This window comes from Brachyhypopomus gauderio, chromosome 2, assembly GCF_052324685.1.
Source record: "Brachyhypopomus gauderio isolate BG-103 chromosome 2, BGAUD_0.2, whole genome shotgun sequence".
NCBI lineage: Eukaryota > Metazoa > Chordata > Actinopteri > Gymnotiformes > Hypopomidae > Brachyhypopomus > Brachyhypopomus gauderio.
This window is the reverse complement of record NC_135212.1, coordinates 11,086,519-11,158,607: the sequence shown is the minus strand read 5'-3', so window position 1 is coordinate 11,158,607 and position 72,089 is coordinate 11,086,519. Positions and strand designations below refer to the sequence as shown.

At 47.7% G+C, this 72,089-nt stretch overlaps 1 protein-coding gene across 1 annotated transcript; it reads right to left on the bottom strand.

The window, feature by feature from the left end:
- Positions 1-43,079: 43,079 nt before the first annotated feature.
- On the bottom strand, positions 43,080-59,354 carry axin2 (axin 2 (conductin, axil)). The gene is made up of 11 exons (XM_076986920.1): positions 58,559-59,354; positions 56,371-57,299; positions 54,295-54,435; positions 50,919-51,021; positions 49,385-49,525; positions 48,747-49,213; positions 48,470-48,637; positions 48,166-48,378; positions 47,983-48,072; positions 46,561-46,731; positions 43,080-44,604 (listed from the first exon to the last, which is right to left on the bottom strand). The coding sequence occupies exons 2-11, from the start codon at positions 57,189-57,191 to the stop codon at positions 44,478-44,480; spliced, it is 2,442 nt and encodes an 813-aa protein (XP_076843035.1). The 5' UTR covers positions 57,192-57,299; positions 58,559-59,354; the 3' UTR covers positions 43,080-44,477.
- Between the last annotated feature and the right edge of the window lie 12,735 nt (positions 59,355-72,089).

The window sequence follows — 72,089 nt, the reverse complement described above, 5'->3', positions numbered from 1 at the left end:
ATTCAGATCAGAAGTAAATCACATGCTGTGATTAGCTTTGTGTGTATGTGTGTTTGTGTGTTTTTTGATTTAAGCAGTACATCTTGGCTTGAGCCAAGGAATGCAACAGAAGTAGAATTTTGTTTCTAGGCCCTACAGTGTGAAAGATATTGGAAAATAAAAGTGAAAAGAAGCTGTTTGGGTTTGGCCAGTGTGTGCTCTACAGATAGTGTGTGATGACATCTGCATGTGTCAGAAAGGGAGACACAGAAACACCACATCTGGCTAGGGCTGCATCTATGTGAACAATATAGGAAGGCCTGCATGTGTCTATACATGATTGGGCCTGTATATTACCGACAGAGAGAGATTGAGGGAGCCAGAGACTATGCTTTGTTAATTCACTCCTTGCACACCTTGCACGCCTAACATGACTGTCTGTGTATTCAAAGTATGAATGTGGACTGACATAACTGATATTACTGACATAACTGGCATGACTGTAATGATTTGATGATTTGACTGACATGACTGATATGACTGGACTGAAATGATTGGCATGACACGACTTACATGACTGGCAGAACACGACTGACATGACTGATATAACTGACATGACTGGACTGACATGACTGGCATGGCATGCCTGATATGACTGATACGACTGACATTGCTGGCATGACTGACATATACTATACATATACTATAAATATGCATACAAACTATACATACATTTAGGTAGAAGTGTGTGTGTGTGTGTGTGTGTGTGTGTGTGTGTGTGTGTGTGTGTGTGTGTGTGTGTGTGTATGTTTGTGGTAGTGTATGTTCTGACATTAATCAGATTAAGCAAATAAAGTCACCCAATGTCAATTGTCTTGAATCTCAAGAAGATATGCAGGGGCCCATGGGCCATATAGGATATGAGCATTGTTTAGAGTAAATAATTAACCTTGGATTTGAATACATGTAGCGTGCTCTGAAGTATCAGTGTCCATTTAACTGGCTTATGAGTCACCAAGGCCCAAAAGGTCACAAAACATTGTAATGGCAAAACAATTCAGATAATAGATCTAAATCATTTGCTGAGATTATCTTAGTGTGTCTTTGGATGGCAAAAATAAGCTAAACATCAGTTAGTGTGTAGGAAATGGCTAGAGAACTGTGTATATGAAGCATAATTGTAGTCGTGTGTGTGAATGTGTATGGAGAAAAAAGTTAAATATCTGTGTGTGTGTGTGTGTTTTAGTCAAAGAGTAATGGGTATACATGGCTAGGGCAGTGTGTATGTTAAACCTATAAGTATGTGTGTGTGTGTGTGTGTGTGTGTGTGTGTGTGTGTGTGTGTGTGTGTGTGTGTGTGTGTGTGTGTGTGTGTGTGTGTGTGAGTGTGTGTGTGAGAGAGAGAGAGAGAGAGAGACAGAGAGAGAGAGAGAGAGAGAGAGAGAGAGAGAGAAAGTGTGTGTTTTCAAAAACAGAAGCTAAGCGTCAGTTTGTGTGTTTGTATCTGGGTTACTCATAGAGAAATGGGTAGGTATGGCAAGGGCAGTGTGAAAGCTACAGAGGCCTGTGTTTTTGTAAGTGCATGTGAAAGAGAGGGGGAGGAGGTAGAGCCCATGGGTTGTAAAGTGTTGGAAGCATGGGGGAGTGTGAGGGGAGTGGAGGAGGGGGGGGGGGGCAGTGTCTGCGAGAATGGCCCGTGCGTGTGTCTCTACTTCTCCCTGCACGGCTGAGTATGGAAAATGAAAATATTCACTGTAGAGCTGTTTGTGGACGGATTTGGCTCAAACTTGGCACACAGCACCACAATGGTCATGTAAATGTGGATGTCAATTTTCATAACAATCAGACATACTATGGCGTAGTTATTGAACTATGAATTTGATGTGTTATGATGGTAGCATTGTGATGCATATGAAAAATATTAATTTGTCAAAACCTTAGGATTTTTTCGCTAATCTTAGCATTTCAGAGTCTGCTGAGTATTACAAGGTGTGATTTAAGGTGATGGAGTTAAAATGCTAGGACTAGTATGAAAATGACAAGTTATATATATTTGATAATTGTGAAAAAGTGGTACATTTTTGCAAAGCACATGTAATTACAAAGTTGCTAGGAATTCTGCATACAATCATATGAGTGCAAGCATTTCTTGATAAGTGAAAATATGTAGGAGAAATTCAGGATTTTCTAGTATAGCGCCACCTAGTGGTGCAATTCCCTTCTAACATGAGTATGTCTTAGAGGGTGTGTACATGAACATACCATGTCAGTTTCATGTGTATATACCTATGATAAGTCTGTCAAATGGCCAATTAATTAAAATTAAAATTATTTGGCTTATGGCGGCCATGTTTTTTGAGTGATGAGGTCATCATTGTGTGTCTTGATACCACTTGACCCCATGATGATGCCTGTAAAGTTTTGGCTTGATGTGACTAATCGTTTCTGAGAAACAGTTTTTCCCATGTTATAGCGCCCCCTATTGGACAATCTTGGCCAGCTTTGACCTGTGACCTCTGTGTCATGTGTCCTAACAACTGATAAATTTTCATGAAGATTGGTCAAAGCATTGTTGAGATATAGCTGCTGAAGTAAATTTGGCCACGCCTCAGAGCTATTGATTGACATGTGACAGCCAGGCTGTATGGCAATGTCACAATGTTGGCGATGGGTTTTGATAATGAGATTCTTCTGAGTAGTTTGATACCAAGACTGTGGTGATCAGACGAAAAACCAAGGAGTAGTAGGCAAAAGTAGATTTTGCATATTATGCAAATTAGCAAAAAATCTAAGTAGGCGGAGCTTCATAGTTGTATATGAAATGTCCTATTGAATTGAGCCAAGGAATGCATAGGAAGTGGAATTTTGTTTCTATGACTTATGGTATGGGAGATATGGGCCAAAAAGTCACATAGTGTGCTATAGCGCCACCATCAGGCCGATGTGGGTCCCTATAAGTGTGTGTGGTCCTTTTGACCTAGAGAACAAGTTTGGCAAGTTTGGTGTGTCTAGGCCTTACGGTTTAGGCTGCAGAATGATTTATAGACAGCAAAATGGGAAAAAGAATAATAATAATAATAAGAAAAACGCTAACAATTACAATAGGGTTCCCACACTATGTGTGTGTGAACCCTAAATATAGCCGCAAGCGGCAATTACGGGGTCCAAGCTGAGGTTTGGCAAGATTTTGCACCCACTGGCACAACATTATGTAAAGCTTTATGAAATGTACATGAAAGTATATGAAGCACGTTCGTGAATGAAGTACCTGCTCAAAAAACAGAATCTAAATGGCAGCTTTTTAAACTTATGGTGGAATACTGCCCAACGTGGGATTCGAACCCCCGTTGTCCACGTGCATTGAGGCTGGGAGCACATTGCTCTACCCATTGAGCTAATGGGTCTGACTGGATTACAGGCTCAACTCTAACTCTTTTGAGGAAAAGAATGACCTTTGATCTGCATGCATGTTCAGCATAGAAAATGAAAATATTCACAGTACAACCATTTGTGGATGGATTTGGCACAAACTTGGCAGATATCACCTCAGTGGTCTTCTGAATGTGTCTGTCCATTTTCATAACAATCAGACATTATATAGGGGAGTTTTTGAAATATGCAGTTCATATGTCATGACGGTACCATTGTGATGCATATGAAAAATATTAAATTGCAAGAATCTTAGAATTTGTTCCACCAGTTTTGTATTTCACATGCTGCTGGATATTATAATATGTGATTTGAGGTGATGGAGTGAAAATCCTAGGACTAGTATGAAAAGTGTAAATTATATGTATTGGATTATACACAAAAATCTGTACTTTTTTGCAAAGCAATTGCAATTACAAAGTTGTTAGTGATTTTGCATAGAATCATATGAGATCATGATTGTCCTTCTACATGAAAGCATGTAGGAGTAATTCAGGAATTTCTAGTATAGCGCCACCTAGTGGTGCAATTCCCGTCATACTTTGATATGTATTAGAGGGTGTGTAGATGAACATAATATGTGAGTTTCATGTTAATTGGCATATGATAAGCTTGTGAAAGGTGTACTGAAAGCTGATTGGTCGATAGCGGCGGCCATATTGGACATATGATGGTGCAGGTCAAGGACCTGTGTCATAGGTGCATATAGATGATGCGTACCAAGTTTGGAGTTATTTGGCCAATCGGTGTGGGCAGGAGAGTTTTTTGGCCGTTATAGCGCCACCTAGGTGTGCATGTCTGCCAAAATGTATGTGCCGGTCTAGACACCCAATAGGTACATGTGTGTGAAATTTGGAGTGAATACATGAAAGTATGCCTGAGATACAGCAGAATATGTGGATTTTTGGCGAAGGAATTTTCTACGCTTGACTTGTGATGCATGTGGCCACGCCCATGTGCAGAAATGTGCACTTTGGCTCCATAACAATTAAAGTTCAGACTCTTGTGAGCGCCTGGATACCACATATGTGCATGTATGTGAAAAATCCAGGGACTAGTACGCGCTCAAAAATGTGTGGGTATTTGCATATTATGCAAATTAGCTCGACATGTAAGGGGCGGAGCATATAGCTTCAATGGAACTTTTTTTAGATGAGCTCATGCCTGATCAGATGCAGTTTGAATTTTATCTCTAGGACATACGGTGTAGGAGAAACACCTGTGTAAACTTTTTCATGCGATTTTGTGCGCTATAGCGCCACCTATGGTCGGATCGGGCTGGCGTGTTGCGCCTGAGTAGCGGAGAGGAGTACTACAAGTTGGCCAAAGGAGAAGTCTGTAGGTCTTACGGTTTAGGCTGCACAACGCGTTTTAGCGGAGAAAAAGAATAATAATAATAATAAATATAGCCGCAAGCGGCGATTGGCGGGTTCACACAAAAAAAGGCAAAAAAGCCCAAAGGGTCTTTTAGACCAACAAATTGGCCTCTTGGCCTCAATAGGCAAAAAGAAGCCCAATAGGTCCTTTAGACCCAAAAGTGAATAGAAGCTGTTTGAGTGGAAAAAATGCATAAGTAAATCAATGTGACAAAACATTCAATTCAACTGAGGCACTAAAGGCCCAAAAGGATCAAAATAATGTGTATTGGCAAAATGATTCAGATCACAGAACTAAATCACATGCTGAGATCAGCTTTGTGTGCGTTTGTGTGGTGTTTCATGTGAGCAATTGTTTTCAGTCAGTTTCGGTGTTTGGCCACTAGATGGAGCCCAAGTACTATCATACTGATATCTCATTAATCTCAGTAATGCAATGACATTTTGGTGAATTAAAAGGTTCATTTCTGGTCAGGCAGTGCACTTTTTGTTATGAGATGTAATTGCAATGTTATAGACCTCATTGATCTGAATCATACAAGCCCCATTACTTGTCTGTATTCTGCATAACAAGATTGCTGCGTGAGTTTTTATGATTTCTCAGGTTTTTGGGTACTGTAGCGCCTCCGACAGGCCAATTTGAACCAAACTTGGCCTACCTCACAAGGACCTCAGTGTATAAAAGCCTTTCAAATTGGGAGTTGATCACTTACATGGTTTATGAGTTATAGCAATAAAGGTCATTTATGGCATGGCCAGAAGGATATAATGGAAAAATTGACCAATCAGACAAATAAAAATGCAACATTTTTTCCATATTTAGTTAACTACAGTGTCTACAGATTATGCCTATGCCATTTTTGCCATCATTGGATCAAATTCCTAGGACTAGTTCTTAAAGAGCTATTTTCAAACAATTGATGAATGTGACAAAAGTATGCATTTTTTAATAGGACTTGTAATTGCAAAGTTGTCAGGTCTACTGCAAGGTATAAAAAGAAACAAGTTGCATGTTCCTAAGTGAAAATTTGGAGGAGTTATGCATGATTTTCACAAATAGCGCCACCTAGTGGCCAAATGTTTCAACACTGCACAGTATGACACATAGTCCTGGGATATGCACAGTGATGAGGTTTCATGTTGATTGGCCAATGGTAAGTCTGTCAAATGGCCAATTAATTCAAATAAAAATTAATTGGCTCATGGCAGCCATGTTTTTTGAGTGATGAGGTCATCATTGTGTGCCTTGATACCACTTGGGCCCCTGATGATGCCTGTAAAGTTTGGGCTTGATGTGACTAATGGTTTCTGAGAAACAAATTTCCCCATGTTATAGCGCCCCCTATTGGACAATCGTGGCCAGCTTTGACCTGTGACCTCTGAGTCATGTGCCCTAACAACTGATAAATTTTCATAAAGATAGGTCAAAGCATTGCTGAGATATAGCTGCTGAAGTCAATTTGGCCACGCCTCAGAGCTATTGATTGACATGTGACAACCAGACTGTATACCAATGTCACAGTTTTGTTGATGTTCCTTGATAATGAGATTCTTGTGAATATTTTGACACCAAGATTGTGGTGATCAGATGAAAAACCAGGGACTAGTATAAAAAAGTAGGTTTTGCATATTATGCAAATTAGCAAAAAATCTAAGTAGGCGGAGCTTAATGGTTCTTGAGGCTTTTTTGTTTGGCTTGAGCCAAGGAATCCATCAGAAGTGGAATTTTGCTTCTAGGCCCTACGGTTTGGGAGATATGGACCAAAACGCAAAATGGTGCGCTATAGCGCCACCATCAGGCCAATGTGGGTCTCTGTGCTTAAGCACGGTCCCGCAAACAGACTACACCAGTCTGCCAAGTTTGGTCTCCCTGGGCCTTACGGTTTAGGCTGCAGTATGCGTTTTATGCGGAGAAAAATAATAATAAATATAGCCGCAAGCGGCGATTGGCGGGTTCACACAAAAAAAAGCAAAAAAGCCCAAAGGGTCTTTTAGACCAACAAATTGGCCTCTTGGCCTCAATAGGCAAAAGGAAGCCCAATAGGTCCTTTAGACCCAAAAGTGAATAGAAGCTGTTTGAGTGGAAAAAATGCATAAGTAAATCAATGTGACAAAACATTCAATTCAACTGAGGCACTAAAGGCCCAAAAGGATCAAAATAATGTGTATTGGCAAAATGATTCAGATCACAGAACTAAATCACATGCTGAGATCAGCTTTGTGTGCGTTTGTGTGGTGTTTCATGTGAGCAATTGTTTTCAGTCAGTTTCGGTGTTTGGCCACTAGATGGAGCCCAAGTACTATCATACTGATATCTCATTAATCTCAGTAATGCAATGACATTTTGGTGAATTAAAAGGTTCATTTCTGGTCAGGCAGTGCACTTTTTGTTATGAGATGTAATTGCAATGTTATAGACCTCATTTATCTGAATCATACAAGCCCCATTACTTGTCTGTATTCTGCATAACAAGATTGCTGCGTGAGTTTTTATGATTTCTCAGGTTTTTGGGTACTGTAGCGCCTCCGACAGGCCAATTTGAACCAAACTTGGCCTACCTCACAAGGACCTCAGTGTATAAAAGCCTTTCAATTTGGGAGTTGATCACTTACATGGTTTATGAGTTATAGCAATAAAGGTCATTTATGGCATGGCCAGAAGGATATAATGGAAAAATTGACCAATCAGACAAATAAAAATGCAACATTTTTTCCATATTTAGTTAACTACAGTGTCTACAGATTATGCCTATGCCATTTTTGCCATCATTGGATCAAATTCCTAGGACTAGTTCTTAAAGAGCTATTTTCAAACAATTGATGAATGTGACAAAAGTATGCATTTTTTAATAGGACTTGTAATTGCAAAGTTGTCAGGTCTACTGCAAGGTATAAAAAGAAACAAGTTGCATGTTCCTAAGTGAAAATTTGGAGGAGTTATGCATGATTTTCACAAATAGCGCCACCTAGTGGCCAAATGTTTCAACACTGCACAGTATGACACATAGTCCTGGGATATGCACAGTGATGAGGTTTTATGTTGATTGGCCAATGGTAAGTCTGTCAAATGGCCAATTAATTCAAATAAAAATTAATTGGCTCATGGCGGCCATGTTTTTTGAGTGATGAGGTCATCATTGTGTGCCTTGATACCACTTGGGCCCCTGATGATGCCTGTAAAGTTTGGGCTTGATGTGACTAATGGTTTCTGAGAAACAAATTTCCCCATGTTATAGCGCCCCCTATTGGACAATCGTGGCCAGCTTTGACCTGTGACCTCTGAGTCATGTGCCCTAACAACTGATAAATTTTCATAAAGATAGGTCAAAGCATTGCTGAGATATAGCTGCTGAAGTCAATTTGGCCACGCCTCAGAGCTATTGATTGACATGTGACAACCAGACTGTATACCAATGTCACAGTTTTGTTGATGTTCCTTGATAATGAGATTCTTGTGAATATTTTGACACCAAGATTGTGGTGATCAGATGAAAAACCAGGGACTAGTATAAAAAAGTAGGTTTTGCATATTATGCAAATTAGCAAAAAATCTAAGTAGGCGGAGCTTAATGGTTCTTGAGGCTTTTTTGTTTGTCTGGAGCCAAGGAATGCACCTGAAGTGGAATTTTGTTTCTAGGACCTACGGGGTGGGAGATATGAACCCAAACGCAAAATGCTGCGCTATAGCGCCACCATGAGGCCAATTTGGTTGTCTGTACTTAAGCACGGTCCCGCAAACAGACTACACCAGTCTGCCAAGTTTGGTCTCCCTGGGCCTTACGGTTTAGGCTGCAGTATGCGTTTTATCCGGAGAAAAATAATAATAATAATAAGAAGAAAAAAAAAGAAGAAAAATTCGAGCAATTACAATAGGTTTCCCACACTACGTGTGTGAACCCTAATAATAATCGGAACAATTACAATAGGGTTCCAGCACCGCTGGTGCTTGGACCCCTAAATATAGCCGCAAGCGGCGATTGGCGGGTTCACACACCAATAGGCATTTTGGCCTCAATAGGCAGAAGGAAGCCCAAAAGGTCCTTTAGACCTAAAAGTGAAAAAAAGCTGTTTGGGTTTGGCCAGTGTGTGCTCTACAGATGTAGAGTGTGATGACATCTGCGTGTGTCAGAAAGGGAGACACAAAAATAGCACATCTGGCTAGAGCTGCATCTATGTGAACAGTATAGGAAGGCCTGCACTTGTCTATACATGATTGGGCCTCTATATTACTGACAGAGAGAGATTGAGGGAGCCAGAGACTATGCTTTGTTATTTCACTCCTTGTACACGTAGCACGCCTAACATGACTGCCTGTGTATTCAAAGTATGAATGTAGTCTGCAAAGCCTGGCATGACTGACATGACTGGCATTACTGACATAACTGATATGACTGGCATGACTGGAATGACATCACTGGCATGACGAACAAAATTAACATGACTGATATGACTGACATAACTGGCATGACTGTAATGATTCGAAGATTTGACTGACATGACTGATAGGACTGATATGACTGGACTGAAATGATTGGCATGACATGACTTACATGACTGGCAGAACATGACTGGCATCACTGACATGACTGATATAACTGACATGACTGGACTGGCATGTCTGATATGACTGACATCACTGGTATGACTGACATATACTATACATATACTATAGATATGCATACAAACTATACATACATTTAGGTAGAAGTGTGTGTGTGTGTGTGTGTGTGTGTGTGTGTGTGTGTGTGTGTGTGTGTGGTAGTATATGTATTCAAACTATGACAACATATACTAATACATACATACATAAGTATACATAGAAACTATACATACATATAGGTATAAAGGTGTGTGTGTCTGTGTGTTTGTGTGAGAGAGAGACAAAAAAGAAGCCAAATGTCAGTTTGTATGAGCATGTGTTAGTCACTGGGATATGGGTGGGTATGGCTAGGGAAGTGTCATTGTGAATGCTATAGGAAGGCCTGCTTGCGCCTGTATGTGTGTGTGCCTGGTTAATAGACACAGAGAGATCTAGGTAGCCAGAGCAATGTTTACTTAGGGCACAGAGATGGGAGGGGGAATGTGGGTGAGAGTGTGAGAGAGACTGAGAGTGTGAGTTTCAGCCTGCGTGCGTGTGAGAAGGAGAAGGTGACAGAGGGACTTTACATGCATTTTTATGCATTGTATATAATACTGCACTGTAGAGCCATACGATAACCGATATAGATGAAACTTGACAAATTTGTTCAGGATGGGATTCTGAATGGGCTTGTGCATTTTGGTCAGAATTGGATAAAATATAAACGAGCTTCAAGAATATGAATATTATTTGTATCGATGCTGTCCGTTAAAAAAATATTTAGCAGGTATAAGTGTCCTAAAATCCAAAATCTTTGGATTGTTTTTTGATTTCACACTCTGTAGAGTATTATAAGACTTTGCTTGACATGATAGTATGAAAATCCTAGGAGGAGTATGAAAAGTGATGATTTCAAACTATTAATAACTGTAAATAAACTGTGCATTTTTTAATAGGACATGTAATGGGAAAGTTGTTCGCACTACTGCAAGGAATCAAAAGAGTCTAATTGCATGTTCCCAAGTGGAATTATGTAGGGGATATACTTGCTTTTTTTGCAATAGCGCCCCCCAGTGGCCAATCGACACCCGGCTGGATTATGTCATAGGGGGCGTGCACTTGTCCACACCCAAGAGGTTTCGTGCAGATCGACCAATTGTAAGCCTGTCAAACGCGTGCCGATCACTGATTGGCCGATTATGTCAGCCATTTTGGAAGTATGGCATGTCTGCTTTAGGACCTGGTTTCCAGAGGCCCATAGATGATGTCTGCCAAGTTTCATGTGGATCGGCCAATCTGAGTGCATGGGGCAAATTTTTGCATGTTATAGCGCCCCCTAGCAGGTGAGGTATGGCAACCTCTGCGAGCTGCCCCAGACCCTCACAGGGAAGCTGTCTGTGAAGTGCCATCTCATTACATGCAAGTTTTCTTAAGTTAGAGCTCCATATGCGCAAAATTTACTATTGAATTTACGCCCCCTCATTTGATTGGCTTATACTGACTAGGTAGTGAAGAAATTAGCATTTTTGTTGGATACGTTTTAAAGTTCAGACTCTTCTGAACGTTTTGATACCACATATGTGCATGTATGTGAAAAATCCAGGGACTAGTTCGCGCTCAAAGATGTGTGTGATTTTGCACATTATGCAAATTAACTCTAAATCTAAGTGGGCGGAGCTTAATGGTTGTATATTAATTGTCCTATTGAATTTAGTCAAGGAATGTATAGGAACTGGAATTTTGGTTCTAGGACCTACGGTGTAGGAGATATGGACAAAAAGTCAATATGGTCCGCTATAGCGCCACCATCAGGCCAATTTGGGTCCCTGTATGGGAATCTGGTCCTTGGAGTTAACTGAACCTTTTTGCCAAGTTTGGGGTTTCTAGGCATTACGGTCTAGGCTGCACAATATGTTTTAGGTCAAAAAATGGGACAAAGAATAATAAAGAAAAATCCTAACAATTACAATAGGGTTCCCACACTATGTGTGTGTGAACCCTAAAAACTCGAGCAATTACAATAGGGTTCCCACACTATGTGTGTGAACCCTAATTAACATGACTGATATGACTGACATAACTGGCATGACTAATGATTTGAAGATTTGACTGACATGACTGATAGGACTGATATGACTGGACTGAAATGATTGGCATGACATGACTTACATGACTGGCAGAACATGACTGATATGACTGACATCACTGGTATGACTGACATATACTATACATATACTATAGATATGCATACAAACTATACATACATTTAGGTAGAAGTGTGTGTGTGTGTGTGTGTGTGTGTGTGTGTGTGTGGTAGTATATGTATTCAAACTATGACAACATATACTAATACATACATACATAAATATACATAGAAACTATACATACATATAGGTATAAAGGTGTGTGTGTCTGTGTGTTTGTGTGAGAGAGAGAGACAAAAAAGAAGCCAAATATCAGTTTGTATGAGCATGTGTTAGTCACTGAGATATGGGTGGGTATGGCTAGGGAAGTGTCATTGTGAATGCTATAGGAAGGCCTGCTTGCGCCTGTATGTGTGTGTGCCTGGTTCATAGACACAGAGAGATCTAGGTAGCCAGAGCAATGTTTACTTAGGGCACAGAGATGGGAGGGGGAATGTGGGTGAGAGTGTGAGAGAGACTGAGAGTGTGAGTTTCAGGCTGCGTGCGTGTGAGAAGGAGAAGGTGACAGAGGGACTTTACATGCATTCTTATGCATTGTATATAATACTGCACTGTAGAGCCATACGATAACCGATTTAGATTAAACTTGACAAATTTGTTCAGGATGGGATTCTGAATGGGCTTGTGCATTTTGGTCAGAATTGGGTAAAATATGAAAGAGCTTTAAGAATATGAATATTATATGTATCGATGCTGTCCATAAAAAAAATATTTAGCAGGTATAAGTGTCCTCAAATCCAAAATCTTTGGATTGTTTTTTGATTTCACACTCTGTAGAGTATTATAAGACTTTGCTTGACATGATAGTATGAAAATCCTAGGAGGAGTATGAAAAGTGATGATTTCAAACTATTATTAACTGTAAATAAACTGTGCATTTTTTAATAGGACATGTAATGGGAAAGTTGTTCGCACTACTGCAAGGAATCAAAAGAGTCCAATTGCATGTTCCCAAGTGGAATTATGTAGGGGATACACTTGCTTTTTTTGCAATAGCGCCCCCCAGTGGCCAATCGACACCCGGCTGGATTATGTCATAGGGGGCGTGCACTTGTCCACACCCAAGAGGTTTCGTGCAGATCGACAAATTGTAAGCCTGTCAAACGCGTGCCGATCACTGATTGGCCGATTACGTCAGCCATTTTGGAAGTATGGCATGTCTGCTTTAGGACCTGGTTTCCAGAAGCCCATAGATGATGTCTGTCAAGTTTCATGTGGATCGGCCAATCTGAGTGCATGGGGCAAATTTTTGCATGTTATAGCGCCCCCTAGCAGGTGAGGTATGGCAACCTCTGCGAGCTGCCCCAGACCCTCACAGGGAAGCTGTCTGTGAAGTGCCATCTCATTACATGCAAGTTTTCTTAAGTTAGAGCTCCATATGCGCAAAATTTACTATTGAATTTACGCCCCCTCATTTGATTGGCTTATACTGACTAGGTAGTGAAGAAATTAGCATTTTTGTTGGATACATTTTAAAGTTCAGACTCTTCTGAACGTTTTGATACCACATATGTGCATGTATGTGAAAAATCCAGGGACTAGTTCGCGCTCAAATATGTGTGTGATTTTGCACATTATGCAAATTAACTCGAAATCTAAGTGGGCGGAGCTTAATGGTTGTATATTAATTGTCCTATTGAATTTAGTCAAGGAATGTATAGGAACTGGAATTTTGGTTCTAGGACTTACGGTGTAGGAGATATGGACAAAACGTCAATATGGTCTGCTATAGCGCCACCATCAGGCCAATTTGGGTCCCTGTATGGGAATCTGGTCCTTGGAGTTAACTGAACCTTTTTGCCAAGTTTGGGGTTTCTAGGCATTACGGTCTAGGCTGCACAATACGTTTTAGGTCAAAAAATGGGACAAAGAATAATAAGAAAGAAAAATTCTAACAATTACAATAGGGTTCCCACACTATGTGTGTGTGAACCCTAAAAATACCAGCAATTACAATAGGGTTCCCACACTGTGTGTGTGAACCCTAATAAGAGGATTTTGTTATTATGTACATATGTGAACTAATATGTGTGAGGTGAGTGATTAATCAATACAGTGGGGTATCTAGGGACTGCTCTAGTTTTTTGTGTAGAGGAGTGTCTTCAGTCCGTGTTCGACAGCAGCAGGAGGACTCAGACAGGTAGTGGGAGTTTGCTCCACCGCCTGGGTGCTAACACAGTCGAGTTGTATCTCTCTCTTCTCTGACTCTCGAGCGGCGAGGGTTTGAGATGAGCTGTACTGTGTCAGTATTGATCAGAATGTACAAAATTACAGCGCCGCTAAACGAAAAATGCATCATTTATTGAGAATCTCAAACAAAACACCAAGTAAAATGTTATCTGGAGTAAAAAAGACAAGTGAGTGGTGGTAGACTACCTGGTCACCGTGAGCAAAGGAAACTGAGAACAACCTTGGTGAAGTCCAGATTCTGTGAGTGCGGTCTGCCTATAGAGACTGGCAGACTTTAAAAGTCTTGGCTGCCAAGACTGAGACAACAATGCAGCCAGCGCAGTAGTGGGAGTGAGCTGACAACCTGCCCCAAACCCAAAACCATTCGGAAGAATTCCTCGCAAAAAGTACCATTAAATGCCCCTGCATTTACAGCTGCTCAAATGTGCACCACACCTGACTGTGTGTGTGTGTGTGTGTGTGTGTGTGTGTGTGTGTGTGTGTGTGTGTGTGTGTGTGTGTGTGTGTGTGTGTGTGTGTGTGTGTCGCCGTAAGAGGGACAGTGGGTGACAACATAGTGATGCAAGGCACGTACACACATACACACGCACGTCCAAGCATTCACTCACACACAAACCATCACACCATCTCACACACAAACCAGTGCACCATCTCACACACAAACCACACACCATCTCACACACAAACCACCACACCATCTCACACACAAACCAACACACCATCTCGCACACAAACCAGCACACCATCTCACACACAAACCACACACCATCTCACACACAAACCACACACCATCTCACACACAAACCACACACCATCTCATACACAAACCACCACACCATCTCGCACACAAACCAGCACACCATCTCACACACAAACCACACACCATCTCACACACAAACCACCACACCATCTCACACACAAACCACCACACCATCTCGCACACAAACCAGCACACCATCTCACACACAAACCACACACCATCTCACACACAAACCACACACCATCTCACACACAAACCACACACCATCTCACACACAAACCACCACACCATCTCACACACAAACCAGCACACCATCTCGCACACAAACCAGCACACCATCTCACACACAAACCACACACCATCTCACACACAAACCAACACACCATCTCACACACAAACCACCACACCATCTCGCACACAAACCACCACACCATCTCGCACACAAACCAGCACACCATCTCACACACAAACCACACACCATCTCACACACAAACCACACACCATCTCACACACAAACCACCACACCATCTCACACACAAACCACACACCATCTCACACACAAACCACCACACCATCTCACACACAAACCACACACCATCTCACACACAAACCACACACCATCTCACACACAAACCACCACACCATCTCACACACAAACCACACACCATCTCACACACAAACCACACACCATCTCACACACAAACCACACACCATCTCACACACAAACCACCACACCATCTCACACACAAACCACACACCATCTCACACACAAACCAGCACACCATCTCACACACAAACCACACACCATCTCACACACAAACCACACACCATCTCACACACAAACCACACACCATCTCACACACAAACCACACACCATCTCACACACAAACCACACACCATCTCACACACAAACCACCACACCATCTCACACACAAACCACACACCATCTCACACACAAACCACCACACCATCTCACACACAAACCACACACCATCTCACACACAAACCACACACCATCTCACACACAAACCACCACACCATCTCACACACAAACCACACACCATCTCACACACAAACCACCACACCATCTCACACACAAACCACCACACCATCTCGCACACAAACCAGCACACCATCTCACACACAAACCACACACCATCTCACACACAAACCACCACACCATCTCACACACAAACCACCACACCATCTCACACACAAACCACACACCATCTCACACACAAACCACCACACCATCTCACACACAAACCACCACACCATCTCACACACAAACCACACACCATCTCACACACAAACCACCACACCATCTCACACACAAACCACACACCATCTCGCACACAAACCACCACACCATCTCACACACAAACCACACACCATCTCATACACAAACCAGCACACCATCTCACACACAAACCACACACCATCTCACACACAAACCACCACACCATCTCACACACAAACCACACACCATCTCACACACAAACCACCACACCATCTCACACACAAACCACACACCATCTCACACACAAACCACCACACCATCTCACACACAAACCACACACCATCTCACACACAAACCACACACCATCTCACACACAAACCACCACACCATCTCACACACAAACCACACACCATCTCACACACAAACCACACACCATCTCACACACAAACCACACACCATCTCACACACAAACCACACACCATCTCACTTCCCCACAAAAATGTTTTTCTTCTTCCAGGTGGCACACATTGGGTGCAACAATATTGCATTTCCTATTTTGTTTATTCTTGCATTTTCTCAAATGATAATCAAGACTTTGAAAATATAAACTATCATCCTTTGCCATGCCAGTAAGTCACTTTAAGTTCAATCGACTTCAGTAATGGGACTTTTCATTGGTACCAGACAAAGAGAGTGATAACCACCAGTCGACACACACTTCACCCTGCCGTGCACTGATCTGAGACCACGCTGCACTACAGCTACACACACTACACTACCACAACAGTATAACACAGAGTCTCGAGAGGGTAACCCGGATACGGTGTGCAGCCCTGTGAATTCGAATCCCAAGTTCACGCTTCATCTCACACTCCTTAAACAGGGAATTTGGGAAGGATAACATTCGAATGCACCCATGCCGCTGGGAGAGGGAGAGAGCGTGAGAGAGAGAGAGAGAGAGAGAGAGAGAGGGGAGGGGGAGAAGGAGAGAGTGTGAGAGAGGGAGAGAGAGGGAGAGAGGAATAGACAGGAAGGAAATGGCAGAGTGGCTCAGGAAAACTGAGACCTTTAATTCTGGAGACGGAGTGAAGGCCTGGTCTCACTCTGTGATCAAAGAGTCGTTCAGTCAAGCACCCTTGGTCCTGCTCTTAAAGCAACAGTGTGTGTGTGTGCGTGTGTGTGTGTGTGTGTGTGTGTGTGTGTGTGTGTGTGTGTGTGTGTTCAGGTGATACAGGAGCCATGTACCCAAGAACACATGTGAATGCTTATTACTGTAAAGGCTAAAACTAGGTGACTCTTGTCCGAGTGCTTAAAAGACTTGGGTTTTGTTTAAAACGTGCTTTGTTTCTGTTCTATTAAGAGGGCCTCAAAGCAATAATTATACCATCTGACTGCATTCTCCAAAAGGCTCGAGTAAACTTGCCATGTGCACCATCAATAAACTAAGAGCTGTGGGTGGCATAGATTAACTCACAGCTATGGGTGGCATTGATAAAGCCAGAGCTATGGGTGACATCGATAAACCCAGAACTGGGGTGGCATAGATAAACCCAGAGCTAGTTTGGCATTAATAAACCCAGAGCTAGGGTGGCATCAATAAACCCAGAGCTAGGGTGGCATTAATAAGCCCAGAGCTAGTTTGGCATTAATAAACCCAGAGCTAGGGTGGCCTCAATAAACCCAGAGCTAGTTTGGCATTAATAAACCCAGAGCTATGGGTGACATCGATAAACCCAGAACTGGGGTGGCATAGATAAACCCAGAACTAGTTTGGCATTAATAAACCCAGAGCTAGGGTGGCATCAATAAACCCAGAGCTAGTTTGGCATTAATAAACCCAGAACTAGGGTGGCATTGATAAACCCAGAGCTAGGGTGGCATCAATAAACCCAGAGCTAGGGTGGCAAAAATAATCCCATAGCTAGGGTGGCATCAAAGTGCAGAGCTGTGAGGGGCATTGATAAACCCAGAGCTCTAGGTGCTGCTTGGGAATATTTTGAGAGTGTTTTCCTGAGACCTCAGGATGAGAGTGGCATCACAGTGAAAAGCTTTAAAGAGACACAGAAGGGAAACAGAAGGGACACATCTAGGACACTATAATAAATGACACTTTAATGAATGACACTGTAATGAAGGTGAAGTCACACATAGCTCAAAATGAAAAAAATCAAACAAACATATAGACAAGTCATCTTAAGGCTTGTGAAAGATGATGTGTAATCCTCTTATTTTGACATTATGGCGATATAGTTATGTGATATTTACCTTATTTTGAAGTGCCAATTCTTATTGAGAGTATGTTGGCACACCAGAAATGTTCTCTCCCCCTGCTGGTCTTAAGATAAACTACAGGTCTTGAATTTAAATGAGTTGAAATAATTTTCTGTTTTAAAAAGTGAAGGAGGTTGGTGTGAGAACGCTAATGAGTGTGCAGTCATGATTGGTCAAAGTCGTGTCAAAATAGCTCATTATTGCTGTCATGTCAACACAACTTTGACAAACCTGACATGAGGGTTTTAAATATATTTCGTTGACAGCATTGAAGATAGTATTGGAGAAAACCCTCCGTGCTGTCTGGTCGAGAGCAGCCTGTTCCTCTCCGTGCCAGTGCCGTCTGGGGCGGACCAGAATAACTCCTTTACACTGGCAAAAGCCAACATCAAAGGTGCTGCAAGCATGCGGTGAAGACCCGGTGTTACGCCACCACCCCCCCCCCCCCCGTTCCCCCAAAACTGCGCATGCGCGAAATCATTACGCATTAATCTGCTACTGTGTTATCGCCAGGGCTCTCAAGTCTCACGCATTGAGCGTGTGACACACGCATTTGACCGTCTTCACACGCTCACACGCCACACTTCCGATTTCACACGGCGAGAAAAATAAATCTAGTTTATTTACCTCCGATCCATATCTATGTCGCCCTCCACTGGCGATCGATCGCGATATACAACCCCCCCCCCCCCTCAACAATTAACGTTCGGTTTTGGGGGAACAGGGGGGACTGAATTGACCGTAACACCGGCTACCTGGCCAGTAATTCTGCGCCTGATTCAATAAAAGATGGATTGTGATTTCAAAAACACTCGAGTCCTACACGACTAGGTAGTAACGTCTTAAATAGTTAAGCAGAGGTAGTGCTAATTCATGTATTAATCTCAGTTTCGGAACTTTACTTCGCTCCCACTTCGCCCACAACAGGAATTGCATTAATAATTAATGCTAAATGGACATGTACTAATAAAATTATGATGAAAGCATTTTCAGCTAACCTGAATTATGCTTTTGTTCTGCCTATAATCACTGGATGTGAGTCGATGATTGAGAGCAGTGATGTGTTGTAATGTTGTATAACACACGACATGAACATTTATGCAACAAGTTAGCCTATGTGTGTGAGTTGTGTTGCAACAGCGATGCATTTTCATATTTACACTTTTCAAATAAACCTTTTTATATTTAAAGTTGGACTCTGTCACGCTGTATTTCCAGTGTAAACATATTGTGAAACAGGCAATAAAAGCGTCTTGATGGCCTCGCCTGGGAGGGAGCTGGCACTGGGGACAGCACACCTGGGCTTGGAGACCTACGTCTCTGGACTTTTCCGTGGTCAAGAGATCAGGTCAGTGTGAGAGTCTGTAGTCTGGAGTGTTATCTAACCCACAGATACACACACACCATCAGATGTTCATCAGACACCCTCCCGCGCTTCTCCCATTCTGTGCTGAGACGAGATGCGTGAATACTGCACGTTTGGCTTTCTGCTGTGTAGGGAGGTTCAGCTGCAGGAGGAGATAAAACGAGAGACGAAGGAACACACACAGAAAAGACCAGGAAACAGAAAGCGTTTTATCCTCGCGCCTTACACTCTGCGTGAATATTAAGAATTCAGAAGGCCTGTGAGAAAAGAAAGCAAGACAGAAAAAACACAACAAAAACAAGCGAACGTCAAACGCGCGCGGCCGCTTTCAACAGCTCCTCAAATCTCCATCAGGCTTCTAATGGGGGCCAAGTTCAAAGAATCACAGGTCTCCTGCTGCCTCACAGCAAAATCAAAACACACACACACACACACACACACACACACACTTCCGTCTGCTTGCTCTATCTCTCAGCCCACCCCCCTGAGAGTCACACACACACACACACACACACACACACACACACACACACACACACACACACACACACACACACACACACACACACACACACACACAAACACACCCTGCATCTTTTCTTCTTTGCTCGGCTCAGTAAAGCCCAGAAAGAGAACAGAGCTGAGATGCCATCATATACTGTGTCTATGAAAAATGTCCCAGGGAGGCAGGGAACAGGCAGCAATAACAAAGGCAGTGAAAAAAGGAACCCTGGATGAGAGAGACAGAGAAAGAGAGAGAGAGGGAGGGAGGGGGAGAGAGAGAGGGAGGGAGGGAGAGTGCACAGAAGAGAAATCTCTACAGTGGCACTTTCACAAGTGCTAATGTTTAACTCTGGCTGTCTGTTCATTAAAGGCCCCGGCATTGATGGAAAGGCCTCTGTATGAGTCAGTAATCCCACCTGCTGTGTGCTGGGCACAGTGGTAGGATGGCAAGGGCTTCTGAAGAGCCCTGAGAGCCACGGAGGCAGCACACACAGTGCCTCCTGGTTCCAGCAGGTAAGGTGCTGATGACACCACGGCATGGGTTTGGTTTCCAGGTCATGGGTTTGATTTCCAGGTCATGGGTTTGATTCTCAGGTCATGGGTTTGATTTACAGGTCATGGGTTTGATTCTCAGGTCATGGGTTTGATTCTCAGGTCATGGGTTTGATTCTCAGGTCATGGGATTGATTCTCAGGTCATGGGATTGATTCTCAGGTCATGGGTTTGATTCCCAGGTCATGGGTTTGATTCTCAGGTCATGGGTTTGATTCTCAGGTCAAGGGTTTGATTTCCAGGTCATGGGTTTGATTCTCAGGTCATGGGTTTGATTCTCAGGTCATGGGTTTGATTCCCAGACTTATCAATAAATATGCAAGTCATTCTGCATAAGAGCGTGAACATAGTTGGTGAAATTGACTGTAGGAGAGCAAATTGAAATGATGTGCTAAAAGATAACCTATATAACATAGGAATATCAACCCAGAGACTCTTATGCAAAAGAGCTATTCTCAAATGCAAACCATAAAAACTTCCAAACCAGGATTAAGTGTGAAAAGCACTCTGTCAGTTTACTGGGAAAGTTGATGTGTTTTTTTCAAACCCCATATCCCAAACAGTTCACAGATATAATGATCTTCTGACCAGTGAGGGAACATGTGGGTGTGTCCTGCATAATCGTCATCCTCCATTGGTTAAAACTGTGCCAAACGAAGTCTTGTCAGTCTGCAAGAGGTTTAGAAGAAGAAGATGAAGAAAAAAAGCTTCTCCTCAGAGATGCATCTCCCCCCTCTAGCAGGAGAGCACCTTTAAATCTGAAATTCCTTGCTGAAAAGAAGCCTTTGAAAGCTTCTGCACCCCCCACCCACACACACACACACATACACATAGACCTCAGGAGTTGGCTTCACCATGACTTTGGACTTTGGAGAACTTTCCCTCTAGGGAGACCCCAACACCCCCCCCCCCCCCACCCATCACTTAAACGAGAGGCAGCTGGAACTGAAAGAGATCTTACATTTCATCAAAATAGGAGCCAGACAGGAACCACTTCTGTCAGCTCAGTAGGTGTTAGATGGCACAGTCAAGCATGCCAGCATCACACAGTGTCCATGTCCAACACAGTGTCCATGTCCAAAACAGTGTCCATATCCAAAACAGTCCCAGACAACCCTTATTATCACCGTAATAATAAGCAGACATAACCATTCAACATATGCATACACACATATATACTCATATTTGTACACACACAAACACATACACGTTGATTATGCAGGGAACTGTAACCTAAAGGGCCTTTTCGGGTCTGAATGGTCTGTAGGATCTGTAGAACCTTTAGGGCCTGTTGGGTCTGTAGGTTCGTCTGCGTGTCTGTATTCAAGTGTCTTTGAAGTTTTTCCCATCAGTGTTGTATGTTATGTTGTTTGTGTTTCTGATATTTGTACTAAAACCTTTCATGTTTAGATCTGCTCTATCTGTTACATTCAGAAAGGCAGGAGTTCAGGAAAAGACCCACTGAGGCCAGATGTTGTGATGGTGGGCTCACCGTCCCCGTGGTCCTCTCTCCCTGTCTCTGTTCACAGGCTTCCACTGTGGAGGTTGGAGTCCAGTTTGTACACAGCAGACATTTGCCTTCCTGGAACAGCTGTGTCTAATGTTCCCCCAGACCTTTCCCTCAGGGAGAAGACCCGGTTGCCTAGAGACACCAGTGGAGCCGAGCTCGGGAGCGCAGGGAAAGCTGGGAGTTTTTTTGCCGTAGGACAGGACCGAAGTGAACAATGTTTGAGTAAACGGCTGATTGAATAAACAATCAGACGGGTATCAGTGAAATGTTAGGTTGCAAGCTAGTGTTTTTACATACCTTACCAAAAGAAAAGGGCCCATATGTAGTTTCAGAACCACTGTCCATGTTTACAATTGCATGCATATTTATGTAACTTACACAGGCCAGAAATACTGACAACTCACAATCTTGAAAGGTGTTTGTCTTCTGCTATGATGTCATTCACAGTGCGTGACACTTCAACCTGTTCATAGTACTGAGACTGCAGTAATTAAGATGATTAATGTTCCGTGTGTTACATGTCACAGGTCATACGTGTGTTCTCTCACCAGAATAAATCCCATGTGTATGTAACATACCTGGTGAATGAAGTGATTCTCATTCGGATTCATTTACTGTAAATGTCTCTGGAACAATACAGACTACGGTTCAATCCCAGTGCAGTTTCTGATACCATAGACCATAACATTCTTATAAACAGACTGGAGAGGTGAGTTGGACTCTCAGGAACAGTCCTAAAATGATTTGGTTTGTGACCTACGAGGCAGGAATTAGTTTGCTGAAACAGAAAATAAGATTTCTGAAAGAGTGCCAGTGACTTGTGGTGTCCTCCAGGGTTTGATTCTTAGGCCACTCTTATTTAACTTATACATGTTTCCTCTTGGCTAAATCATACGGGATTGTGGGATATCTTACCACAGCTCTATAGACAACACTCAGAGTTACTTAGCCCTCTACCCAGACAACTACAGTCCTATTGACTCTATCTGCAAGTGCCTTGAGCACATCGCTATCAGGACGGGCCAAAATGTTATGCAGTAAAAGATAAAACAAGATGATATTTGGCAACAGCAATAAACGGATCAGACTAGCTGCCTTTTTGGACACAAAACCCCCTAAAATCTAAAGCGCTTGCTGATAACCTTCACATACTAATAGACTCTGATCTCAGTTTTAGCAGTCACATCAAATCAGTTACTAAATCATCATTATATAACTTTAAGAACATCAATAAGTTCAGAGATTTCCCGACACTGATCCAATGTTTTTATCTCTAGCAGGGTTGGTTATTGTAACAGCCTCCAAATGGGATTCCCAAAAAAGACAAACATCTTCACCATTCTACCTCAGAGCAAAAGAAGAGAACACATAACCCCATTCGTATGTCCTTATACCCATAATGTATACAGAGTTGACTTGAATATATTATTTCTAGTCTATAAATGAACCATATAGAACCACCATCTGATATGCCACAGCATTGTGAGCAGGACAGAATTCCTAGATTAGGAGTTAGCCAGCTGGTCCTGCCTAAGCTGAACGCTAAGCATGGAGAGGCAATGTTTAGCTATTATACTGTTTTTAAATGGAGCCAGTGGTTAGAGGAATCAACACTAAAATCAACCTTATTTGGCCAGGCTCCTGGCTCAAGGTTCAACACCATTCTCCCAGATCCTGTGGTACTCCACTTCTAACGTTTAAGCACTACAGTGCAATTTATTTCTGTTGACGGTTACATTTTTCTATCATTATCTTTTGTCTCAACACTTTATATGTTCAATTAAATTTTATGCACTTTAAATTCTTATTAATTCATTTTTAATGAATGTATTTTTTTATTTTGTTTTAATTATATTTTAATGATATTGATTTTATATTTTATTTCTTTAACTTTCGTTAATAACTTATTTAATTACAAGAATTACTATAGAAATACACTTCTCTTGCCCTGCCTTCTGACATCACAGATGACCCTCTTGTCACCACAGTGACATCACAGATGAGCCTCTTGTCATCACATTAATACCACAGATGAGCTTCTTGTCATCACAGTGACATCAGAGATGAGCCTTCTGATTAGATTGCCATATGCGGACAATTCTGAATCCAGCCAGAGTTGTTGAGCATTTAGAAGGCCTCTCTTGGGTATAGCACGCCTACCAAAATAAAATAGAATAAAAATAGACTAAATCACAGTCAGCAAAACTGCCTTCCTTGATGTAACACTCGGCTCTTAGGAAGTTTGTGGTCCCTTTTTCAGATGTTCAGTCACCATGTTGTGGACAAGAGGAAGACTAGCTTTATCTGTTCATGGGCCAACTCCAGTACTGACTCCACCACTCCAAGTATAGTCATATTCCTTGCTTCTCCTGATGCAATGATCTGCCCAACTCTCAACAGTAGGCAGTAGGTTTTTCTCTCCATCCTGGATATGTAGTCAGGTCCTCTCCATAAGTGGGCGGGCCTTACCCATCAGTTGGCCTGTTTTAGAAAAGTTATATTTTCCATGCTCAAGGCCATATGGAGCCAATCTTGGCTGGTCCTTTCTGATGTCAGCATCACGTGACCGTCTCCGGCTGTGTAGCCGGGACTCCTGAGGTTTCTTTGAAGCCCTGGCCACTCTGAAGACACATCTGGGCCTCGGCTCCTCCTCCTCTTTCATTGGGTTCTTTCATGCCTCTCCATTCTCTGACATCAAGGGAGGTTCCATGCAAACGTGTCATTTGGTGATGATGTCATGCCCACGGGGAGCTCTGTTTTGACGGCAGGCTGTGCCGGAAGAGAGGCGCGGCGCGGCCTCGGATAAAGAAACCAAAATAATCACAGAACACCGCGACCCAGCGGTTAGCCGGCCTCCCTCACGCCTTCCTGTTTACACGCTGAGAACCAAACATCTTCACTGATGAACATCTAGCCGGCTGTAGAAACCATGGTGTCTCGTTTGGACTGCAAATCCCAGACATCCCCACCTTCCCCCTATTGTGGTAATCAGCTCGAAAATTAAAGCGACTCCCCATGAAAGGGGAGGGGCATCGGTACAGTTACATGCTGTTGCAAGCGTGCAATATGGAGACAATCAGACTGCTTCGCATTACAGTCCAAAGAAACAAATGTGGGGAAAACATGACTGGCCTTGATATATTTGCTATATTAATAAAATCTTTGGTCTTAATAACACAGCATGGTCTTGGTAATGGAAGCAGTCGTGTGGTGCAGGACTGGAAAGAAGGAGGAGTTGCTCCGCCCTCTCCAGTCATTGGCCACTGCTCCTGGGCTCAGGGAGTGTCTCCCTGCAGCCCCTCCCCTAACCAGCAGCCCTGTCCTGTAGTAGAATAAGTGTCCCATTGTGGCGCCACAGGTGTGTGTCTGTGCCAGTGGCCTGCAGTAAGGATAAGGGAGCTGAGCTATGTGCTGTGTTAAAGGACCCTGACACAGCATATGGAGTTGGCAGAGACAGCACGGATGAGATTACACAGGTTAGGACCTTAATGAAGGGGTGGGGGGGGGGTGTTTGAGAGAGTGATAGAGTTGTGTGTATGTGTGAGAGGAAGTAAGCGTGTGTTTGAGAGACAGAGAGTGAGGATGTGTGAGAGTGTGTGTGGTGAACATCAATACTGACCCCTGGTGTGTTAAAGAGTGTGCATGTGTGCGCCCTGGTGTGCGTATGTGTGTGTATGGGGGGGGTCGGGGGCAATGGAAGAGAGATTGTGCCCAGCTGGGTGACCCTGTGCTGGTGGTAGGGTCATCATGATTGGGTAAAGTGTTACGCTCCCCTAAGGCCCACACGCGATCAAAGAGACACCACATTTTACTCACCATCAAAAAACATTACAAAATGGCACTCTGAAGTCTTACATAATGGTAACTGCCTTATTAAAACCAGATTCTTTGGGTGTTGCAAGTGTGTGTTGGGCCATCCCAGAGGAAGAGGAGCGTAGCAGCCGCTGACATCCACCCTGCCGGGATAAACAAGCTCACAGACAGCACTTGGCAATTAAAGTGTGGAGAAGAGCATCTTCCTGGCACCTGTGTGTGGTGCGCAGGGCAGAGGCAGCCAGAACCACCCCACACTTCTGCAACCTGTGTGTTCGCCCGCCACAACAACAGCTCGTTTCCTCATGGAGAAACATGAAGATCCAGAGGTTCCTGCAGCCCCTGATGAACGCTGTCGAGCAGTCTCTCGGGGGCAGGACAAACCCGCACGCTGTGGGTAGGAGCGCTAACGGAATGTTCCAGAAGTGAAACCGAGCCCACAGTTTGTTTTCCTTCACAACTTACACCGACTCGTCAAATTGCACTAAACTCACACAATAGACCAATGAATATCTCCTTTGGCTGTATGTCATACTTAGCGTGGTGCTAGTTTAAAATACTCTTCTGGCTCTTTTAACAACGGTTTTTGGTATTTCAGCAGGAAGGTTCAAGCTCTGATCCATTTAGTCATGATGGATTGTTTGGGTGACATGTGAGGTACATAAACACAACCAGCCTGTTGCTGTCATTTTTTATTTTTTTTTAACTCGTGCATTTTTTCCCCCAGTTTTCTTTGAATCGAGTCACAACCACTATCATGAATTGATCCACAACCTGTGACAGTACAAGGAGAGTATGTCTCCCTTCTGACTCCCTCAAAATCTGCCAAAGCTGCTAGACGATCCACTTTACCACGGAACAGTGAGGAAAGCCAACCAGCTGCGCAGTGACGAAGGACGCCGCTCTTTCTCCACCCAGGGAGAGCATATGCACATGGCACAGCTGGGGTTTGAACCTCGGCCACAGCTGCAGGGCATCTGAGCTCTGCCAAGTGGGGCTTTTATTGACTTTTGCACTATTGGGGAAAATATCTGCATGATGTTTGAAACTGCTACAGCAATACCTACTGCTTACTCTTTGTGTTATTACATGATGTCAGAGGAGTAATACAGGGCAAAGATCTCTGGGGGTTTGGGTCTGGAGGACAGGAGATGTCAGCCACCCCTGATGGACTAGTGTGGTCTGGTCTGGTCTGGTCTGGTCTGGACTGGTCACGAGTTGAAGGGACTGCTATCTAGGCACCAGGAAACAGCCAAGGAGAAGAGAGGTAGAAAAGAGGGGGAAGAGAGGGGGGAACTAGTCACAGGATTAAAGTAAACACCCTTGCAACTCTCTCCCAGATTCTGTGTTTCTAACACTTCCTCTACCAACAACACACACACACACAACACACACACACACACACACACACACACACACACACACACACACACACACACACATATATATATATATATATATATTCTGTACATATTCTGTCTCACACAACCAGATCAGGCCAGTTCCTTGAACTCCCCTCAATGCCCTCCCTCTCTCTCTCTCTCTCTCTCTCTCTCTCTCTCTCTCTCTCTCTCTCTCTCTCTCTCTCTCTCTGTGAACAGTGCCTCTTTCGTGTGAGGGAGCACCGTCCTCTTCGCCCGTCCCTCGTCTGGGTTGTTCAGCAGCCATCAGGCTCCTTCCACAGCTGTCACCACCCGGCCCCCCCCACAGCCACGCCTGGCTCTGTGATGGCCTGTGATGGCCTGCTCTCTCTCTCTCTCTCTCTCTCTCACCCACGTGTTCACTGCTCTGACAGAGCTGGCAGCAGGGCGTGGCCCTGGGTGGAGCTGGCAGAAGGGCGTGTCCCCCTACCAGGCGCTCCATCCTACCAGTAGCGGTGGCAGCCCCCCCCACCGTGCCCTTTGAGAGGGGCCGTCCAGGTCCGGGATCTTTCGCCGGATTCTGGAGAGACGTCCTGATAGTTACAGTACTGTACAGACACAGTGTTGTTTGCATAAGCAGATATGGTGGTGCTAGGAGGAGCTGATACATGTGATCATCTCATTACCTGTGGTGAAGAACGCATGTCCTACACCTGTGTTCTCCCATGGAAAACACACAACCTCTTATGGAAAACACAAACACACTCCATAAACACACAATCCCCCGACCTCAGCGCAAAACATCAACACATGACACGAACAGAACGACGCAAACCATAACGCACGCACACATGAAATCAGTCACACTTGCCAAGGCTGTCAAGACTGTTTGGGCTTTGTACTGGGGCTACGGGCTGACCCACTCGCCCGGTTTGGGGGGGTCTGTAGGGCGTAGAGGCCACTGGTTTGGAGTCTGGCTAATTAAAGCATGTGAGCGCAGCAGGGGAACCGTGACAGGCAGGCGCGGTGTGCCGGGATTGATTCAGACTCACCGTTCTCGTCTGGCTGTCTACACACACACACACACACACACACACACACACACACACACACACACACACAAACACACAAACGCACATGCACACACACACACACACACACACACACACACACACACACACAAACACACAAACGCACATGCACACACACACACACACACACACACACACACACACACACACACACACACACATGTGCACGCACACACCTCCCAACCCACACACACACACACACACACACACACACACACACACACGCACCCTCAGAATAAAGGATCCTGCTGTCATGCTGTAACCTTCCCAGCTATTGTTTTCCCCGACATCAAAGCGCGACGGGGCACATTAGCATTTTTAATCGGCAGCTGGGCTGGCTGCTTTCATCAGTGGGGCCCCGTCGCTGGGCGGCCCTGCCCTGCACCCCCCCCCCCACCCCCCCACCCCACATACCCATTACCCTCTCGCCCGCAGGAAAGCCAAACAAAATGACTCCCTTTGAGCGTGCAAAGTGACCCGTCGCTGGAAATTAGTGGGACCCCCCCCCGTCGGGCGCATGCTGCTTGCTGCCTGCCGCGGGATCATCTGCACGACGTCCTTTCATCTCACTGCCGGCCCTCACAGATGGGGAGTAACGGGGGAGGAGCTACGCCCCCCCCCCCCCCCCCCCCCTTATACCCCCCCGTGCAATTACAGGACGCGTCTCGCTAAAGGCCACAAACAGTAACGCACCACAGGAAGCTCACATGACTCAACACCTCATGCAAACTGGACAGAGGCACCTAACTTATAGTTCATAGCTGAGCTCAGGTCAAGAGCAGGAAGCCAGTGCTGGATGATACCCGTACCTGTGTCCGTCAGGAAGGTTACCATGACAGCGCTGATGCACGTCTAGCCCGACATACCACTGCAGCATACCGGAAGAGTCTGTCATCACGTTGGTTTCACCTGGCTGTGTGAAAAGGTGTGATGCTAAAACCTTTTAGACAGAGAACTGATAGCACAATAACAATAACAGGAAGGGATCGTTCAGGGTTCTGGTTGGGACTGTGTGGTTCTGGATGCAGACGAATAAATGAATAAAATGTCCAGGGCTTGAAGGTTCACATGTCCCCACATTAAGTGTCTCCACATTCTGCTGTATAGTCATTAAGTGTCTCCACATTCTGCTCTATAGTCATTAAGTGTCTCCACATTCTGCTCTATAGTCATTAAGTGTCTCCACATTCTGCTCTATAGTCATTAAGTGTCTCCACATTCTGCTCTATAGTCATTAAGTGTCTCCACATTCTGCTCTATAGTCATTAAGTGTCTCCACATTCTGCTCTATAGTCATTAAGTGTCTCCACATTCTGCTCTATAGTCATTGTGGTACCTGTGAACAAACCTCATAACCTGGAATGTGAGGGAGCTATGATACAAAATGTCTTATTTGTCTATTAATGTTGGATTATTTTTCTCTTATTTGGGGGTTACACTTTGGAGAACTGCCAATCAAATACAACACATCGTGATTTATTAAGTCATTGAATTGAAACGTTTGTGCGAGTGTGCAATGGAAAAGTGCTCACCAGTTCAAGAAGCCCACAGTTGGGCTGCCTGCAGCTTTCTCTAGCGAGTGTGCAGGACATTTGGGAGAAGGCCGTCAGTATTCATACCCAGCTCGTCTGGCAATTTAGGTCAAGTGGGAAACTGAAGTTTCCTCTCCTGCTAGCAGTATCATTTGGGCTCTATGCATCAGAACGCTGGATCCAGTCAGGCTTCTCCAAAGGAGGAAAGAGGTTGTTTCAAGTTCAGGATCTCTCCTTCTAAAGAATCGTCGAGCTGTCTTGGCAAGGCCCAAAATACCACGAGCAGGCACAGGAGAAGCTGTCAGCACAGCCAAGAACAAGGCGTGTAGGATCCAGAATCTCGCTCTCCACTCCATCCCTTGGTGGAATCGTATCTCACACCAATCCTCACTGGGTTCAGCTCCAGGAGGGTTAGACCTCTGCTTGTCAAACCCCTGTTTGTTGGTTTTCATCAGTTTCAATTTCTTTTTCAAAGTTAAAACAGATCTTATCAAAAATAAAACACAAAATGTTGCATGTGTCCTTGCCAAAAAAAGATCCTGGCTGGCCATAATGACCCTGGAACACAGGAGTTCAACGAAGTTCAACCGAAAAACGTTGCGTTGTGTTGACGTGGATGTAGCGCGCGCTCTCGTAGCCGTGCGTATGGGTCAGTTATCCTCTCCTGCCATCAGCGCTCACACGGGGCCTCGGGCCTCGTCCTGAAACTCACATAACGCCAGCCTAACAATGCGTGTCGTGGACGCACAAAGCCCTCATCAAAGAAACGCGGCACTTTAAAGGAGCAGTTAGCCGCAAATGAGCCGTAGAGGCAAAAATGGTTGTGGCGAAGGTGAAAGAGCTGGGGACGAATGCCGTGTTCAACGCGCCGTAGGTTGTCAGCTTTGTGACTTTAGACATCCAAACAATGTCAGTAGATTAGGGTGAATGTGTCAGTAGATTAGGGTGGATGTGTCAGTAGATTAGGGTGGATGTAGATGTCTGCGATGGCTGTGAAAGACCAGGTGCTAATTCGTTCTGGCTGGGTGAGAGTGCCATAGCTGGGGTTCTATGTCTAGAGGGCTCATGGGCTTCAGTGCGTTATCTCTCCCCACACAGGCTGCATCTCGAGCGCATCAGACAGACAGACATCAGTCAGGCAGACATCAGACAGACAGACATCAACCAGACAGCCACGAATAAATACACTTTCCAGAGCCTTGTGTATCAGATTGGGTCTTGTCGGCGTCCAATAAACAAGAGGAAGAGATGAATATTTGTGTCCACTTCATCTTTTGCAACCCCCCCCCCCTTTTTTTTGTTTACTTTCAAATGTGAAGCCTTTGAAGTGCCTTCAAAGTTGGACGAGCTTCTCTTGTGATCCCACGCCTGACCTGCTGATGTTTTGAGGCAGCCCTGTTAATATATGAGTTATGTGTAATGCACAAGAATCTCATTCATTGGGGCTTAAATTCTCCAGTTCTTAAACATTCAGGCCACCCTGCTGGGGAAGGGGGGGTAGAGATAGAGGGAAGGAGGGAGAGAGGAAGAGAGAGAGAGAGAGGAAGAGAAAGAGAGAATGAAGAAGAGAGAGAGAGGGAAACAGGGAGAAGCAGGGCGAACAAACACAGCGCGACTCTCGTCAGCATCCTATCAGACTTCAGAGGTCTGGAAGGAGGCGGCTTCACCTTTATGCCCCTCTGAGCTGCCCCAGATATGAGTAGGAGGCCCAGGAGGGGTAGAAAGGGGAGGCTGAATGTGGCAACACGGCAGCAGGCACCGCGTGGAGGCAGCAGGACAGTTCGGGCCACGGGGTGGAGGCAGCAGGACAGCTCGGGCCACGGGGTGGAGGCAGCAGGACAGTTCGGGCCACGGGGTGGAAGCAGCAGGACAGTTAGGGCCACGGGGTGGAGGCAGCAGGACAGTTCGGGCCTCGGGGTGGAAGCAGCAGGACAGTTCGGGCCACGGGGTGGAGGCAGCAGGACAGTTCGGGCCACGGGGTGGAGGCAGCAGGACAGTTCGGGCCACGGGTGGAGGCAGCAGGACAGTTTGGGCCACGGGGTGGAGGCAGCAGGACAGTTTGGGCCACGGGGTGGAGGCAGCAGGACAGTTCGGGCCTCGGGGTGGAGGCAGCAGGACAGCTCGTGCCTCGGGGTGGAGGCAGCAGGACAGCTCGGGCCACGGGGTGGAGGCAGCAGGACAGTTCGGGCCTCGGGGTGGAGGCAGCAGGACAGCTCGGGCCACGGGGTGGAGGCAGCAGGACAGCTCGGGCCACGGGGTGGAGGCAGCAGGACAGTTCGGGCCACGGGGTGGAGGCAGCAGGACAGCTCGGGCCACGGGGTGGAGGCAGCAGGACAGTTCGGGCAACGGGGTGGAGGCAGCAGGACAGTTCGGGCCACGGGGTGGAGGCAGCAGGACAGTTCGGGCCACGGGGTGGAGGAGCCCCACGGCCATTTCACAGAGCAGGTCCTGAAGTCCCGATAAAGCCAAAGAAGAAAAGACCCCCGCGTGCTCGGGCCATGACTTTGCCCTGCCATTCGATCCCAACAGAGGAAACAATGAAAGAATAAGCTTGCAGGCACTTCGCTTGATGTTATAAAACACTCACAGCGGGCTGGAAGAAGAGACTGTGATCAAAAGGGGTAGGGCTCTCGCTCCAGAGAGATAACCGAGCAGGGGTCTGACCATTGTACCCAGACGTCCAACCACACAGCCATGAAAGACAAACCAGCCTCAGATCGCAGGACCTCCAATCGCATCTGCTTTGCATACGAATCTCGAATAATTTTATTATTAGACGTATAAATCAGCTACTGAAAATCTGTACGACGTCGATAAGAGATTTTAGGTGCAGACTTTCACAGCTGAGCTGTTTTTGTGTGTGCAGGTGATTGCAAAAGGGGGTTGAAAGACTGTAGCATCATCAGTGAAGAAGGATTCATACACACTATTCCTTCAAGTGAAAGAGAGAGAGCAGCTCGGTGGGAAAAACAGGGCAGGCTTAGCCAAAAAACACTAAAACACAAGCTTATGACATCACAAGCACTGTAAAGCTTCACGACTGACACGACAGGAAGTGACAAAACTACAGAATCTAAAGCCAGCCTGCAGAGAGGTGCATCCTGGGACCTCAGACCTCTCACCGTGAGATGGCGCACTATAACATAATACGAAAAACAAGACGCAACCCCTAAGAAGTCCAGCAGCCTCGTGATGTTTGGTTTGATCCCCGACTCCCCCGGTCATTCAGAGCACATAACAAACGTCCTGGTTGACTTCAGTACTTTGACTCCAGTACTTCAGTACTCATTCATCCTGCTACTGTCTACGTAATTACTTGTTTGTTTTCAATGCGATTTTCTTCAGTGCTTTGTTTTAATTTACATCGTTACTTTTTATTTCATACTAAATAATTTTTTTCCAATTAAATATATATTTTTTTTTATTATTTACTAGTTGCTATTTGAGGTACATTAAGGTGTGAACTGTATCATTTGAACTGTTATAATAATAACTGTTATTGGTGTTTAAAAGGAAATCAAGTGTGAGTGAGAAGACTTTTTGTTTTAATATATAAACAGAAGAATGTATAAACAGATGTCCTGGACAGACTTAGGCAGGTTCAGTTTGACTGGACATCTGTACCTGTTGTGGTGATGTATTTCAAAGGATCACATGTGGGTTACAAGAAGGTCATGGGCAGGTCATGGGCAGGTCATGGGCAGGTCATGCCTCGTAACTTAACAAGCTTAACAAGAGAGAAGAGTGAAATGGAATGACAGAATATCAGCTCTCTCCCTCACTCTCTAACACACACACACACACACACACACACACACACACACACAAACACACACAAGCACACACACACACACACACACACACACACACACACACACACACACACACACACACACATGGACCTTTGTCCCCAGCTCTTAAGCTGGTCAGGGCCAGACAGGCATGGAGATCTTCATATCTGACGATTAGCACACGCACCTCAGAAGGAGACGCTTTCAAGTGACACCAAAGTGTTGTGCTCACCTCTCTCTCTATCTCTCTCTCTCACTCTCCCTCTCTCTCTTTCTCTCTCTATCTCTCACTCTAACTCTCTCTCTCAATTTCCCTCTCTCTATCTCACTCTCTTTCTCTCTCTATCTCTCTCTCACTCTCCCGCTCTCTCTCACTCTCCCTCTCTCTCTATCTCTCTCTCTTTCTCTCTCTATTTCTCACTCTCTGTCTCACTCTGTCTCTATCTATCTATCTATCTATCTATCTATCTATCTATCTATCTATCTATCTATCTCTCTCTCTCTCTCTCTCTCTCTCTCACACACCTCTCTCTCACTCTCATCTACAAGCTTCCTTTCAACACCAGAGGGCCGACATTTCGTGTTCCTTTCTCTTTGTGCGTGTGGTGCTTTGAGTTCTCTTTTAAACACTAATTTTAACATCTTCAAGGCGGAGGCAGCGCTGCATAGTTAGGATTGCTCCCTTTGACACCAGCTTTGGAGCCAGACAACAAGCCTTCAAAGGTAGCCGAAGTTCTCTGGAAGCGAGGGATGGGTACCCAACGTTTGATGTTGGAGGTCGATGGTGTCTTCCATTGTGCTCAGCTTGCAGTGGCTTCTCCACACTGATAATCAAGCTCATTATCTTCAAATAGAAATGGATGGTGACTTTACCGAACAGAGGAATGTTTCTTGTTAATCCCAGAGACCCTTTCTTTAAAAGGAGAGCATCTGTTTAGTAAAATGCTGTGAAGGCTTTTAGGAAATGACGTCCGAATCCAGTTTGGGAGAGAATTCACCCAGAAGAATTTAATCCCGCTCTAATCTAACACAGCTGATCCAGTGAATAAAGGCCTTCAGCAGCTCTGGGTATTAAAGTCAGGGTGGGTGGGGCAGTTCTCAGCAGGGTGGTAGATCACAGGGTGCGTATCTCCCTCACTGTAGGAGACAGTACGTTCACACCCTGGGACAGGATTAAGGACTCTAAATATTCTTCATTATTCTTCTTTCTACATTATTAAGGACCAAGTAAATGTCTTATTGGATAATGAAAATACATCTGATAAGAGACTTCTAAGTCATGGCTGTGTAGAGCAGAATAAAAGTATAAAATAATTAATTACATGATTACATAGTTTTGTCTTCTCCAATATGTGTGTTTATTGTTTGTCTTTCTTCTTGTGATCAGTTGCCATTGGAGTATTGAAGAGTCCGGTGGCTAGACGTGGGACTTCAGGTTCTGTTTCTAAAATGAAACGGTAAGCTTGATGAAGTCCTGGAGAGCTTTGCAGGGTCTCTATGTTCCCTTCAAGTTGAAGTCCCTTCAAACTTCTGACAAGCTCCTGTGTGAGCCTTAAACCCTTCAACCACCGCCAGGGGCGTCTGGATTTTAGCTCTCCACAAGATGGATATTCAGTTTGGTGGTAAGATATGTATTAAAATAACACAGATGTAAGCAGAAAGATAAAAGCCCATGAGGGCAGAGGTCGATATACAGGAATCTTCTCTGCAACATACAGATGTCTGTACATACGTGTCTGTCAACAAATTCAGAAAGTTTCGATCATTTTCAACCAGTTCCTGAAGCTGCTGGCTGAAGCCGGCGGGAAACACATCTGGTCACGCAACACAGCCTTCCCATGATCCCTCACTCCGACCAAACGGCCCACACAGGCGCCGTACGTCAGCGTGGCCCTGTGAAGCTGCCCCTCCTCCCATTTAAGGCATTTGAAGCAGGTGTTCACATCATGAACAAAACGCATCTCCTTATCCAGCTGTAAGCACCCTAGCAAATAACAGTGGTGTTGTGGGACTACAGATCTCCGCAAGACTCTGAATGCACTCATCTGGAATTCCAGATCTGAAAATGTAGCAAATAAAGGTTTGAGAAAGCTTACATGTATGTTTAGTTTTGTATTTATCAATTTATAATACAGATTATGTTCCAAAATTTCCCTTATAGTGCTGGTGTTATAACATTGATATGATGGTGCTGGTATATTAATAATGATATGATAGAGTAGGTATAATAATTGTATTATACTAATTGTACTAAAGTACTGATATTGTAGATCTGGTATATTAATAGTAGCGTTATATTACTGATATTATAGTACTGATATTGTAGAGCTGGTATATTAATAGTAGTATTATATTACTGATATTATAGTACTGATATTGTAGAGCTGGTATATTAATAGTAGTGTTATATTACTGTTGTTATTATTGTACTGATACTGTAGAGCTGACATATTAATAGTAATGTTATATTACTGTTATTATAGTACTGATATTGTAGAGCTGGTATATTAATAGTAGTATTATAGTACTGATATTGTAGTGCTGGTATATTAATAGTAATGTTATATTACTGTTATTATTGTACTGATATTGTAGAGCTGACATATTAATAGTAATGTTATATTACTGTTATTATTGTACTGATATTGTAGAAGTGACATATTAATAGTAATGTTATATTACTGTTATTATAGTACTGATATTGTAGAGCTAGTATATTAATAGTAGTATTAAAGTACTGATATTGTAGAGCTGGTATATTAATAGTACTATAGTACTGATTTTGACCTACATTTTTATGGCTTTGCTTACAGTTCCAGACGACACATAAGTGTGATCAATAAGGATTTCTGGAGTTAGCATTAGAGTCAAAACATCAAGACCATTAGCTGGTTCAAAGAAGACTGAGCCAAAAGTCTGCAGCACCAACAGAAGAAAACAGAAACTCGTCCCGCCCGCCTTTGTCACTCGACGCCCCCTACATGCAAACAGCACGCACTAATTTTCCTGTTTTCGTTGGGAAGATTTCACAGTTTGCGAGATCAAATGTTGGCAGGAGCTGCTGGGATGTTTACGCCTGCCTACACCAGGCAGAGCTACACCCAGGCAGAGCTACACCCAGGCAGAGCTGCACCCAGGCAGAGCTGCACCCAAGCAGAGCTACACCCAGGCAGAGCTACACCCAGGCAGAGCTGCAAGGCTGCACATAATTCTACACGCTTTTAGGATCTCAGTCAGCACCACCACAGTGCACCACCCAGATCTTTGGCCTTCACCCCAACACCCTCTCCCCCACTCACCCCCCACCCCACCCCCTCTCTCCCCCTGGAGATGTTTTTTGATTTATGACTCATCACATCATCTGTTAGCAATATCCACCGTTTGTATGTTCACATTCTTTCAATGCTCTCTCTCTCTCTCATTCTTTCTCACTCTCTCTCTCTCGCTCTCACTCTCTCGCTCTCACTCTCTCTCTCTCTCACTCACTCACTCTTCTCCTAGATGTTCTGTTTTCAAAGACTGGAGTGCGGTGAAGACCCCTTCTCCAGCTACGTGCAGCTGTCTTGATCTCCCTCAATTCCGGCTCATCTGAGCATCAGGTCAAGTTGCTTTGCAAGGGGCCCCTCCCCCTCTCCGCCCCCTCCCCTCCCCCTCTCCGCCCCTCCCCCTCTCCTCCCCCTCCCCCTCTCCGCCCCCTCCCCTCCCCCTCTCCAGCCTTCTCCCCTTTGCAGAGGCCCATGGAGGTGCATGACTTCATGCCCTGGGAATGCAGAAGAGGAAGGGGGCGGTGTCTCTGCAGTCATCCCCGCACTGGCCAGGCAAGTCTCTGGTGCATAAGCCATACGTGTGATATCTGAACAGATCCAGCCAGCACCGTGGGTTACTGCAGGGCCAAGGAGAAAGCTGATGGTCTCTAACCGCCTGAATGCGCCCAACGGGCCGCTGTGATCATCTGCCTCCCCGCCAGATGATCAGACACTTCTACTAATGTCCTGTACCACACATGTGCATCTTGGGCCACTCCTCCTACCTGTGTCTTGGGCCACTCCTCCTACCTGTGTCTTGGGCCACTCCTCCTGCCTGTATCTTGGGCCACTCCTCCTACCTGTGTCTTGGGCCACTCCTCCTACCTGTGTCTTGGGCCACTCCTCCTGCTTGTGTCTTGGGCCACTCCTCCTGCCTGTATCTTGGGCCACTCCTCCTACCTGTGTCTTGGGCCACTCCTCCTGCTTGTGTCTTGGGCCACTCCTCCTGCCTGTGCCGTACTGTTTAATCACCAGGAGGATGTTTAGATTTCCGCTGTGCGTCACAGCCTAACCTCTCTGTCTTAACCCTCCAAACACAAACCACATGTTTACCCCCTCCAAAGCCCCACTACCTTCCCTTCAGAGCCCCTACACATCCCCAACCCCCCCCCCCCACCTCAGCTGAGCCCATGCTACACACAGCCGGCAGGAGGCCCAGAGAGTCAGGAACACATGTGGTCAGCCATGGAGCAGCGCACGGCCTGCACGCTTTGAACGTGTCCCGACCCCCTTAATCCCGCACACACCCCCTCGCTCTGGAAAAGGAAGAGGAGAAAGAGGAGGGGAAACTCCGTCCATGAGAAGAGCCTCTTAAAACACACAAAGGAAACCCTGGAGGGGGGGAAGGGAGACTCTCTTGCAAGACCAGGCACATATGTAACCGCATATACGCAGAGACAAACATGTCCAGAAAGGATGATGATGATGAGCTCAGTCCAGCTATGGACGTCCTCGCCCTCTGCCCCAGCCAACAGCGTACGTGGTGGAGCTCCCTCCATAGACAGAGCTCTGCTGAGAGGCAGTGCTACGGGAGGAGGCGGAGCCGCTTGGGGAGGCGGGGCTCCGTGGCTGCCTGCCATGGCCTGATGTATCCTTGCCAGCAGTGTGATGCCGCTTTCTGCTTTGAGCCTCTGGGAAATCAGCCAATGGCATCTCTGCTGCCCTCAAAACAAACAATTTAAACGTCTGCTCGCTTGTTCATTCTTTGCTGTTTGCCATGACAAAATGCAATGGCTTCGTGTAAGGTCTACCCTTAAGACATCTAGAATAGAATAGCCTTATTGAACACAATGTCTAGAAAAGTCTAGAAGAGACATCTGTTGCTAGGGAATTCCAGATGCAAAATTCTTCTGTGCCCTGCAAAGAGCTTTAAGTGTCCTCATGTTTTTTTCTGTGGTGCCAGTGGACCGCATTGGTTTGGCCAGTGCAGCGGTAATATTAGCTGAAGCAGGCCTTGTCCATCACAGCGAGGGGTGGGGACAGAACTGTCTCCATGGGCCAGGCCTGGCTGGGGACGGGGAACCTCGCTCTGGGCCAGGCTGGGTGAAGGGGGGGTGGTCTGCGGGGACTCTCTCCCTCAGCCAGGACAGACCTGCTGCAAACTTCCACTTGAATCATGAGGATCAAAGTAGAGGATGTGGAGCTAGCAAAGCAACACAAACAGACAGAGAGAGAGAGAGAAAGACACTTAAGCAGGGAGACAGAGAGACGGGGGGAGGGACAGACACAGGGAGACAGAACGAAAGAGAGAGTCGCGGAGACAGAGAGACTGAGACAGACTCTTCAAAGGCACTCTGGCGTCATATCCCTTCAGTCCTGCATTCCATCACCATGGATTTACTTCCTGTTTATCCCGTTGTTCAGCTGTGCCTTTGATCAGCCTTGTGACAAGTATGACAAACAGGTGCCGAGAGTCACGGTAAACACGCCGGGCGGCTGACAGACGGAGCTTGGCCCGCACTTCCTGGAGTATCTCGCCAGCGTTTGGGCACCAGCAAATCTGAGGAGCCGATACCCGGCTGGGTGAGTCTGAGTCTTTACCTGGCCAGGTGAGTCTGAGTCTCTACCTGGCCAGGTGTGTCTGACCACCTCTGCATTCTAATTTGGGCAGCACAATGGAAACCTCTAAAATGTTGGAGGTCATTGTGATTGATGAGTCTGTGCTCAAATGGTCACGTGCCCTTTAACCTGCTGTTTCCAGCCTGGAGCTCTAAGGCCAAAACACTTAAACCTATTGTTCTCTGCTTAAATCGAATAAGATGTAAAATACGACAGTTGAACTCCATGAAACTACAGGAACAACCAAGTGCCTTCTCAGTGGATGGATAAACCTAAATCACGAGTGACACCAAAAGACGTTACTAACAGGCTTATTCACCAAAACGTGTCATATGTTTGCAGTCATAATATACAAGTAATAGACTATATGACGAAGTTTTAATCCCCAGAAAAGCCAGTTTTAACACCCACCTTCATACACCCCCCTATACAGCTTTGTTTCAAACGTAATGTGCAATGGTGAGGAGATTTTATGTAACATGTAGATCAAGAGCTTTTATAGAGGACGTCAGCGATCATTATCAGAGCCGGACGAACAAGGCAAATACTCTGAAGCCCTCAAATTACTCTAAATCACTTAAAATGCTCCTACACTGAGTAGAACTACCAACCAATCAAACTAATCATGCCATTGGCCTCCGTTTGACTCTTCTGCTTTCCAGAATCTTTCCGGTGGATTTGGGGATGTTCCCCGGCCCGCTGCGCTCCGGTGGATTTGGGGATGTTCCCCGGCCCGCTGCGCTCCGGTGGGTTTGGGTATGCTCCCTGGGCCGCTGTGCTCGGAAGTTTTGAGAAGAGCCCTCTTAACACGCCAGGCCCCCTGGGAAAAAAAAGGAGTCGTTTACAGAAACATTTGGCTTGACAATGCCATAAAGTTCAGCTCCTTAGCTTTGGTGTGTGAATGGGGATTTATGCGGTGACCTTTCCTGATGAAAGCACTGCAGCGTGGGTCTTTAACAATACTGCCATGGCCTTTCAGTAGAAAAGGCAGCAAGACATGCTTTCAGACTCTGCGTGGGCTGCGGAGGTGGGCTTCTCCGAAAACAGAGGCCACCAGAGGGGCTTGGTGCCCAGCTCTGTTTCATCTGAACCTGGTCCTGCGCCTGTGAAACAGCTCGCACTGGAGGAGTGAGACGTCTGGGGGAGTTTGGAGGGGAACGCAGACCAGGAGGGCTTGGCTGAGGTGTTTCTGCAGATTAACGAATAGCCCAGACACAAACACATGCCATTTAGACCCACCTGCTCCATCGGCTGGCGTCACACAGGGGGCCAGAGTTGCTGCACCTTTAAAGTACACACACACACACACACACACACACACACACACACACGCGCATGCATGCACACGTACACTTGGACATGTGCACACACACGCATATGCACACACGTACACACACATGCTTTTGTTTAAATCTACACTAAATGTGCACACTCTGACTTTAAAGAAAGGGCACACAAATTAATTAATAGAGAAGTGCATATCAGCAAGATTAGTGTACGACCTGTGGCCGTGGTGGCCAGCTCCGCCCAACCAGGCTGGGAGGTGTGTCTTCGCCCGACCCCAGACTGTGGTCTTAAAGTGCCAGTGTACCTCGGCTGTCAACTTGGATGCGCCCTGGTCCTCACTGGACACGCCCTCAACCTTCTCAGACACGCCCTGGTCCTCACTGGACACGCCCTCAACCTTCTCAGACACGCCCTGGTCCTCACTGGACACGCCCTCAACCTTCTCAGACATGCCCTGGTCCTCACTGGCCACGCCCTCAACCTTCTCAGACACGCCCTGGTCCTCACTGGACACGCCCTCAACCTTCTCAGACACGCCCTGGTCCTCACTGGACACGCCCTCAACCTTCTCAGACACGCCCTGGTCCTCACTGGCCACGCACTCAACCTTCTCAGACACGCCCTGGTCCTCACAGGACACGCCCTCAACCTTCTCAGACACGCCCTGGTCCTCACTGGACACGCCCTCAACCTTCTCAGACACGCCCTGGTCCTCACAGGACACGCCCTCAACCTTCTCAGACACGCCCTGGTCCTCACTGGCCACGCACTCAACCTTCTCAGACACGCCCTGGTCCTCACAGGACACGCCCTCAACCTTCTCAGACACGCCCTGGTCCTCACTGGACACGCCCTCAACCTTCTCAGACACGCCCTGGTCCTCACAGGACACGCCCTCAACCTTCTCAGACACGCCCTGGTCCTCACAGGACACGCCCTCAACCTTCTCAGACACGCCCTGGTCCTCACAGGACACGCCCTCAACCTTCTCAGACACGCCCTGAGCCATCTTGGACGTGCTCTTTACAGCCGCAGACACACCCTGACCTTCTCCACGCACTCCCCAACTCTTCCCTCGTTCTTTCCTCCTCCGTGTGTTCTTTCCTCCTCCTGTGATGGATTGCTAATCCCTCTCTCCTGCGTGCTCTCTCCCACTCTCTTATTCACTCTCCTGTGATTCTGTGCCTTCAGAAGACATTAGTGCCCATTCAAAATAAACATCAAGGGAAGCTTTGATGTCTCTCTTTGGCAACAGCCCATCTCTCCAGCCTCGCTCAAACACCTCCCTCTTTCTCTTTCTTCTTCCGTATTTATCCCTTGCTTCCCCCATTTCCTAAGATCCCCCCCTCCCTGTCACTTCTGTTTGTCTCGCTTTTCGATCCGGATCCAGCTGTGTGGTGGTGCTGGTGATGGTGGTGATGGTGGTGATGATGGTGGTGGTGTTTGGAGCCACACCATCCTCTGAGGCATCAGGTCCTAGTATAGCCTGGAGGTCAGGCCCGCCCAGGTGAGGTACCACAGCCTAGGGGTGGAGGTGAGGTGTGTCCAGGTTCCCAGGTGAATTACTGCTGCATTTATTAAATTTTGGTGAGAAAACAAATTAATAGCCAATAATGGGAACAAATATGCCTGAGATTTCTCACCAGGATCTTCATTAAGAGCTTCACTATGTGGTTGGAGTGTGCAAGCCTGTGTGTAAGAGAGAGTGGGAATGTGTGTGTGTGTGTGTGTGTGTGTGTGTGTGTATTGGATGGGGTGTGAGGTCCCTAGTCCTCCCAATTATACCCAGAAAGGAGCCTGGCCTATACCCACAGCCTATCACCTGCCCCCTGGCGCGGGACTGGTGGGGGTAGCAGCTTCAAGGTGGAGAGGGAGCTGAAGAAAAGCCCCGCCCCCTGCCCCTCCAGTGAAGGAGTGATCTAAGGCAGGCAGCTGAAGCCCCTCCCACTGTGCACTGTGACATGTGAGCCACTCCACGCCCAGGGGGAGGAGCCTATGTGCTCAGGGAGGCGGATGGGCTCATTTCTTTTGCCATGAGAAGACTTGAGGTTGAGGGTTGGTCTCTCATGTAAGGAGCTATGCAACTTAAACACACGGTGACCCAGCAGGTCTGGACACAAGTGATGTGAATGAGCCACAACCAATGTGTGTGTCTGGCCCCACCTACTCTTTAATAGCCAATGATGGAGACCCCTTGTGACAGCCTCGATGGGCTGCCATACGTCAGGTTTGGAGAGACCCCATAATCACATAAACCCCACAGACACCTCCCCACACACCCTACAGATGCCCCCCCCCCCCACACACACACACACCCCACAGACGGTCCACTCACGCCCCACACACCAGCACACAAGTAACCAGCCTAATTCCAGTAGAATTCATTTGAAAAATATAAACATTTTAATAAAGGTTACGTCTCTTCATAATTACAATAATTAAAGTACCAAGCCATCTTTAAAATGATGCTCTATATAATGCATAATTTACATTTAAGTGGAACAGAACAGAAGCCTTGGGAAGGGAAAACCAACCAAAACAAAACAGAATATCATGATTGCAAGATATCCAAAGCATAAAAAACTCTTTGACGCGTAAAACCCCTTTAGAAAAGTAAGGGAAGCCGACACCCTGAAGCAGGGTAGCACATAGCATGGCGTCCACGTAGGAACGGGGACGTCTGAGCCGCTAGCACTGGGGAGGGCTGCTGACTCCAGCCAGCCGGGGGCGTGTGCCTCCTCACGGGCCGTACCCCCCACCCCTGGTCCGGGCTTGGGTGCGGGACACAGGCCACGCGGGTTTCTGGGGAGGGGGTGGGGGCTGTAGTGATGGCGACAGTAACTCTGCATTCCTGCGTGTGTTCTTGGATGGGGAGAATCACCTCCATGCAAAACCTGGCCCCCGAGAAAGGCACTACCATAGGATAATGTGACGGGCACGCAGCCTATGATGAACAGAGCGGCTACCAAATCATCAGAGAGCGCAGAGAGAAGTGGGCGGGTCCAGCGAGGAAGTGGGCTCCTCATTGGCTGGTGCGGGCTCTTGGCGTAGTCCGTTAGGTTTATGGGGGGAGGGGCTCTAGTCAGACTTACGTCCATGCATGTGTTTGATTGGAAGGATCTCCCAATACAACAAGCAGCTTGTCCATCAATTGGACACGGGCAGGAGGAACAGGACAGTTTAATAAATATTAATAGTCTATTTTGTGTGACAAAAGCATAATATAACGTGCATTTATAAGCACCTCTGTATAGAAACTCACACACGCACACTCACATGTGCTGAAACACACACACACACACACACTCACAAACACCCACACGCATGCACACACATGCGCTCACACACTCGCAAACACCTACAATTAGCACATCTCAACATTGCTCAGTCCATAGTGCGGGTGGGTTCTGTGCGTCGTTCCAAAATCAAACAAGTGAACGCACACACAGTCCAGTCACGCCCCTCTTCACACAGTGGTCATACTCGTAGTGTATCCGGAGCGCTCCAAACAGCAAGAATGGCGCCAGATCTCCCAGGATGCAATGTTGGAGTTCTCAACCAATAGGTACACTTCATTGGCTAGTATTCCTTCAATAGCTTGGTGAGCCAAAACGAATAAGAAAACAAAGTCTTATGGATATATTAATGTTCTTTAGCTTGGAAAACACAGGTCTGTGTGGAGAGGTCCGCGCCGTTGCCTGCCGGTCTCCATCGGTGAATTACGTCCATATATGGAAGGTTGTTGCCACGGCAGCCCAATGCAGTGGGCGTGGCCTCTTTAGTCCATTCTCTCCACTTTTCCTAGGATTTTGCCCTCGTACATGGGCAGTGAGCTTCCGTCGTCCCACACCTCTTCGAACACGGCCCCGCACTCAAACTCCTCACTCGCCTTCTTGAAGTAGTACCTGAGAATCAGAGAGACCACAACGGCACGCAAAGGGTTAACACCTCATAAGACATCATCATTAAAAAAAAATAACAAAAACTACATCCGCTTTTAAATCATATGTCTGTGGGCCTGCCTACGGCACACCCCACAACTCCGCCTCCCTCCCAGGGCCGGCCCCTCCTCTTGGCCAACGAGAACAATACTTTTGATGTCTGCAGGCAAGAATGCGGCTCAAACCGCCTGAACTCTAATTAAAAGAAGTCCTGCAGAACAGTGGTGGGCCGTGTATTGTTGTCCCGGCTGCAGTACGGACCACAAAAGAAGCTTTGCTCTAAATGAGAGGGCGTGGCTTAACTGCTGACGCCCCTCCCCCTCCGGCTCATCGCCAGTGCTCCTGTCTGCTGGTGTCTAATTGGGAGTGCTGTCAAACGAAGGGCCGTCTTTCACAAAGGCTGATATTTTGGGTGCCGGAAAGTCTGCATGTCGCCACACACAAATACACACTCACGTGTGCACACACACACACACACACTCAAGAACTTCCAGGTCTGATGATGATTAATTGCTGCAAAGACAATCCGTGTTCACAGTCTGGAAGATGCAAACTGTGATCATGTCCAAGTCAAAGGCCCAGCACACTTTGTCAAACAGGAGGCCAGCAGCCTAGTTCAGTGTGAGAGTAAGAGGGGCTCCAGCAACAACCAGCCGCCATTTCACTAACACACGGCCACGCGGGTCGGCGGCTGGCCACGCGGGTCGGGTCGGCGCACGTGCGTCTCGAGGGGCGTTCACGGAAACGTTCAATAACGCGGAAATGATCCGCCCGCCTGAAACACGAGACACGGTAGAACAGGGAGATACGTCTCGCGGTTCTGTTCTTGTTCTGGGGGGGTTCACCCTCCTCCATGAAAACCTGACAGAAATCAGAGCTCTTACTGGAAAAAAGAATCAGAGGAGAGAGAGAGAGAGAGAGAGAGAGAGAGAGAGAGAGAGAGAGAGAGAGAGAGAGAGAACAGGAAATCAAGAGAGAGGGGGACGTCTTTCCACCGAAACCCGTTTTCTACGTCAGGATTCTTCTCACATCTGGCACCAATATTGCAAATGACCGAGCTCCACACATTCCATTATGCCACACACACCTCCTGCTATTAAAACCATCAGCTTTGAGTTCATTTAGACCAGGAACGTGTGTGCGTGTGTGTGCGTGTGTGTGTGTGTGTGTGTGGTTGGGCATCACATGAGGCTCACAGACGGAGCGAGGCGGGGGTGCTCTCGAGGACAGTGCAGCTGATAAAGGCTGGAGGTAAACTCCCCAGGCGTGTGTAGGGGTGTCAGGGTTACTGGGTGTAAGCCCGTGGAGGGGAGGGGCCAGGACGAGGGGGCGTGGCTCAAACAGGACCCTCACAAACATTATAGTCAGCTATGCCTGTTTGCTTCAGTAGATATTTATAGGACTGGAGAACCCAAAGTGAGTTTGGCCAAAAGTCTAATTCAAAAACAGAACCTAAACCAGGAAGCTCTCTCTCTCTCACACACACACACACACACACACAAATACATACACACGAATGCTTGTGAGCAATGTAGCTTGATACAGTCAGTGAAGAATTTGTCTTTGTGCATGAAATAAAAGGGTTGGGCTTCAAAGAGGTGCTTAATAAGTGCCTTACCATGAAACCAATACCAGATGTGACCAATCGGCTCCAGTTAAAATTCTCTTTCCTTTTATGCACACCCACCACATCCCGTTTCTCCATCTCTCCTCCCTTTCTCCATCTCTCCCCCTCCCTCTCTCTCTCCGTCTCTCCCCCCTTCCGCTCACTTCAGTAAACAAGATGCCGTAAACATTCACTGCTCACACCCAGTCGCCCCACCCTGCGATCAGAGGCACACAGACACCGTGCAGGGGGCGTGGCCAGGCGTGGGGGGGAGTGGTTTAGTGCAGGGGGAGGGGCTAAGTGCAGGTGTGTACCTGTAGTTGCCTTTCTTGCGGAGCTGTTCCTTGAAGTGTCCGAGGGTCAGACTGTGGTTCTTCATCATGCGGCGGTAGGGGATGTCTTCACCACAGAAGAAGTATGTGACCACCGTCTCCGTGACGACGACCGCCGCGGGGCCTCCGGACGCTTGCTTTGGCTCCATCTGTCTGCAGAGAGAGGACGCAGTGAGACAGGGTGGTGTGAGACAGGGTGGTGTGAGACAGGACGCAGTGAGACAGGGCGGTGTGAGACAGGGCGGAGTGAGACAGGACGCAGTGAGAGGGGACACAGTGAGACAGGGCGGTGAGAGACAGGGCGGTGTGAGAGGGGACACAGTGAGACAGGGCGGAGTGAGACAGGGCGCAGTGAGAGGGGACAGTGAGACAGGGCGGTGAGAGACAGGGCGGAGTGAGACAGGGCGGAGTGAGACAGGGCGGTGTGAGACGGGACGCAGTGAGACAGGGTGGTGTGAGAGGGGATGCAGTGAGACAGGGCGGTGAGAGAGGGGACGCAGTGAGACAGGGCGGTGAGAGAGGGTGGTGAGAGAGGGGACGCAGTGAGACAGGGCGGTGAGAGAGGGGACGCAGTGAGACAGGGCGGTGAGAGAGGGTGGTGAGAGAGGGGACGCAGTGAGACAGGGCGATGAGAGAGGGGACGCAGTGAGACAGGGCGGTGAGAGAGGGTGGTGAGAGAGGGGACGCAGTGAGACAGGGCGGTGAGAGAGGGGATGCAGTGAGACAGGGCGGTGAGAGAGGGGACGCAGTGAGACAGGGCGGTGAGAGAGGGGACGCAGTGAGACAGGGCGGTGAGAGAGGGTGGTGAGAGAGGGGACGCAGTGAGACAGGGCGGTGAGAGAGGGTGGTGAGAGAGGGGACGCAGTGAGACAGGGCGATGAGAGAGGGGACGCAGTGAGACAGGGCGGTGAGAGAGGGTGGTGAGAGAGGGGACGCAGTGAGACAGGGCGAAGAGAGAGGGGACGCAGTGAGACAGGGCGGTGAGAGAGGGGATGCAGTGAGACAGGGCGGTGAGAGAGGGGACGCAGTGAGACAGGGCGGTGAGAGAGGGGACGCAGTGAGACAGGGCGGTGAAAGAGGGTGGTGAGAGAGGGCGGTGAGAGAGGGGACGCAGTGAGACAGGGCGGTGAGAGAGGGGATGCAGTGAGACAGGATGTACGAGACAGGGCGATGTGAGACAGGACAGAGTGAGACAGGACGACGTGAGAGGGGGACGATGTGAGTGATATGAATCTATTTTCAGTCCATTTATTTCATTCATATCCACTTTCTAAGATATGGCCATCTGAGATGGATCACTGATGGTAAAGACACCTCCCTCACCTGTGTGTGTGTGTGTGTGTGTGTGTGTGTGTGTGTGTGTGTGTGTGTGTGAGAGAGATTAGAACATGCACAGAGACTCACTCTCCAGTGTGTGTGTCTGTAAGGGTGACAGCGCTGCTCTGCACAGGTACCGTCTGGGTCCGATCTCTCGGAAGGCCCGGGGTCGAATGCCTGACGACACCAACCCATAATCAGTATTCAGTTATCTGTACTTAATAAATCTATGCGCATGTGTGATAAAGCAGGTGGTGGGGGGGGTCTCACCTCTGTTTGGGGGGTTTGGACACCTCCTCCAAGCGCCGACACGCCTCCTCCAGCTGAGCCAGGGTGTTTGGGGGGGGCAGGGGGGGCATGGCCGGGTCCTGCACGAAGGGGTGTGCGGGCTGGTGCGTGCGGGCCTGCCCGGCGCCGGTGGCTCCGCTCCAGGCGGGCGAGCGCGTCGAATCGGAGCCGTACAACTTCCTGGTGCTCTGGGTGCTGTGGAGGTAGAAGTCACGCGGTGTCAGGGACTTACCGGTGAGGCCGGCACCAGGGAATCGTGGGAAACGGAGTTTCTTAGGGGACAGACCTGTGTGGCCGGTGCCGGGCCTGCCGGTCGCTCGCCAGGATCCACTGCCAGACGTTCTGCGAGCGGTCGGCGTTGTCTGCGGGGAGCTGGAGGGTGGAGACCCCCACACCTTCATCAGCGACCTCCTCACCTGACTTACACAGACGCTTGGACAGAGCGCTGGGGCATCTATGAGACACAGGAGAGGAACGAGAAACTCTCTCAGTCAGCGCTTGGGTACTCAGAACATCTACCATCTACCAAACGAGATCAGAGGAGCAGCGATGGTGAAGCTCACCCCAGCGGGGCGGGCTCGGCGTGGCCGGCCTGCTCTCGGCCCAGACTGCGGGTGCGTACGTGGGGCGGCCGGCAGCACTCGGGCCCGGGGCACACGCCCTGCACCTTCTGGGCCGCCTCCGTCTCTATCTGCTCCTTGCTCTTGGGCGTGGAGTGGTGGTGGATGTAGTGGTGGTGGACGAGCTTGGCGGAGGGGCGGGGCGCGAGGGTTCGGACGGGCGGGAACGAGTTAGCAGAGGCGGGGCCGGCCAGGGGGCGGGGCCCACCGGTAGCCCCCCGGGGCAGGGGCCGGAGCTCGGGCGATCGGCAGCGGGGCGAGCGGCAGCCGGGGGTCTTCAGCACGCGGGACAGGTGTTCGTCCAGGATGGCCTGGGCATCGTCCTCACAGGGGGCCACAGGGAGCAGGGGGAGAGAGTGTGAGGCCCCGCCCCCGCCAGTGGACAGCTCCGCCTCCTCACGCTCCTCCTCCTACACACACACACACACACACACACACACACACACACACACACACACACACACACACACACCACAGGCTTAAGAAACACCCTCATAAATCAGCCGAGCGGTTTCGGGAGCAAAGGCTCCAGACCACAGGTGGAGTGGAGTAGAGGAGAAGTGAAGGTTCCTGGCTCTGACCTCCTGGATCTGCTGAAGTCTCTCCTCCAGCGAGCTCATGGTCTCCTGTTCCCTCTGCAGCCTCTCCAGCCGGGCGATGAGCAGGGCGGCGAACATGGCCGGCTCCACGGGGGCCATCTCCTTAGGGGGGGGGCGCACCTTCTACAGGAGGGGGGGGGGGGGGGGGGGACAGGAAGAGGAGCACATATCTGATGAGTAAGGAGGACTGGGGACCCCCACACACACACACACACACACACACTGCCGGGGGCAGAATGACTGAGGTAGTGTGTCCCTCTGTAAGCAGTCCTGCTGTAATGTGCCCACCACACCAAACGGTGGAGCGGTCCAGCCAGCAGGAAGGACCTGGGGGCTTCTACCCAAATGGGGGGGGGGGGGGGTGTGATGTAGAGAGAGAGAGCGAGGGAGAGGGAAAGAAGGAGGTGGAGAGAGAGAGAGTGGGAGAGGGCAGACACACTGGCTGGCTTCAGTTTTCTCTTCTTTCCTCGCACGGACCACGTAGAGGGAACAAAGGAGGGGGTGATGTGGTGGAGGGGTGGAGAGGTGGAGGGAGAAACCACAGGAGCAGAATAAGGAGGAGCTGAGGGGACAGGGTGTGTGGGGGGGAGCTGAGGGGACAGGGTGTGTGGGGGGGAGCTGAGGGGACAGGGTGTGTGGGGGAGGAGCTGAGGGGACAGGGTGTGTGGGGGGGAGCTGAAGGGACAGGGTGTGTGGGGGGGAGCTGAGGGGACAGGGTGTGTGGGGGAGGAGCTGAGGGGACAGGGTGTGTGGGGGGGAGCTGAGGGGACAGGGTGTGTGGGGGAGGAGCTGAGGGGACAGGGTGTGTGGGGGGGAGCTGAAGGGACAGGGTGTGTGGGGGGGAGCTGAGGGGACAGGGTGTGTGGGGGGGAGCTGAGGGGACAGGGTGTGTGGGGGGGAGCTGAGGGGACAGGGTGTGGGGGAGGAGTTTGGGGACAGGGTGTGTGGGGGGGAGCTGAGGGGACAGGGTGTGTGGGGGGGAGCTGAGGGGACAGGGTGTGTGGGGGAGGAGCTGAGGGGACAGGGTGTGTGGGGGGGAGCTGAGGGGACAGGGTGTGTGGGGGAGGAGTTTGGGGACAGGGTGTGGGGGAGGAGTTTGGGGACAGGGTGTGTGGGGGAGGAGTTTGGGGACAGGGTGTTTGGGGGAGGAGTTTGGGGACAGGGTGTTTGGGAGAGGAGTTTGGGGACAGGGTGTGTGGGGGGGAGTTTGGGGACAGGGTGTGTGGAGGAGGAGTTTGGGGACAGGGTGTGTGGGGGAGGAGTTTGGGGACAGGGTGTGTGTGTGTGTGTGTGTGTGTATAAGTGTGTGTGTGTGTTTGTGTATATATATATACGTGTGTGTGTGTGTGTGTGTGTGTGTGTGTGTGTGTGTGTGTGTTTGTGTATATATATACGTGTGTGTGTGTGTGTGTGTGTGTGTGTGTGTGTGTGTGTGTGTGTGTGTATGTGTGTGAGTGTGTGTGTATATATACGTGTGTGTGTGTGTGTGTGTGTGTGTGTGTGTGTGTGTACTCACAGGAAAGGGAGGCAGGGTCACATGCCCGTTGACCCTCATGTTTCTCTGCATCTCTCTCTGCAGGTGCTTCTTGCTGCCCAGTTTGTATGGTGGAATCCCATCACTGGTGAGAGAGTTAGAGAGAGAGAGTTACACACGACCCTCAACACACACACGACCCTCAACACACACACACGACCCTCAACACACACACACGACCCTCAACACACACACGACCCTCAACACACACACGACCCTCAACACACATATGACTCTCAACACACACACGACCCTCAACACACACATGACTCTCAACACACACACGACCCTCAACACACACACATGACCCTCAACACACACACGACCCTCAACACACACACGACCCTCAACACACACACGACCCTTAACACACACACACATGACCCTCAACACACACACACGACCCTCAACACACACACGACCCTCAACACACACACACGACCCTCAACACACACGACCCTCAACACACACACGACCCTCAACACACACACGACCCTCAACACACACACATATGACCCTCAACACACACACATATGACCCTCAACACACACACATATGACCCTGAACACACACACGACCCTCAACACACACGACCCTCAACACACACACATGACCCTCAACACATACAGACCCTCAACACACACATGACCCTGAACAAATACATGACCCTGAACACGCACATGACCCTGAACACACACAACCCTGAACAAATACATGACCCCGAACACGCACATGACCCTGAACACACACATGACCCTGAACACACACATGACCCCGAACAAATACATGACCCTAAACATGCACATGACCCCAAACACTCACATGACCCTGAACACGCACATGACCCTGCACACATGACCCTGAACACACACGACCCTGAACACACACGACCCTGAACACACACATGACTCTGAACACACAGCCCCAGTCACGTGCTATGCGCTGCGCTACATTTTCAACCTACTTCAGTGGCTGTTCTGAAGGGACAACTTCATGCCCCCCCACCCAACACTCCACCCCTCACCCCAACGCTCCGCCCCTCACCTCTCCCCCACCCACCCTCTCGCCCGAAAAAAACGCGCCGGCAGCGGTGGCCCTGGCTCAACGCCCTCCGTGGTCCCTCTTCCTCTCTCCCGCCCGGAAGCGCCTGACCCGGCCCCAGCCCCGTCTCCCCGGCCGCTTGGAAGGATCCCAGCCGTGCGCACAAAGCGCGGTCTCCAATCTTCATTTGGCCAGCCGCGCCGCCATCGGCCTCTGATCTCGGCTACATCAAAAGGCTGGTTTGTAAGATAAGGTAACGTTTGAAGTCGGCCGCCCCGGCATTCCCCAGCGTCCAAGCAAATCCATAAATAAGATATAAGCAAGCCCCGTCCCTCCCCACCCACCTCTCCCCACACACAATCCCCCCTCTCGTGTGCTTTCTATCTAGAAATGAGATTCGGGTTTTATGCGCCGTGTCTCAAAGAAAGGAACTGTTCAGATCAAATCGGCCGCCAAACGAATCGAAGGACGCTGCTGTTTTTCTCTCTGTCTGCCCGGCTACGCCAAACAGATAAGTGTTCAAAGGGGGAAGAGGAACGACAAGAGTGAATGGAGTGAAAGAGAGCAAGGGTGAAAGAACTAGAGAGTGATCAGGGAAAAGAGTGAGAAAATGAAAAGGGAACTGGGCCAGAGAGTGATGAAGGAGAGAGTGAACTCCTCCAGGAAGCATAGAGAGGATTAAGGTTATTAGTGCTGGACTGAGGAAGAGTTTCTGGTGTGATGAAGAACTCAGTGCTGTTCCAAACTCCCAGTCATTATGCTGAGCTTTAGGTACCAAAGAATGAGCAGGTTTGAAAGACATCGTTCAGTCAGACAGAGCAGCTGGTCGCAGAGGAGTTTAAAGTGTCACGGCCGGTGTCACCGGACAGCAACCGGCCATGGAAACATGACCTTTGCCAAAATATTAATCTCCCAACTTTAATCAGCTCAGCCTTCTCACACTCACACATGTACACACACACACACACACACACACACACACGCTGAGTGCTGACCAGCCCTTTGAGGTGTCCAGGAGAACAGAGCATGGCCTCTTTCATGGCCCAAGCTTTATGGGGGTCTCCTATTCACTTGTGCAAGTAATTTTCAAAGCAGCCTGCCTGCCTCTTATCCCCCCTCAGCTCGCCTCAGCCAACAATGGGCTGAAAGCGATTCGGTTAAGCCCTTTATCCACCATGTTCTTTATTCCTCTCTGTCTGCACTTAACCATACACTCGCACAAATGGCTGGACCCCTGGCACAGGAAGGGGTGGGGGGGGGACTCGCAGGGACTCTCGGGCCCGGGACGGGCGGCTTCAGGCCGGGGGTATGGGGACAGGGGTGTGTGGGGGAGGTTATGGTTGAGAGGGTAGTGGAGGTAGTGGTGGTGAAGGTGGTGAGGGTCTAATTCGAACCACCAGTCATCCCAGGCGGCGGATAATCACCCTCTCTCATGGAGCGTGGCAATCCGAGCTGGAGCGAATCAAACAAACCGTGCTACGTAAGCACGGCTGCCTTTCATTTTCCGCCAGGTCGCCTCCGCGAGCTTCTCGGGGTCTGCACGGTTGGCGCTCTGCTTCTCTTTCAAGCCAGAGCACAATGAGTGAGGGTGGGGAGAGAGAAGAATGCTAGTCGCTAGCTTTAGCAGAGCCCAAGACGAGAACCCCCAATAATCTGAAGGCAGTCAGGGGGGTTGGAGGGGTTGGCATGCCAATGTGGTTCACTTTTAACCGAGTGGTGTCTTTTAGCTGGGGTATGGCTGAGACCTGTCCACAGACAGCCCAAGAGACCTGTCCAGAGACCTGTCCACAGACAGCCCAACAGACCTGTCCAGAGATCTGTCCACAGACAGCCCAACAGACCTGTCCAGAGACCTGTCCACAGACAGCCCAACAGACCTGTTCAGAGACCTGTCCAAAGACAGCCCAACAGACCTGTCCAGAGACCTGCCCAGAGACAGCCCAACAGACCTGTTCAGAGACCTGCACAGAGACAGCCCAACAGACCTGTTCACAGACAGCCTAACGGACCTGCCCAAAGTTCGCTGAGATGCAGAGAAAAATTAGGGCTGAGAACAACATTGGCCAAAAGCCCAAGAAAGGTGTAGGACCCTTCTGCCCACCACCTGACCACGACCTGGTGAGCCAGGAGCACCGTGCCATGCTCCACCTGTGGACGGAGGTGGAACACTCAGACTGGCATGGGGGTGGGGGCTTCGGTGTGAAGGCCACGCTCTGCTTGTATGGCCTTAGGTGCTGGCCTGAAAGACACTATTTGGGAAGTTTTTCTGCATGGGGACACACGCAGAGGCGGAAACACAAGCGGAGGCGGGACTTACACACTGCTGTCCGTCACGGACATGGAGTCATCTGTGGCAGCGTCGCTGGAGATCTCGCTGTCGTTGGCGCTGGTGGCGGGAGCGAAACTGCATCCGGAGATCACGTGGTACGAACTGCTGGGGTCACCGCGTCTGCACGACCTGGGAAGAAGTGAAGGGCGGGTTTAGAAAGCCACAGCAGAAGCCATTTCTGGCACGACTGTGACACTGTGTCTTGTGTGTATTTGTGAAGGTGGGTCCATTTTGATAGCACCAGGCTTTTGGGGAAACCACAAACAATGTGTGACGAACAGCTCAGTGGTGTTTTCTCTGCCTCTGTCCTGCTATCTGCTCCAGTGGACTCACAAAAGGTCCGGTGGTGGTCATCTCTCCTTTCACTCCCTCTCTCTCTCCAATACCTTGCTGTGCTACGACACATTCCCGTTTCACCGGAAGTGAGCTCGAGCTCCATCTCACGGAGGCGAAGGAGACAGACGAGGGGTAAGTGTCAGGTCCACGGGCCCCAGTGGGGTGGGGGAGGAGGGGGGGGTGAGAGGAAGCACCGCACAAGAGAGGGCAAGAGAACACGACAGAGCTGAAAGGAAGGAGGAAAAAGGAAGAAAAGAGAGGAGGGAGGGGAGTTGGCCTCCTTTACGAGAATGCAGACTGGCAGGAGAGCTGTGAAGAGTCAAACAGCAGGACTGAAGAAACCCCCCCCCCCCCTGCGCTCAGGCCTGTCCTGTTGAAGATCTCACACACAGTCAGGTATTTAGCACAGCTGGGCAGGCTTTGCCTCCTTCCTCATCCCTTCACTCATCATTTCATTCATGAGGAGGACCCCCCCTCCCCCAGTTCGATTTCAAGACCCCCCCCTCCTTTCCTTCTCGGCTACTCTCTCACTCCCTCCGGCAGGGAGAGGAGATAAAAGCTGAGAACGATCAGGAGAATGCGGGGAGATCAGGAAGCGGGGTGAAGGCAACGCAGCCCTGCGCCTCTCTAAAAGAGTTGCTGCTTGTTTATTTCACAAATAACTCGAATTTGAAGGGAGATGGGGGGATGAGAAGAGAAGGCAGGAATGAGAGGAGGAAGGAGAGCAAGAAATGAGTTCCACATGCCTCATAAGAAAAGAACCCAGATGCGGAGGGGGGGGGATGGGGGGAGGGGGGGGGGGTTGCTTGGAATAAGAGAGAACAAAAGCAGCTTAAAAGTCATAATTTAAAATTTATCTAACTGAAAGATGAATAAAAGTTATAAGCCCAACATGCAAAGATATAGCACAGCTGCTACCCGAGATCCAACCAGCGATGTAACTCATTTCAGAGATGAAAATCGGTCATCTTCCGGATACCCCTCCTAACCGACATGTCTAACAGAGTTATTACCAGCATGAGTCGAAGATCGGATAAACATTTGTGTGACACCACACCTTGATAACTCTACCCCGATCCTAAACCAAGAAATCTAACAATAGCAATGCTGACAGGATTCAGGACTTTGTACATAGTGTTATCAGTAGATTACTTATTGTCCCAAATGTTAATGTAAGCGTGGTGGATGAACAGTAACTCTTAAACGCAATGGAGACGTGAAGAAAAAAACTTTGGAAAGTGTTTACTTCACACAAATTAAATGTGACCTTCAAGACTGTCAAAACTATTGTAAAGACATCTATAATATTACTGTCACGGAGGGAAGATGACGCAGCCACTTATTTTCTTAAAACGTATGACACAAACAGTCTTATCTGGCTGAGGACCAGAGCTAGATGGGCTTCGTGAGGTTCCTGAGGTGATCCATCTGTGGAACAACTTCAAAGTGCAGGAAGCTCGCGCGAGCCAGCGCAGGGCCGCGCGCGAGACTCCGTTCACGTGAGAGGAAGAGTCCGTCCCCCCCCCGTCCCCCAAGGTGAGAGCTTTTATTCCGCCTTAACCTACATACGTATTATCACGGCTTCATATTGGCAGCAGGCTTCAACTGACTGAGGTAATAACACATGACTAATACATTGATAACAAGAACCTCACAGGACTGACTGACGGAGATATGTGACCTTAATTCTCGGTTCGGTACGGTCGTACGGGTTCGGTTCGGTCTTACCTGTAACCTTTCTCCAACACCTCCACAGTCCTGAGTGAAGGAGCCGAGCGCAGCGCTTTAGTGGTTAGTCCGACCACAGCCAGCGCTTTGGCCCTGAGGTCGTTGCAGGTCCACTCCTCCTCTTCGTTAAGAGTGGGTAAGTAGCCACACACCAGTTTCAGGCTGCCCAGTCCGTTCGGGTTGACGTGTGGGGGGTTTTCACAGCCGCCCCGGCCGAACTCCAGGTACATGTCGGAGGTCAGGAACATCTGATAGGCGTTTTCCTCCATGGTGGTCTGAATTTCCGTCTGCGCCTGGTCAAACATGGCCGAGTCGACCTGCTGCCTCTTGACGTTGTCCCTGATGAACGTTTTAGTGGCGGGCTTGAGCTGCGTGGAAACCACGCTGGTGTTCTCGATATATCGCTTGTAAATCGCTTTGGCGACTCGTAACGTCTTGGCGTCCTTGATGTCCATCTGCCTGAACCCGTTGCAGGCGAACCAGAAGTCCAAAGTGTCCACGCATTTCTCCCTCTCCAAAAATTCCCGAAAAAGTTGAGCACCGTCCTGGTCCCCGAGGAGAGAGTGTAAAGATTTAGTCCAGCGAGCCTGGGGCGAGTCCGGGGAGGCGCTCCCCTCCGGTTCCCCGAGTCCGTCCTCGTCTCTCCGAGCCGCCGAACCGGGAGGAGCGACCACGACCGATTTAAACGTCTCCTTGGGTCTCATCATGGCGAGTTTGCTGGGGTTGTAGCATTTCGTCTCGCCCTCTTCCCCCGGGACGGGGGGGCGAGGAGCATCTTCTCTGAAGCTACTGGTGATGGGGTGTGTGAGTGCCCTGTTCATGACTGCAGGTCCAGGAGCGGTTCCTCTGCCTCCTGCCCTCCTCTGGGCTCCGCACTAATCTCCTCACTCTCTTCAGTCAGCAGGGGAGCCTCTCGGTCCGTCTTCTCTCTGAAACAGAAAGTATTGATCTGATCAAAACCAGATCCGCCCGAACTTCAAAGGCGGAGACTTCAGTCGTGCACTAACAGATTTTAAGAAGTTCTTCCGAGAAACTGGCCCAGCTGTCCTGTTATCCTAAAGACATGTAGAGTAATTCACATCGCAGTTAACTGCAAAATGCGGCACTAACTGTAAAGTCGCGTTGAGAGTCTCGCAGCTAGACTACTTCTCTAACAGAGTTTAAGACCACAAAACGAGCTCAGCAGTTTCTTTTAATAAGTTATTATATCGTTTGACTCAAGTGACACCCAAGGACGGTTGTAAACTGCAATCAGTCCAACATCAGTAAAATAGATCACTGCATTTATTTCCGTTAGCTAGTAAGAGACATTCAATCGCCAAGATACCATAATAATAATAATAACACCAAACCACATCAAGCAAGCGCTCACAAACCAGCCTTCCTGTTTTATAATCCAAACATGCCCCATAACTGATACTACATATGTGATATTAGAAGAATAAAAGGACGTCGACTGAACTAATGACAACCAGCTTTAAGAACATACGGTTGTCTACCCAAACCTACCGCACTAACGAGGCTAGGCTCACCGGACAAGTCCCCCCGCGAGCTCGAGCGTAACGCCGCTGCAGTGTAACAGCTCCGAAAACCGATACGATGTAACGCGGACTTTCCGGCGGTCACGCGCAGCCCTAAAGTCTCTCCGTCCGTCTCGCGCAAAACACGAGCAGACTGCAGTTGTGTTGAAGGTGGTGTGCTAGAAAAACCCTGTTTCCTGCGAATCACCAGAACGTGCAACCCAAACCCAAATTACTTTCCTTACCGCTTTACATTTGATCACATTTTCTTTCCACCTTCTTTTTTTGTCCGATTCAGAAAATAATAATAAATGGATTATCAAGCCACAGCCGTTTCGAGAGAAAAAATAAAATGCCCTATTCAACTTTAAACCCAGAAGTACACAGAAGTCTTAGATCTCAGGGGGGTGCAATTCCACAGTTCCCCGGACCAGGATAATGAATACTCTATAACCACAGTCAAAGAACACACAAGGAGTCACTCATTTGTGCTTAAATCATTCAACAGAGCGTCTACAAACCATGAAACACGTCCCTTACCTTTAAATATAGCAATAGCAAAGGACTTAATGTTTTTTTTTACATAGCCAGATTACTTCAAAGCGAGTCACGGGTAGATCAAAGCAGCCGCGCGGGGCCAGCGCGAGGAGAACTCTCTTCTAACTTACCATCCATCAGTCGCCTTCCCCAAAAGTCCAGTTTCCCCGCAAAATAATCCACAATATCCACTTTAGCGTCGGTCCTGTTGTTCGCCGATGTGTTTCTGCTTGTCGCTGTGAAGGAATTTAAAGGCACTTTGCTCCAGATAAAGCAGCGTGTCCCCGTCCTTGTCCAAGCGTCAGACCGCCGCGCACCACGCAGACATCCTGCAGGCTACTCCAATACGTTCTGGGCTTAAGTGCGCACATCAAAGTAAGCAGCCGACACTCCGGTCCCGAAAGGTACATACAAAATAAATGCTCGACTTGTAAATGGAAAAAAATATATATATATATATCAGAACAACCACAGCGAGAACTATTAGTGAATAGTATACAAAAACGAAGTAAAGGGTAAGAATAATGCTTGGTAGATTTGAAGGGAAGTGCTCAGAAACGCTCACCGTGGGTGTGAGCAAAAAGCGAAGTTATTACCAAGTTGCAAGGACCTTATCAAAGACGAGCGATCTTGCGCCAACTCCCCGAGGCTGTGGGGCGTCAGGAGTAAGTGATCCGCCGCCCCAATAGCGTTATTCCTGCGAGTCTTCTGCTGCTACATCAACTTTAAAGACGCAGGCCTCATTTCTCTCAAGAGTTCGGTTCCCCCTTTAACCCACTAGATCCCGAAACACGTCGCGGAAAGATCGGACGAAGGTTTTAGATCCTAATCGATCGTGCGATCACTGAAGACCACATCGCTGACAGCAGGATGGCGATATTGTGTGTGTGTGTGTGTGTGTTTTAAACTTTAATACGTAGATAAAACGACATATAGGCGAAAAGAGTAAAATGTACTCTTACGTAAAAAAAAAAAATCAAATTAAAAGGGAAAACACACATTTCATGACACATGCCACTTCAGGGAAGTGACAGTGGGCTAGGATGGGTCAGTAATGGTGCCAAACACCCTGCTCTGCTGATCAGAATTCACCCCAGGGCAAATAAAGAAGAGGCAGCACAATTGTGGAGGTATTACATAGACCAGTGAACAGATTCCTGATTTAAAAGCTGTGTTTAACCAAGCTGAAAGGTCACCCTTTTGTGGTTCCCTTTACCCTTATAAATAATACACAATGAAAAAGAATAATCCCTTAATGTCTGCATTAAATGGTGCCATGTGGCAAAAACCTCCATTTTTTCTATACATTTATTTCCATTATAATTTAGATAAATAAAAAAAAGCCTTTTCCCCTAAGACCAAACACATACTGTCTAATAACTTTTCTGTACACCTGAATGATAGGAGTACCGATCTAATATGCTCTAATATGATGTAATGTGATCTAATATGATCTCACACATAATGTTTGATGGTGAAGTAGGACAAGCAAACATCAGATTTGTTCTGATTGAATAGCTTAACATGTCAAGTATTTTTAGCTTAAATAAGGTTAGTTGCCTGCTAAAAGTTTAAAGGACTTTTGGTGATCTGACTGTGTTAATTATTGTAAACAATTTAAATAGCAGTGACAAATGTATTTATATACAATGGCTGAATGTGTTAATAAAAATGTGCAGATTGATATTAATAATATCTGGAGAGATATATCTGATGTGATATTTTCAGTTAGCTCGTCAGAACCATAGTTTGCTGCTCTAAAAATGTCATCCAACCAGAACAAATTAGCAGGCATTAGTTTAAATGTATAATAAATCATAACCTTTACTGACATTGTCAGTTAGTCATTCAATTTCAGAACTACTTTGGATTCCAAAGATTACAAAAACTGGCTTGTGTCTACACCTGTAGGTTACATTAAAGGAAATCAGAAATTTCTCAACTCAAAGTTTTAATAACAGCAAATACCAGCTATTTTGAATCAGATTTGACCTAAAGGCTCCATTCAACTCTCAGGTCTTTTGCAGCGTTAATAGTTCTGACTATTCAAACACTAGCAACAAGGTTTTTGGAAAAGAAAAAAAAATCACTTCGTCATTAAGAAAAATCCAGTTCTCAAGGGAAAAAAGCTACTGTGTTATATCAACATGTCTGGGTCTTATCTCCACAGAAGTGAAACTACCAGAAAAGCTTGTCCTACATTTTCAAACGCAGAGAAAAATGTTCACTGATCTCACCCACATGATACTTCAAAGGCCCTATCATGCCTTTGATGTTAAACATTAAGGCACAGAATATCATAAAATAAATGAATTAGTAGGCAGAGGGATGCATCTACAGTGGTGTGGTTGGTGGTACAGTGTACTGCACATAACATGACAATGTGCTCACCACTACAAGTTTAGACCCAACATCTTTCACAAAGCACAGTGTCTGTTTCAGCCCCGAAAGAGGTAAAACCTTCCCAGAACACCTTTCACCTTATCATTAACAGAAATCTCACACAACAATGAAGGCTCATTGGTCCATCATCAACAGAAGCTGTGAACAAAAACTCCATATTGGGCCACAATGCCATTTACAAGCAGGAGGTCCCAATTAAAGCAGCAGAATCCAGAACCGAACACTTACAGACATGCATGTGCACAGCTGAACTAGTCAGAGTCATCTTGATCACCACGTGTGGACGGTTTGGGAACTTCAAACTCAGTGGTGATTATAATACGTCCAGTGGAATGTAAGGAGTCTGTAAGAAACAGTGTTTGGTTCTAAGTACATACAGCTACTATGAAGTCGACATGTATCCTGTCATTACAAGGCTCGCATAAAGATCACACAAACCTGACTTACCATGTGCTTACAAGCAAGAGCTCAGAAAGGCCACTTTTACATACAACTCATATATGTAATTAGTCATTAGTGTAATAATCTATATAATCTCTGCATAATCAGTGCAAAGTAATAATCTGTACGTAATCAGTAGGAAGTGTAACATCGGATGACGTACACTCGGATGACTTACACTAAAAAAAAAAAGTCTCGAGCCCAAGGACACTGTCCATTTCTGCAGCCATAAGCAGCAGTAACAGTGAGGGGTGTGGATGAGCAGGACTGTCCTCTCGGCACACACCAGACCCCCGAACCACAGCTCCTTTCAGTTACTGTATTGTCCGCCGCCGCTGTCGGCTTGGGGTTAAACTCTTAGCAGTTTGGCTTTGAAGTGATTATCCCTTTATCTCAAGCCAGACCAAAGACTTTGGGAAGGACAATGGAAAATGAAACCAAATGGGAGGGTGAGAGCAATTATCACAGAGGTCCAGGAGAAGAGGAGAGGGACTGTCCATTTGTGTGTGTGTGTGTGTGTGTGTGAGGGAGAAAAAGAGTGAGAGCGGTTAAGAGACTGGGGGAAAGGGAAGTTAGGCAACCACCACCCCCCCCCCCCCCCCCTCCACAAAAAAAAAAAAACTTGATAATGGGCGTTTGTGTTTGTGATTTGCGTGGCATGAGGAAGAAACAACATTTGCAAACAGCGGCACCACTCTGGGACGGAATCATTAACGGGCCGAGAGTGACGGAGATGCCCTCCCCAGTGAAGAAAGGCAGAGAGGGGAGAAGTCAGGGTTCCTAATTGTGAGGGGGGAGGGGAGAATAAATGTGGTTGTCAGCAGAACTGGCTGGCATTCAGGCTCCTTGGGGAAGAAAAAAAAAAACACATTTAAAATGTGGAGTTACAGAATGCTTTGAAGTAGCCATGATGCCTCGTATCCATCGCATTAAACAAAGAACTACTAACCTGTGCTGGACAGGTAAAAGACCACCGTTTGAGGGAAACAAGACCAATCTGAAGACATGGAACTTTCACCTCAGCCCATACTGGTTCAAGTATGTTAATGCAGGCAGAAGGAGAGATACACAGACATCAAAGGCAATATCTGCACCCAGGCTGTTCCTGCAGCCCAGGCTGTTCAAGCACTAGCCCGGATACGTTTGCCTAGTCGGGTTACTGAAGGTTATTTACTTCCAGTCCTGTTCTCTTTGCTTTAATCACATTTTGCGCATGACTTTAAAGTTAAACAATGTATAGAAACAATGTGTGATGCCTGCGTTAATCCCTTTTTGGCCATGAAACCCTACACATCTGCAGTAATGACTTTCACTTGGCGTTTGCTAGTGCTGGCGCAGAGTTGGGAGGGGTCGCTGGATTATCGCCATGGCAAAGATGGGTTTAGAAGGGACGGAGGTGACCTCAGCGGGCAAATGATTATGAGAGTGGACAGGCACCAGTGACCACCACGGCTTTGATGTCGCTCAATCAAAGAAGTGTGGAAAGTTTTGGAGCTACACGGACAAGCACGGGCAGACACATTTATGTAGGCACATGTATTCACTCTCATGCACACATGCGCAAACACGCACACACACAAACATACACACACTTTCATTGCTTTAAGAAAAGAAAGATGAGAGGTTGCTCTGATCTGAAATGCTTCTTTTGAACTGGCCAGCCGGGTGTGGAGATCCTCGTCCCTCTGGGCCTGTGTCTCTCGCTCTCACTCCGTGTTACTCTAAGCCCCAGCGCACTGGCCTGGAAAAGGGAAGTCAACTGTTAAAGCGCGGAGCTTTGGCCTGACAAACCCGGCATTATGCATTACCCTTCCACGCTCATAGGCTGAGACTTCAAATGGAGCCAGACCTGAAACAGAAGTTGCCATCGCTTTCATTTCCTTGCTCCTTGGGGAGCCGCTCCTTAAAGAGATCTCAAACCAGCCACGCCCCTACTCACACCTGACCTTAACTAACTTAAGAGTGGCAAATCTGACATCGGGTCAGCATAAAAGGTGCTTAATTGAAGCAGCACAGTAAAGCTATAAAGACTATGGTAGAGAAAGGCGTTAGGCAGGAAGGCATGAGGTAAGTTGTCATCACAGCATCAGCCGGTCGACCTGACAAACCTGTGACATGACCTACATCCACGACACCTTCAGTGACAGCACCATCTGTGCTCTCTCATCTACTCAGTCCTACGGCTGTGGAACAAACAGAGAACTAAGGAACATAAGACACAATGACCACCACAGAGAACCACTGGACATGCAGAGTGAGAATCACCTGCCAAATTATGAACACTGTAATCTAACCTTGAACAGCCTTCTCATGTCCCTGTGCTTATATTTTTTTAAGACCAATGCCAATCTATAACCCAATCAACCCAATACACATGACAGCGAGCTGCGTTTCTTGTTGACAGGAAAGGCAGGTACAGCCAGCAACAGATATCCCCAATTCCTCTAACCGAGCGTACCCAGACGTACGTAGTCAGTGCACACGACTTCTCGGGATTCTAGAAGACACGGGTGGCAACCAGCAATATGGCACCTGCTCTCAAACCTTCCTTTTATTTATAAGATCCTGGAAAAAGCTGTAGCTCGGCAGTTAATCTCACATCTCCATCAGAACCAGATACATGAAGTCTTTCAGGGTTCAGGCCTCGTCATGTACAGAGACACTGTTGATCAAAGCAGTTAATGACCTGTTGTTGGCTTTGGACCAGGATCGTGTCTTTTTTGCTTATACTGATTGAAGTCAGTGCAGCATTTGACACCATAGATGACATTTTACTAGGTAGACTTGAAAATGTTGTTGGCATTAAGAGGAAAAACCCTTTCCTAGTTTAAATGTTATTTAGCTGATTGTTACCATTCTGTGAACATAAATGGAGACCATTCACCAAGGTTAGTTTTGGTGTACCACAAGGATCTGTCCCAAGGACCCTATTTCTTTATTAAATATGCTACCTCTAGTTGACATTATTCATAATCACTGTGCTAGTTTCCACTGCAGTGCTTATGATATTCACTTACATGTCTCAGCTAAACCAGAGTACAAAAATCAGTTTAATATTACTTAAGAATGCGTAAAGTACATCACTGGATGTTGACATGCCTTTCTCGCTGGATGTCTTACTGTCACTTAATCCTGACAAAACAGAAGCACTTCCGTTAGGCCCACAGGCAGCCAAGAGTATTGCTCTCAATATGTAATAAACCTTGATGGTCTCTAAAGATCTTGGTGTAATTATGGATCACATATGGATCTCTTGTTGAAGCTCATGTAAAGATCGTTTCTAGAACAGCCCTTTTTACCTCTAGAACATCGCAAAGATTATAAATGCAACATCTCGACACAAGGCAGAAAAGCTAATTTATGCATTTATCACTTCCAGATTGGATTACTGTAACGTCTTACTATCTGACTGTACTTCTAAATGCATAAGCAGTTAGCCAGTTTTTACTAGAAAGTCAAATTACTATATTAGCTACACTGCATTGGCTCACAGTACAGTTTCGCCGTGATTGTAAAATACTTGATAAAGATCAAACGATCAAGATAAACTAGATGAAAACTTTTTATTAGTAGCTAGGAAATTACCACAGGACAAAAAAAAAGCCAATGTTCAAGGCAGTCTCAATATTTAAGGTTGGGCTGAAAACTGTATTGTATTGTCTGTGTTTTTATTAAATGAGTCTCATCTTGATCTGGAGATCTGGAGGTGAGTGTGTATGTTGCGGGCCGCCCCGATGTCTGTGTTCCCTTCTGGCTCTGTCCTTTCAGCTTTGCTGCCGGCTTCTATCCTTGCACGTTATATTCCATCATTTCCAGTTTAGTATTTGAGCATAATGATCTATCCTCTTTCTGCCAAAGTACACATCCTGGTGTCATACTGTATATGAGCCTCAACTCTTCTCACATACAGTGGTACTTCCTACAACGCCCTGATGCACCCTGCTGTGGCTCCGCCCACAACATCCTGATGCACTCTGCTGTGGCTCCACCCACAATGCACTTATGCACCCTGCTGTGGCTCCGCCCACAATGCCGTGATGTACCCTGCTGGATTGACTGAGGTTTCACATCTAAACTGAAGTGGCTACTAAGATTAAAAAACAAACAAAGATTATTATGCGTTGACTGGTTATTATTAACTGGGCTGCCCACGGTGTTAAATGAATGTTGCCACCATTCTCCCTGTAGTCTCATTGTGGACAGTACGAGTTGTGTGGAAACACTCCGCCCTTAATCACGTTAAATGTTGATATCGGTCAATAGGAAGGGTTTACACTGACACACAAGGCTACCGCATAGCTAAAGCTGTCATAAGGTAAAACGAGTGAGTCCACCCCAGCTGCTGCAGGAGGGGTAGGGGACACAACCTGGACACGCACACGCTCCACTGATACCGCACGGACAGGACAACAGATACAACACTGACAGGACATCCATGTGGCGAATGAATAGCAGGACGATTGATGGCGCCACACATCTGCATTCCGCCCGCTCCCGCTGAAGGACTTCGCCGTAGGACTTCGCCAACCACGGAGTGGACTCCCAACTCTGCTGAGCCTCCCGTACCCACTGCGCCATTCTGGCACATGAGTGACAGAGCCGTGGAGAAGCTGGCCCACGCAAGCGGCAGAGGAAGAGTGCACGCGCCCGCATATACACACACGTACACACACACACACACACACATACACCCATAGGACCAGTGGTGCAGGCGAGCAGACAGGCGTCACGGGAAGAGGAAAAATATAACAAGTACCTGCTGGATCTTTGGATGCACTTCCCCAGAGTTGCCTTTAAAAAGCAGAAAAACAACCCCCCCCCCCAAAAAAAAAGTGTCTCGACTGTCATCCAGGTCCCAAGTGAAAAAGCGTCAGTCAGCAGCTCAGCCCTGTGCGCTATTCTACTGCAGGAACTGTAGGGGGCAGGCATGGACACACATGCTCTTAACCCCACCCACCTGCCCCCCCAGTACACAATGTTTACTGTAGGACTGCCTTTGATCTGACTCAGCAGCACTGGTCCTTAAGGACAGGTGTCCTGTGCAGCGCAGGGCTCCTGGTTCATTTGACTGTTCAATAACACTGTACATGAACACTGGCTGTAATCAGCTCTTTATGGCGCATTTGTAGATTTGCTGATCAACAGATAATGTGTAATGTACACACACACCCACCACAGGAAGGGCTGCAAACCTTTGATCCTCCCAGAACTGTCACGATACAAAAAAACATTTGAAAGTTTGAACATAGCAGCAGGTTTGGGCCAGAGTGGGACTGTTATAGAACCCCACTGAGTGCAGTCCCGTGGAGGGAGCGACCCCCGTGTTGGGACAGACTCCAGGACTGTGGTGCCGTGTCTCTCAGGACACAGCCAGGGCCTCGAGAGGCTGCTACTGTTGTTGAGGAGACTCCAGGCTCCAGGTTCTTCAGGACAGCATGGCGAGAAAGGGAGGGAGGGTCAGGGAGAGGAACAAAGTGAAAGAGAGATAAACAGAGGCTGAAAAAAGGAAGGAAGAGGGGGATAGCTACTACTGCTGTGGCCAACTGCCCACTCCTAACCCCCTATGGCCTTTCCTATCTACCGAAGTCCACTCAGACCAAAGCTCCCCCATGTCTACAGCCCACATCCCTATGTTTGTAGCCCACATTCCTGTTTGTAGCCCACCCCCCTCTGACCAAGGCCCACCCCCCCCCCCCCCGACCAAAGCCCACCCCCCTCTGACCAAAGCCCGCCCCTCTCTGACCACAGCCCGCCCCCCTCTGACCACAGCTTTTGTTCTATTAAACCCAAACATGGAGACACATTGCTTGATAAAACATGTCACAGCAGGCTAGGAGACTCTCTCCTCACAGGCAACGGATGCCTGTCCTTTGTGCACTCTCTCCAATCCTAACAATCACAAGTCCTCCCCAGGACTGTCTCTCCGGCAAGAGCCTCAACTCCCCCAGACTCCAGTCTTCAGCCAAAGCTCCTGCGTCTGGCTTTGCAGAAGAATCTGCACTTCAAATAAATATGTGCTGGGGTAGTGTTACCTTTGCACATGCTAGCCTAGATCTCACAGGAACTAGATTGGGCAAACACACAATAAATGGCCAAAGCAGGCAGCCATCTCTAATCCAGATCCAGATGGGTTTCTTGTTTTCCGAATATGGTTTAGTATTAGTGACCTCAAAGTAATGTCTTCCTGGAAAAGGAATCCCTCAAACCAATTCAGCACACAGACCAGTCCAATATTTATAAAAGTTCAGAGTGAACTTGTGGAAGTGTCTGCCTCTGCATGCCAGCGTTTTTTGTGAAGAACAGGACCTGATTCAAGAGCTCTGCTCTATTACAAGAGCACACACAACTACTGAGAACCTGCCTGGGCACAGCAGTGCATGTCAGACCAAACCAGCGATTAAGACCACAACCATCTCCCCGTTTAAGAGAGACCTGAGAGATGTACAGAAAACAAAGGCGGACAGTTTTAATGTGCTCGCACAGCCTTGGTCAACCCTCTGGCTTTCCAGTGGAGCCGTTGGTTAAACAAACAATGGCGGCACACTGCAAGAGTACCAGATCCACTGCACGAGAGCGTGTCATTTGAGTGGCTGTTCCTTTCATTTCATCATTTTTCTACAGCAAACATGCCGAAGCCGCAGAGAAACGAATCCCCGAAGATCGCTTTCATCTCCAGAGCGGTCTGGCCTTTAGACAAAGAAGAAAGAGAAAGAAAGAAAATGGAATTCCAACTATTTTGGATCAATGAGGATGTCTTTGCTGAAGGGGTTTTGGCTATGAACACAGAGAAAGAGGATCATGCTGGAATCTGTAGTCATTAACTATCAGGGAAAAAGACTTAGTCATCAAATAAGAAACCTGCACACTTTCTGGTGCTAAAATGAAGTTGCGGGCATTAAGGGAGAATGAGGTTCTGAGGTTCCTTGATTCGAAGGTCATAGTGGGCCAAACATGGGTTCCGACCTGAGACTAGAGCTGCACGCTAGCATTTAGCACCCATGTCAATACACCACGGGGCAGTCATGGCCTGGCGGTTAGGGAACTGGACTTGTGACCGGAGGGTCGTGGGTTCGATTCCCAGACAGGCCATGACTGAGGTGCCCTTGAGCAAGGCACCTAACCCCAACTGCTCCCCGGGCGCCGGGCTAGGGCTGCCCACCGCTCTGGGCACGTGTGATCCACAGCCCCCTAGTAATCACTAGTGTGTGTGTGTGTTCTGACTGCACAGATGGGTTAAAAGCGGAGGGACAAATTTCGATTGGGGTGTAAAAATCACAATTGGCAAAATATGGCACATTTCATTTCATTTCACCAGAGCCTCACGCTAGCTTTTAGCACCCATGTTCTCAATACACCAGAGCCTCACGCTAGCTTTTAGCACCCATGTTCTCAATACACCAGAGCCTCACGCTAGCTTTTAGCACCCATGTTCTCAATACACCAGAGCCTCACGCTAGCTTTTAGCACCCATGTTCTCAATACACCAGAGCTGCACGCTAGCTTTTAACACCCATGTTCTCAATACACCAGAGCCTCATGCTAGCTTTTAGCACCCATGTTCTTAATACACCAGAGCCTCATGCTAGCTTTTAGCACCCGTTTAGCACTAGCGTTTAGCATCCTTAACACCCAATAATAGCCATGCAGAGCATGCTGGTAACATAGGGCTGGAGGGTGGGCAGCCTTCATGTTCACCAGCATTACCACAACGAGGTAAGGAGAAAGCAGAGCTGAACAAGTTTCTGACCAGGTTCACACAAGGTGACAAGCACATGACAACATAAAAAAAAAAGGGTTTCAATAAAATAGTATTTAATAAAAGACACTGACACATTTTTGCTTTTATGAATTAAGTAAACATGACTAAAGTCTCATGAATAAAGAAAAAAAACACATCTTGACAACATTTACTTGTGTGTTAAAAAATGAAATAAATATGATGGATTAGTGCATAAAAACATCAAAAGAATGCAGGAGACTTCACATGGCACAGGAGACACACACACGCAACATGCACCCAGACCCGGAGGCTCTTCACAGAGGTCGAAACGGTCACTCCACTCTTGAAATCTCCTCGGGTAAACGGACACAAGGTGTAATACACGGTGTCCTCGATTACCTGCGGGGGGAGGGAGGGTGAGAGAGGGCGGGAGGGAGGGGGGTGGGTGTGGGGTAAGAGAGGTGATGGAGAGAAGTCAGCTGGGGTGGTGTAATATTTGCTCAGTCAGGGAGCAGCGGGTCAGAGGGAGGCAGGCAGGAAGCCAACTCCTGAGACGTGGAGTGACACCCGGCGCACCCGCCAGACGCCACTCGGCACGAGCTCGACCCCGGCAGGAGCCTCGGCGACAGACGCACACTCGGACCGCGGCGGGGCAACACGCGGGCGCCCACGCTTAGCGCTGCCAACAAGCGAGTCGTTGAGTGTGCTCGTTCTGAGCCAGTGGCTCTTCCTCACGATGTGACACCCCCCCCCCCCCCCTCCCCTGCTCAAGAAGACCAATATTTGAACAGTCACAATGCCTCTTCAAACACGGAAAGAATGATTATTAAAGAAAAGGAGGAAGTGGGCATCAATCAGCAACACAAGAAAGAAAAAAGAAACTGCTTCTGTTTGTTTCCCTTCTACACCCCCCCCCCCCCCCCCCCCCCCAATCTGGATCAAAAGAGCCTTTTCACACCTGGAAAAACCTGAGGCCCCATGGGGCCCCCACACAGGACAAAGTGTGTGTGTGTGTGTGTGTGTGTGTGTGCGTGTAAGTGTGTAGGGGCCGGTAACATCAGTGGGATATCTCGATCTGGTTTTGGTTGTAACTGGACCATAGCATTTGCTTTAGGGGGCAGGGGAGACTTGGGATTATAACTGGTCCACACTGTTAGGTGGGGGGATTTGGGATTATAACTGGTCCACACTGTTAGGTGGGGGGATTTGGGATTATAACTGGTCCACACTGTTAGGTGGGGAGATTTGGGATTATAACTGGTCCACACTGTTAGGTGGGGAGATTTGGGATTATAACTGGTCCACACTGTTAGGTGGGGAGATTTGGGATTATAACTGGTCCACACTGTTAGGTGGGGAGAGTTGGGATTATAACTGGTCCACACTGTTAGGTGGGGAGAGTTGGGATTATAACTGGTCCACACTGTTAGGTGGGGAGATTTGGGATTATAACTGGTCCACACTGTTAGGTGGGGAGATTTGGGATTATAACTGGTCCACACTGTTAGGTGGGGAGATTTGGGATTATAACTGGTCCACACTGTTAGGTGGGGAGATTTGGGATTATAACTGGTCCACACTGTTAGGTGGGGAGACTTGGGATTATAACTGGTCCACACTGTTAGGTGGGGAGATTTGGGATTATAACTGGTCCACACTGTTAGGTGGGGAGATTTGGGATTATAACTGGTCCACACTGTTAGGTGGGGGGATTTGGGATTATAACTGGTCCACACTGTTAGGTGGGGGGATTTGGGATTATAACTGGTCCACACTGTTAGGTGGGGGGATTTGGGATTATAACTGGTCCACACTGTTAGGTGGGGGGATCTTGGTGATTCATGATCTTAAACATATTGGATTAGAACGTGGTGGGTTTACAGTGTGGATGCTTCACATCTGAGGAGTGGGCAGCACTCGAAAGATGATTTAACAACAAAACACAAAACAAAACGTAACATTTACAAAACGTAACAGCCATATGTGTGCTGTGGCATTCTGAAAAAAATGTGAGCTGGTTCGTTTTAATGGTGTTCAATAAAAAAGTTTAAAAGGTTAATAGGTTGTGTGGGTGGATCTGTGTGTGTTATGTACATTTTCGCATATCAGTCTGAGTAAATATGCAGTGTGTGAGTGTTGGTGTGTGTGTGTTAATATGTGTGTGTGTGTGTGTGTGTGCAGGAGGTGACCAGGCTCTCACCTCTTGCTGCGGCAAGCGTCCAAGTCCTCCTGTAAAACAGACGCTCTCTTCTGGAGGAACTTCACCTGAGCACATGCATGCAAACACGCATGCACAAACAAGTGCAAACACACACACACACACACACACACACACACACACACACACACACACACACACACACACACACACACACACACACACACACACACACACACACACACACACACACACACACACACACACACACACACACAGAGTTTAGAACAACTTGCACCCCCAATGAGGAAGAGCGGTGGAGGATGCTGTTGGAGCACTTGAGGTGTGTGTCACCAGCACACACTCCCCACCAGCACGCACTCCCCACCAGCACGCACTCCTTCCTCACCAGCACGCACTCCCCACCAACGTGCACTCCCCACCAACACACACTCCCCACCAGCACGTACTCCCCACCAACGTGCACTCCCCACCAACGCACACTCCCCACCAATGCGCACTCCCCACCAACGTGCACGTCCCCCCACCCATACGTGCACTCCCCACCAGCACACACTCCCCACCAACATGCACTCCCCACCAACGCACACTCCCCACCAACGCACACTCCCCACTAGCAGACACTCCTCACAGAATCACATAAACAAGAGGCCCTCGAGTTCAAAGCAGTCATGTTCGGCCTCTCTGAACGCCCCTCTGACAGAGCCTGACTGTAGAGGACAGAGGAAAGCACGCCGCTGTGATCTCGGGGAAAGCGTAAAATACGATGACATTTAAACGTGACATTCAAAGGAGCATGACAAGCAGCAAAGAGCTTCACAGGAAAGATTTCAATTTAGAAGACACTGTGTTATACAAAATGTCCTGCTAGACAGGGAATCTTTGATCATCAAAATGGATGTATTATATATATATATAT

What these genes read in the sequence shown, in the direction of transcription:
- axin2 (XM_076986920.1), bottom strand. Translation starts at nt 57,191, where the DNA reads ATGAACAGGGCACTCACACACCCCATCACCAGTAGCTTCAGAGAAGAT. An exon ending in GACTTCAGCAGATCCAGGAG is followed by an intron (nt 49,214 to 49,384) that starts GTCAGAGCCAGG and finishes GTGTGTGTGTAG; the next exon opens with GAGGAGGAGCGTGAGGAGGC. An exon ending in CGCAAGAAAGGCAACTACAG is followed by an intron (nt 44,605 to 46,560) that starts GTACACACCTGC and finishes TCTGATTCTCAG; the next exon opens with GTACTACTTCAAGAAGGCGA.